This window comes from Aegilops tauschii, chromosome 6 (assembly GCF_002575655.3).
Source record: "Aegilops tauschii subsp. strangulata cultivar AL8/78 chromosome 6, Aet v6.0, whole genome shotgun sequence".
Classification (NCBI taxonomy): Eukaryota; Viridiplantae; Streptophyta; class Magnoliopsida; order Poales; family Poaceae; genus Aegilops; species Aegilops tauschii.
The window spans coordinates 60,249,314-60,321,402 of NC_053040.3; the positions used below are offsets into that span (position 1 = coordinate 60,249,314).

The 72,089-nt window shown below is 45.8% G+C and overlaps 3 protein-coding genes across 4 annotated transcripts; 1 reads left to right on the plus strand and 2 right to left on the minus strand.

The window, feature by feature from the left end:
• The first annotated feature begins 19,392 nt into the window (after nucleotides 1-19,392).
• On the plus strand, nucleotides 19,393-23,434 carry LOC109755912 (pentatricopeptide repeat-containing protein At1g71210, mitochondrial). 2 transcript variants are annotated; one of them, XM_020314789.4, is made up of 2 exons: nucleotides 19,393-22,391; nucleotides 22,971-23,234. In XM_020314789.4, the coding sequence occupies exon 1, from the start codon at nucleotides 19,599-19,601 to the stop codon at nucleotides 22,323-22,325; it is 2,727 nt and encodes a 908-aa protein (XP_020170378.1). In that variant the 5' UTR covers nucleotides 19,393-19,598; the 3' UTR covers nucleotides 22,326-22,391; nucleotides 22,971-23,234. The 2 variants fall into 2 exon arrangements, with proteins under 2 accessions (XP_020170378.1, XP_040247834.1); XM_040391900.3 differs by having other exon boundaries at nucleotides 19,429-22,391; nucleotides 23,224-23,434.
• Nucleotides 23,435-24,945: 1,511 nt separating this feature from the next.
• Nucleotides 24,946-50,710, minus strand: LOC109755913 (ribose-phosphate pyrophosphokinase 1, chloroplastic). Its single transcript, XM_020314791.4, has 10 exons — nucleotides 50,657-50,710; nucleotides 30,817-31,123; nucleotides 30,393-30,575; nucleotides 29,816-30,064; nucleotides 27,242-27,385; nucleotides 26,965-27,132; nucleotides 26,749-26,818; nucleotides 26,247-26,328; nucleotides 25,566-25,725; nucleotides 24,946-25,448 (listed from the first exon to the last, which is right to left on the minus strand). Exons 2-10 carry the CDS (start codon nucleotides 30,931-30,933, stop codon nucleotides 25,410-25,412), a joined length of 1,212 nt encoding a protein of 403 aa, XP_020170380.1. The 5' UTR covers nucleotides 30,934-31,123; nucleotides 50,657-50,710; the 3' UTR covers nucleotides 24,946-25,409.
• On the minus strand, nucleotides 32,832-34,915 carry LOC109755914 (uncharacterized). Its single transcript, XM_020314792.3, has 2 exons — nucleotides 34,613-34,915; nucleotides 32,832-33,475 (listed from the first exon to the last, which is right to left on the minus strand). Exons 1-2 carry the CDS (start codon nucleotides 34,741-34,743, stop codon nucleotides 33,025-33,027), a joined length of 582 nt encoding a protein of 193 aa, XP_020170381.1. The 5' UTR covers nucleotides 34,744-34,915; the 3' UTR covers nucleotides 32,832-33,024.
• Nucleotides 50,711-72,089: the final 21,379 nt, after the last annotated feature.

The window sequence follows — 72,089 nt, forward strand, 5'->3', positions numbered from 1 at the left end:
AAGGTGGCTAGCGGGTGTCTGTCTCTCCCACTTTAGTCGGAATGGATTCGATGAAAAGGGTCCTTATGAAGGGTAAATAGAAATTGGCATATCACATTGTGATTCTACGTAGGTAAGAAACGTTCTTGCTAGAAACCTATACAAACCACGTAAAACTTGCAACAACAATTAGAGGACGTCTAACTTGTTTTTGCAGCATGTGCCTTGTGATGTGATATGGCCAGAAGATGTGATGAATGATATATGTGATGTATGAGATTGATCATATTCTTGTAATAGGAATCACGACTTGCATGTCGATGAGTATGAAAACCGGCAGGAGCCATAGGAGTTGTCTTTATTTTTTGTATGACCTGCGTGTCATTGAATAACGCCATGTAAATTACTTTACTTTATTGCTAAACGCGTTAGCCATAGAAGTAGAAGTAATAGTTGGCGTGACAACTTCATGAAGACACAATGATGGAGATCATGATGATGGATATCATGGTGTCATGCCGGTGACGAAGATGATCATGGTGCCCCGAAGATGGAGATCAAAGGAGCAAAATGATATTGGCCATATCATGTCACTATTTGATTGCATGTGATGTTTATCATGTTTTGCATCTTATTTGCTTAGAACGACGGTAGTAAGTAAGATGATCCCTTATAATAATTTCAAGAAAGTGTTCCCCCTAACTGTGCACCGTTGCGAAGGTTCGTTGTTTCGAAGCACCACGTGATGATCGGGTGTGATAGATTCTAACGTTCGCATACAACGGGTGTTGACGAGCCTAGCATGTACAGACATGGCCTCGGAACACACGCAATACACTTAGGTTGACTTGACGAGCCTAGCATGTACGGACATGGCCTCGGAATACGGAGGACCGAAAGGTCGAGCATGAGTCGTATAGAAGATACGATCAACATGGAGATGTTCACCGATCTTGACTAGTCCGTCTCACGTGATGATCGGACACGGCCTAGTTAACTCGGATCATGTTTCACTTAGATGACTAGAGGGATGTCTATCTGAGTGGGAGTTCATTGAGTAATTTGATTAGATGAACTTAATTATCATGAACTTAGTCTAAAATATTTACAATATGTCTTGTAGATCAAATGGCCCACGTTGTCCTCAACTTCAACGCGTTCCTAGAGAAAACCAAGCTGAAAGATGATGGCAGCAACTATACGGACTGGGTCCGGAACCTGAGGATCATCCTCATAGCTGCCAAGAAAGATTATGTCCTAGAAGCACCGCTAGGTGAAGCACCAATCCCAGAGAACCAAGACGTTATGAACGCTTGGCAATCACGTGCTGATGATTACTCCCTCGTTCAGTGCGGCATGCTTTACAGCTTAGAACCGGGTCTCCAAAAGCGTTTTCAGAAACATGGAGCATATGAGATGTTCGAAGAGCTGAAAATGGTTTTCCAAGCTCATGCCCGGGTTGAGAGATATGAAGTCTCTGACAAGTTCTTCAGCTGTAAAATGGAGGAAAATAGTTCTGTTAGTGAGCACATACTCAGAATGTCTGGGTTACACAACCGCTTGTCTCAGCTGGGAGTTAATCTCCCGGATGACGCGGTCATTGACAGAATCCTTCAGTCGCTTCCACCAAGCTACAAGAGCTTTGTGATGAACTTCAATATGCAGGGGATGGAAAAGACCATTCCTGAGGTATATTCGATGCTGAAATCAGCGGAGGTGGAGATCAGAAAGGAACATCAAGTGTTGATGGTGAATAAAACCACTAAGTTCAAGAAGGGCAAGGGTAAGAAGAACTTCAAGAAGGACGGCAAGGGAGTTGCCGCGCCCGGTAAGCCAGTTGCCGGGAAGAAGCCAAGGAATGGACCCAAGCCTGAGACTGAGTGCTTTTATTGCAAGGGAAGTGGTCACTGGAAGCGGAACTGCCCCAAATACTTAGCGAACAAGAAGGCCGGCAACACCAAAGGTATATATGATATACATGTAATTGATGTGTACCTTACCAGTACTCGTAGTAGCTCCTGGGTATTTGATACCGGTGCGGTTGCTCATATTTGTAACTCAAAACAGGAACTGCGGAACAAGCGGAGACTGGCAAAGGACGAGGTGACGATGCGCGTCGGGAATGGTTCCAAGGTCGATGTGATCACCGTCGGCACGCTGCCTCTACATTTACCTACGGGATTAGTTTTAAACCTCAATAATTGTTATTTAGTGCCAGCTTTGAGCATGAACATTGTATCTGGATCTCGTTTAATTCGAGATGGCTACTCATTTAAATCTGAGAATAATGGTTGTTCTATTTATATGAGAGATATGTTTTATGGTCATGCCCCACTGGTCAATGGTTTATTCTTGATGAATCTCGAACGTGATGTTACACATATTCATAGTGTGAATACCAAAAGATGTAAAGTTGATAACGATAGTCCCACATACTTGTGGCACTGCCGCCTTGGTCACATTGGTGTCAAGCGCATGAAGAAACTCCATGCAGATGGACTTTTGGAGTCTCTTGATTACGAATCATTTGACACGTGCGAACCATGCCTCAAGGGTAAGATGACCAAGACTCCGTTCTCCGGAACAATGGAGCGAGCAACCAACTTATTGGAAATCATACATACCGATGTGTGCAATCTAGTGAGTGTTGAGGCTCGCGGAGGATATCGTTATGTTCTCACTCTCATTGATGACTTAAGTAGATATGGGTATGTCTACCTAATGAAACACAAGTCTGAAACCTTTGAAAAGTTCAAGGAATTTCAGAGTGAGGTTGAGAATCAACGTGACAGGAAAATAAAATTCTTACGATCAGATCGTGGTGGAGAATATTTAAGTCACGAATTTGGTACGCACTTAAGGAAATGTGGAATCGTTTCACAACTCACGCCGCCTGGAACACCTCAGCGAAACGGTGTGTCCGAACGTCGTAATCGCACTCTATTGGATATGGTGTGATCTATGATGTCTCTTACCGATTTACCGCTCTCATTTTGGGGCTATGCTTTAGAGACTGCCGCATTCACTTTAAATAGGGCTCCGTCGAAATTCGTTGAGACGACACCGTATGAATTATGGTTTGGGAAGAAACCTAAGCTGTCGTTTCTAAAAGTTTGGGGATGCGATGCTTATGTCAAGAAACTTCAACCTGAAAAGCTCGAACCCTAGTCGGAAAAATGCGTCTTCATAGGATACCCCAAGGAAACTATTGGGTATACCTTCTACCTCAGATCCGAAGGCAAGATCTTTGTTGCAAAGAACGGGTCCTTTCTGGAGAAAGAGTTTCTCTCGAAAGAATTGAGTGGGAGGAAAGTGGAACTTGATGAGGTGATAGTCACCCCTTCCGAACCGGAAAGTAGCGCAGCGTGGGAAGATGTTCCTGTGGTGCCTACACCGACTGGGGAGGAAGTTAATGATGATGATCATGAAGCTTCAGATCAAGTTACTGCTGAACTTCGTAGGTCCACAAGGACACGTTCCGCACCAGAGTGGTACGGCAACCCTGTCCTGGAAATCATGTTGTTGGACAACGGTGAACCTTCGAACTATGAAGAAGCGATGGCGGGCCCGGATTTCGACAAATGGCTAGAAGCCATGAAATCCGAGATAGGATCCATGTATGAAAACAAAGTATGGACTTTGACTGACTTGCCCGATGATCGGCGAGCCATAGAAAATAAATGGATCTTTAAGAAGAAGACAGACGCGGATGGTAATGTGACCATCTATAAGGCTCGACTTGTCGCTAAGGGTTATCGACAAGTTCAAGGGGTTGACTACGATGAGACTTTCTCACCCGTAGCGAAGCTGAAGTCCGTCTGCATCATGTTAGCAATTGCCGCATACTATGATTATGAGATATGGCAGATGGACGTCAAAACGGCATTCCTTAATGGCTTCCTTAAGGAAGAATTGTATATGATGCAGCCGGAAGGTTTTGTCGATCCTAAGAATGCTAACAAAGTATGCAAGCTCCAGCGCTCAATCTATGGGCTGGTGCAAGCATCTCGGAGTTGGAACATTCGCTTTGATGAGATGATCAAAGCGTTTGGGTTTACACAGACTTATGGAGAAGCCTGTGTTTACAAGAAAGTGAGTGGGAGCTCTGTAGCATTTCTCATATTATATGTGGATGACATACTATTGATGGGAAATGATATCGAATTCTAGGAAAGCATAAAGGCCTATTTGAATAAGTGTTTTTCAATGAAGGACCTTGGAGAAGCTGCTTATACATTAGGCATCAAGATCTATAGAGATAGATCAAGACGCCTCATTGGTCTTTCACAGAGTACATACCTTGACAAGATATTGAAGAAGTTCAATATGGATCAGTCCAAGAAGGGGTTCTTGCCTGTATTGCAAGGTGTGCAATTGAGCACGGCTCAATGCCCGACCACGGCAGAAGATAGAGGAAAGATGAGTGTCATCCCCTATGCCTCGGCCATAGGGTCTATTATGTATGCCATGCTGTGTACCAGACCTGATGTAAACCTTGCCGTAAGTTTGGTAGGAAGGTACCAAAGTAATCCCGGCATGGAACACTGGACAGCGGTCAAGAATATCCTGAAGTACCTGAAGAGGACTAAGGATATGTTTCTCGTTTATGGAGGTGACGAAGAGCTCGTCGTAAAGGGTTACGTCGACGCTAGCTTCGACACAGATCTGGATGACTCGAAGTCACAAACCGGATACGTGTATATTTTGAATGGAGGAGCAGTAAGCTGGTGCAGTTGCAAGCAAAGCGTCGTGGCAGGATCTACATGTGAAGCGGAGTACATGGCAGCCTCGGAGGCAGCACAGGAAGCAGTCTGGATGAAGGAGTTCATTACCGACCTAGGGGTGATTCCCAATGCGTCGGGCCCGATGACTCTCTTCTGTGACAACACTGGAGCTATTGCCCTTGCGAAGGAGCCCAGATTTCACAGGAAGACCAGGCATATCAAGCGTCGCTTCAACTCCATTCGTGAAAGTGTTCAAAATGGAGACATAGATATTTGTAAAGTACATACGGACCTGAATGTAGCAGATCCGTTGACTAAACCTCTCCCTAGAGCAAAACATGATCAACACCAGGACGCAATGGGTGTTCGATTCATCACAATGTAACTAGATTATTGACTCTAGTGCAAGTGGGAGACTGTTGGAAATATGCCCTAGAGGCAATAATAAATGGTTATTATTATATTTCTTTGTTCATGATAATTGTCTATTGTTCATGCTATAATTGTGTTATCCGGAAATCGTAATACATGTGTGAATACATAGACCACAACGTGTCCCTAGTAAGCCTCTAGTTGACTAGCTCGTTGATCAACAGATAGTCATGGTTTCCTAACTATGGACATTGGATGTCATTGATAACGGGGTCACATCATTAGGAGAATGATGTGATGGACAAGACCCAATCCTAAGCATAGCTCAAAGATCGTGTAGTTTGTTTGCTAGAGCTTTTCCAATGTCAAGTATCTTTTCCTTAGACCATGAGATCGTGCAACTCCCGGATACCGTAGGAGTGCTTTGGGTGTGCCAAACGTCACAACGTAACTGGGTGACTATAAAGGTACACTACAGGTATCTCCGAAAGTGTCTGTTGAGTTGGCGCGGATCGAGACTGGGATTTGTCACTCCGTGTGACGGAGAGGTATCTCTGGGCCCACTCGGTAGTGCATCATCATAATGAGCTCAATGTGACTAAGGAGTTAGCCACGGGATCATGCATTACGGTACAAGTAAAGAGACTTGCCGGTAACAAGATTGAACAAGGTATTGGGATACCGACGATCGAATCTCGGGCAAGTAACATACCGATTGGCAAAGGGAATTGTATACGGGATTGATTAAATCCTCGACATCGTGGTTCATCCGATGAGATCATCATGGAACATGTGGGAGCCAACATGGGTATCCAGATCCCGCTGTTGGTTATTGACCGGAGAGGCGTCTTGGTCATGTCTACATGTCTCCCGAACCCGTAGGGTCTACACACTTAAGGTTCGGTGACGCTAGGGTTGTAGAGATATGAGTATGCGGAAACCCGAAAGTTGTTCGGAGTCCCGGATGAGATCCCGGACGTCACGAGGAGTTCCAGAATGGTCCGGAGGTGAAGAATTATATATAGGAAGTCCAGTTTCGGCAACCGGGAAAGTTTCGGGGGTTATCGGTATTGTACCGGGACCACCGGAAGGGTCCCGGGGGTCCACCGGGTGGGGCCACCTATCCCGGAGGGCCCCATGGGCTGAAGTGGGAAGGGAACCAGCCCTTAGTGGGCTGGGGTGCCCCCCCTTGGGCCTCCCCCTGCGCCTAGGGTTGGAAACCCTAGGGGTGGGGGGCGCCCCACTTGGCTTGGGGGGGAAGCCACCCCCCTTCCCCCTTGGCCGCCGCCCCCCATGTAGATGGGTTCCAGGGCCGGCGCCCCCCCTCCAAGGTCCTATAAATAGTGGGGGGAGTGAGTGCAGCAGCACCACAGCCCCTGGCGCCTCCCTCTCCCCCTGCAACACCTCTCCCTCTCGCAGAAGCTTGGCGAAGCCCTGCCGAGATCCCGCTACATCCACCACCACGCCGTTGTGCTGCTGGATCTCCATCAACCTCTCCTTCCCCCTTGCTGGATCAAGAAGGAGGAGACGTCGCTGCTCCGTACGTGTGTTGAACGCGGAGGTGCCGTCCGTTCGGCACTCGGTCATCGGTGATTTGGATCACGGCGAGTACGACTCCATCAACCCCGTTCATTGGAACGCTTCCGCTCGCGATCTACAAGGGTATGTAGATGCACTCCTTTCCCCTCGTTGCTAGTATACTCCATAGATGGATCTTGGTGATGCGTAGGAAATTTTAAAATTCTGCTACGATCCCCAACATCGAACCGCGTGGATGGCGACGCCCGAAGAGGATAAGGCCACCACCGAGGCCTCCCCCCAGATATTTCTCCCAGATCCATCCACTCTCTCCCTCCCTTGTTTCCTCCCCCGACCTCAATCGATCCCACCATGGCCGCTCTCCGGTAGAACTCGCGGCCATCGTCCCCCTCTCAGCGAACCAAGGCGCCCAGGAGCCGCGCAGGCGAGCGCTCCTTCCTCAGCGTTGGATAGGAGCTGAGGAACGCCAAGCTGTCGCCTGATATGTCTCCGTCGTATCTATAATTTTTTATTGTTCCATGCCAATATTATACAACTTTCATATACTTTTTGGCAACTTTTTATACTATTTTTGGGACAAACATATTGATCCAGTGCCCAGTGCCAGTTCCTGTTTGTTGCATGTTTTATGTTTCGCAGAAACCCCATGTCAAACGGAATCCAAACGGGATAAAAACGGACGGAGAATATTTTTGGAATATTTGGAGAATATGGGAGGAAGAATCAACGCGACACGGTGCCCGAGGGGGGCACGAGGCAGGGGGCGCGCCCCACCCCCTGGGCGGGCCCCTGACCCTCGTGGGCCCCCCGTAAGGCGGTTGATGCCCTTCTTCGGCCGCAAGAAAGCTAATTTTTAGGGGAAAATCACGGGAAGGTTTCAATCCAATCGGAGTTACAGATCTCCATATATATACGAAACGGTGAAAGGGCAGCAGACGAGAACGCAGAAACAGAGAGAGACAGAGAGACAGATCCAATCTTGGAGGGGCTTTCACCCCTCCCATGCCATGGAGGACAAGGACCAGAGGGGAAACCCTTCTCCCATCTAGGGAGGAGGTCAAGGAAGAAGAAGAAGAAGAAGAAGGGGCCCCCTCTCCCCTTCTCTTCTGGTGGCGCCGGAACGCTGCCGTGGCCACCATCATCATCACCGCAATCTTCACCAACAACTTCACCGCCATCATCACCAACTCTTCCCCCCTCTATGCAGCGGTGTAACCTCTTTCTTACCCGCTATAATCTCTACTTAAACATGGTGCTCAACGCTATATATTATTTCCCAATGATGTATGGCTATCCTATGATGTTTGAGTAGATCCGTTTTGTCCTATGGGTTATTTGATGATCAAGATTGGTTTGAGTTGCATGTTTTATTATTGGTGTTGTCCTATGGTGCTCTCCGCGTTGCGCAAGCATGAGGGATCCCCGCTGTAGGGTGTTGCAATACGTTCATGATTTGCTTATAGTGGGTTGCGTGAGTGACTGAAACACAAACCCGAGTAAGGGGGTTGTTGCGTATGGGATAAAGAGGACTTGATGCTCTAATGCTATGGTTGGGTTTTACCTTAATGATCTTTAGTAGTTGCGGATGCTTGCTAGAGTTCCAATCATAAGTGCATATGATCCAAGTAGAGGAAGTATGTTAGCTTATGCCTCTCCCTCAAATAAAATTGCAATAGTGATTACCGGTCTAGTTATCGATTGCCTAGGGACAAATAACTTTCTCATGACAAAAAGCTCTCTACTAAAACTAATTTAGTTGTGTCTTTATCTAAACAGCCCCTACTTTTTATTTATGCGCTCTTTATATTCTTGCAAACCTATCCAAAAACACCTACAAAGTACTTCTAGTTTCATACTTGTTTCCGGTAAAGCGAACGTTAAGCGTGCATAGAGTTGTATCGGTGGTCGATAGAACTTGAGGGAATATTTGTTATACCTTTAGCTCCTCGTTGGGCCCGACACTCTTACTTATCGAAAGAGGCTACAATTGATCCCCTATACTTTTGGGTTATCAAGACCTTTTTCTGGCGCCGTTGCCGGGGAGCAATAGCGTGGGGTGAATATTCTCATGTGTGCTTGTTTGCTTTATCACTAAGTAATTTTTATTTGTTGTTCTTAGTTGTTCTCTATCTTTAGTTATGGATATGGAACACGAAATACCAAAAAAATAGGTGTACTTGCTACTCATGGAGATGGGGAACCTCCTAAAACCCTCGATGCTCGCTATGTGAAAGATATTATGTACTACTTTAATAATCCTGAGAAAACCCCATTCAATTATGTAATGGGAGACACATTGGATCAACGTGAATACTTTAGGAATTATCGCTTGACTCAAAAAGGGAAACTATTATGGGATCAAATTCATATGTTGAAGTGGTAAGCTAGGCAACTATGCTTGAGATATGATTATACTTGTTGCTCTAGGATGAAGGCTCCACACCTTCCCTTTTCATGCGAATTTAATGATAATGAAACCTTGGCTTCTTATGCTAGAGGTATATATGATTACTATGATGTGGAACAAATAGAAGAATTTGTTGCTTTTATGGGTGCTTATGAAATTGAATCTATGTTCAAAGAGTTTGAAAATCTTTATGATGCTGTTTATAGACCTGAAAATTTAGCTATCCTTAAATATTGCTATGCCAATTATGAATTCAATTCCTATATTGATGCATTTATTGAGAAAGTCTCCGCTGTCCAAGAAGAGACTAATATTTTGCAACAGTCTATGGAAGAAGAAATTGATGAAACTGTGAGCTCATTGGATGAAAAAGATGATGAGGAGAGCGAAGAACAAAAGGAGGAAGAGCGGATTAGCTACCCGTGCCCACCTTCTAGTGAGAGTAACTCTTCAACTCATACATTGTTTAATTTTCCTTTGTGCTTACCGAAGGATGATTGCTATGATGACTGTTATGATCCCGTTGATTCTCTTGAAATATCCCTTTTTGATGATGCTTGCTATGCTTGTGGCCAAGATGCCAATTGAATTATGCTTATGGATATGAACTTGCTATAGTTCCTTATGTTAAACATGAAATTGTTGCTATTGCACCCACGCATGATAGTCCTATTATCTTTTTGAATTCTCCCGACTACACTATATCGGAGAAGTTTGCTTTTATTAAGGATTATATTGATGGGTTGCCTTTTACCGTTGCACATGATGATTTTGATAAATATAATATGCATGTGCTTGCTGCACCTACTTGCAATTATTATGAGAGAGGAAGTACATCTCCACCTCTCTATGTTTCCAATATGATAAAATTGCAAGAAACTGTTTATACTATGCATTAGCCTTTACTATGTGTGCATGAATTGTTCTTTTATGACATGCCGATGCATAGGAAGAGAGTTAGACTTCATTGTTGCATGATATATGTTGCTTTGTGCTCACTACTAAATTCTAAATCATTGTTAATTAAAATTGGCTTTGATATACCTTGGGATCCGGGTGGATCCATTACTTGAGCACTATATGCCTAGCTTAATGGGTTTAAAGAAAGCGCTGCCAGGGAAACAACCCGGAAGTTTTAGAGAGTCATTTATTTCTGTTGAGTGCTTTTATATAGTTTAAAAACAAAAAAAATAAAGAGGGGAACCCGAAACTTTTCAAAAAGAAAAGCGAAAGTGAGAAAGACGAGCATTGTTGAAGTGGGAGCTAGCCTTGAACTTTGTTCATGCTCACGGAAACTTTGTGAATCTTGATTATAGACACTTTTCAACAAAAATAATTATCCCCTTGTACAATTCCATTGTATTATAAAAATAATGTGCCAAGGTTTGCCTTTAGGATGTTTATAATGCTTGTTGGTTTGTACGGTGCAGGACAGAAACTTTGGCTGTAGTGCACGATTTTACATTTTTTACTGGAACGTCAAATGGTTCTGATTATTTTTGCACTGCCTTTCTATACAATTTTTTTATTTTTCCTAATTTTGGCAGAATGTTTCAAGTATCATAAGTATGGTGAATGTTCAGATTATTACAGACTGTTCTGTTTTAGACAGATTCTGTTTTTGATGCATAGTTTGCTTGTTTTGATGAAACTATCGATTTATATCAGTGGATTAAGCCATGAAAAAAGTTATATTGCAGTAGCTACAATGCCAAAACAAAATATGAATTGGTTTTCAACAGTACTTAGAGTAGTGATTTGCTTTATTATACTAACGGATCTTACCGAGTTTTTTGTTGAAGTTTTGTGTGGATGAAGTGTTCGATGATCGAGAAGGTCTCGATATGAGAAGAAGGAAGAAAGGCAAGAGCTCAAGCTTGGGGATGCCCAAGGCACCCCAAGTAAATATTCAAGGAGACTCAAGCGTCTAAGCTTGGGGATGCCCCGGAAGGCATCCCCTCTTTCTTCAACAAGTATCGGTATGTTTTCGGATTCGTTTGTTCATGCGATATGTGCAATCTTGGAGCGTCTTTTGCATTTATTTTTCACTTTTCTTTTTTTGCACCATGCTGGTATGAGATAGTCCTTGGTTGATTTATAGAATGCTCTATGCACTTCACTTATATCTTTTGAGTATGGCTTTATAGAATGCTTCATGTGCTTCACTTATATCATTTGAAGTTTGGATTGCCTGTTTCTCTTCACATAGAAAACCGCCATTTGTAGAATGCTCTTTTGCTTCACTTATATTTGTTAGAGTGTGGGCATATCTTTTGTAGAAAGAATTAAACTCTCTTGCTTCACTTATATCTACTTAGAGAGATGACAGGAATTGGTCATTCACATGGTTAGTCATAAAATCCTACATAAAACTTGTAGATCACTGAATATGATATGTTTGATTCCTTGCAATAGTTTTGCGATATAAAGATGGTGATATTAGAGTCATGCTAGTGGGTAGTTGTGGATTGTAGAAATACTTGTGTTGAAGTTTGTGATTCCCGTAGCATGCACGTATGGTGAACCGTTATGTGATGAAGTCGGAGCATGATTTATTTATTGATTGTCTTTCTTATGAGTGGCGGTCGGGGACGAGCGATGGTCTTTTCCTACCAATATATCCCCCTAGGAGTATGCGCGTAGTACTTTGTTTCGATAACTAATAGATTTTTGCAATAAGTATGTGAGTTCTTTATGACTAATGTTGAGTCCATGGATTATACGCACTCTCACCCTTCCACCATTGCTAGCCTCTCTAGGACCGCGCAACTTTCGCCGGTACCATAAACCCACAATATACCTTCCTCAAAACAGCCACCATACCTACCTATCATGGCATTTTCATAGCCATTCCAAGATATATTGCCATGCAACTTCCATCATCATCATATACATGACTCAAGCATTCATTATCATATTGCTTTGCATGATCGTAAGATAGCTAGCATGATATTTTCATGGCATGTCCATTTTTTGATATCTTTGCTACGCTAGATCATTGCACATCCCAGTACACCACCGGAGGCATTCATATAGAGTCATATCTTTGTTCCAGATATCGAGTTGTAATATTGAGTTGTAAGTAAATAAAAAGTGTGATGATCATCATTATTAGAGCATTACTCCAGTGAGGAAAGGATGATGGAGACTATGATTCCCCCACAAGTCAGGATGAGACTCCGGACTTTAAAAATAAATAAAAGAGGCCAAAGAAGCCTAAATAAAAAAGAGAGGCCAAAGAAGCCCACCAAAAAAATATAAAAAATAAAAAAATGAGAGAAAAAGAGAGAAGGGGCAATGTTACTATCCTTTTACCACACTTGTGCTTCAGAGTAGCACCATGTTCTTCATATAGAGAGTCTCTTGAGTTATCACTTCCATGTACTAGTGGGAATTTTCATTATAGAACTTGGCTTGTATATTCCGATGATGGGCTTCCTCAAATGCCCGAGGTCTTCATGAGCAAGCAAGTTGGATGCACACCCACTTAGTTTCCAGTTTGAGATTTCATACACTTATAGCTCTTAGTGCATCCGTTGCATGGAAATCCCTACTCCTCGCATTGACATCAATTGATGGGCATCTCCATAGCCCGTTGATTAGCCGCGTCGATGTGAGACTTTCTCCTTTTTTGTCTTCTCCACACAACCTCCATCATCATATTCTATTCCACCTATAGTGCTATGTCCATGGCTCACGCTCATGTATTGTGTGAAAGTTGAAAAGGTTTGAGAACATCAAAAGTATGAAACAATTGCTTGGCTTGTCATCGGGGTTGTGCATGATTTGAATATTTTGTGTGGTGAAGATGGAGCATAGCCAGACTATATGATTTTGTAGGGATAACCTTCTTTGGCCATGTTATTTTGAAAAGACATGATTGCTTTATTAGTAGGCTAGAAGTATTATTGTTTTTATGTCAAATGATAGACTATTACTTTGAATCACTCGTCTTAATATTCATGCCATGATTAGATATGTGATCAAGATTATGCTAGGTAGCATTCCACATCAAAAATTATCTTTTTTATCATTTACCTACTCGAGGACGGGCAGGAATTAAGCTTGGGGATGCTGATACGTCTCCGTCGTATCTATAATTTTTGATTGTTCCATGCCAATATTATACAACTTTCATATACTTTTTGGCAACTTTTTATACTATTTTTGGGACTAACATATTGATCCAGTGCCCAGTGCCAGTTCCTGTTTGTTGCATGTTTTATGTTTCGTAGAAACCCCATATCAAACGGAATCCAAACGGGATAAAAACGGACGGAGAATATTTTTGGAATATTTGGAGAATATGGGAGGAAGAATCAACGCGAGACGGTGCCCGAGGGGGCACGAGGCAGGGGGCGCGCCCCTGACCCTCGTGGGCCCCCTGTAAGGTGGTTGATGCCCTTCTTCGGCTGCCAGAAAGCCATTTTTTAGGAAAAAATCACGGCGAAGGTTTCAATCCAATCGGAGTTACGGATCTCCATATATACACGAAACGGTGAAAGGGCAGCAGACGAGAACGCAGAAACAGAGAGAGACAGAGAGACAGATCCAATCTTGGAGGGGCTTTCGCCCCTCCCATGCAATGGAGGCCAAGGACCAGAGGGGAAACCCTTCTCCCATCTAGGGAGGAGGTCAAGGAAGAAGAAGAAGAAGGGGCCCCCTCTCCCCTTCTCTTCCGGTGGCGCCGGAACGCTGCCGTGGCCACCATCATCATCACCGCAATCTTCACCAACAACTTCACCGCCATCATCGCCAACTCTTCCCCCCTCTATGCAGCGGTGTAACCTCTTTCTTACCCGCTGTAATCTCTACTTAAACATGGTGCTCAACACTATATATTATTTCCCAATGATGTATGGCTATCCTATGATGTTTGAGTAGATCCGTTTTGTCCTATGGGTTATTTGATGATCAAGATTGGTTTGAGTTGCATGTTTTATTATTGGTGCTGTCCTATGGTGCTCTCCGTGTCGCGCAAGCGTGAGGGATCCCCACTGTAGGGTGTTGCAATACGTTCATGATTCGCTTATAGTGTGTTGCGTGAGTGACTGAAACACAAACCCGAGTAAGGGGGTTGTTGCGTATGGGATAAAGAGGACTTGATGCTCTAATGCTATGGTTGGGTTTTACCTTAATGATCTTTAGTAGTTGCGGATGCTTGCTAGAGTTCCAATCATAAGTGCATATGATCCAAGTAGAGAAAGTATGTTAGCTTATGCCTCTCCCTCAAATAAAATTGCAATAGTGATTACCGGTCTAGTTATCGATTGCCTAGGGACAAATAATTTTCTCGTGACAAAAGCTCTCTACTAAAACTAATTTAGTTGTGTCTTTATCTAAACAGCCCCTACTTTTTATTTACGCACTCTTTATATTCTTGCAAACCTATCCAAAAACACCTACAAAGTACTTCTAGTTTCATACTTGTTTCCGGTAAAGCGAACGTCAAGCGTGCGTAGAGTTGTATCGGTGGTCGATAGAACTTGAGGGAATATTTGTTCTACCTTTAGCTCCTCGTTGGGTTCGACACTCTTACTTATCAAAAGAGGCTACAGTTGATCCCCTATACTTGTGGGTTATCATCGCCATCATCGTCGTCATCGACCACATACGCCACGGTCACGACCTCGATCTGCACCACAACATCGCCCCGGCCTCCCCGAGCACAACACCGACCTTCGCTGTGAGCCTCGTGCTATTTCCCCCTTTTTCCCCGTCGATCTTCTATCGTGTCATGGCCGCCGTTGCCCCCCTCTGCCGCTAGTTGCTCGCACGCGTGCTACTGCACGCTGCTTTGCCGTCGCCCCGCGTCCCCGCTGTCGCTGCTCATACGCCCGCGGGGCTGCTACTGTGTCCAGCCGCCGAGCGTCGTCGCGCCCCCACATCGCGCCCCCTGCACGCTCACCGCGCGCGGCTGTCCCACAGCCACTGCGACCGCGTTGCCGTGCGCCCCGCTGCGCCCTTCTGCGTGTCAGTCGCGCCCGCGTAGACCCGCTGCCGCTGTGCCCGACCACGCCCGCCGGCGGCTGCCTCTACCGCCCCGTGCTCTCTCGCCCGTGCGCACCGGCCCCTGCCTCTGCTCGTGCCCACGGTCGCCGGTACCGCGGTGCGCCGCCCCTGCCCTGCAGCGCCCCCGCCGCCGCTGTTGCTTCGCTGCGCCGGCCGCCCCCCTCCTCGCGCCGCCTGCTGCTGCCCCACCACCGCGCGCGCCTCTCCTACTCGCTACCAGAATCGGCCTCGTCCTCCGCCGGACCGCGCGCCCCCACGCGCTCGCTCGCCTCTGCCGCCTTGCTCACCGTGGCCGCGCTCCAGCGAGCCCCGGCACTACGGCCTCGCCCGCGCCCGATTGGGTGGCGCCCGTAACCCCTTCGCCCGCTGCCCGCTAACGTCAGCGCCCGTTAGGCCCTCCTGGGCCTATGACATATGGGCCCCACGCCCCTGTTTATAAAAAAGGCATATAAAAAATAAAATTAATTAATTAATTAGTTAATTAAATGATTAATTAACTTAATTAAATTGGGTTAATTAAAATAATTACTTAGTCTAACTAATCTGTAATTAGCTATAGGTGAGTATGACAGGGGGGCCCACCCCCTGTTGACCAGTCAAATGTTGACTGGTCAACTTGGACCCCCTGCCCCACCTGTCAGTCACTGTGTACATTGTGCTGGGCGCCCCTAGCAATTTAACCGTTATTTTCGAATTAAAGGTAATTTCAAAATATTGTTAAATACTTGGAAAAATCATGTAAAATAATCCGTAACTCGGACGAAAAAGTTTTATACATGGAAGTTGCTCAGAAAAGCGAGACAAACCCGGATACGCTCTCCGTTCGTCCGCCACACATCCCTATCATAGCGAACATGCAATCGTCCCCCTCCTTTTCATCCGTCCGAAAATGCCAAACTTCGGGAAAACTTCCCCGGATGTTTTCCCACTTCGCCGGTATCACGTAGTACCGCGGTAGAACACCCCTAGCACCGCTTATTGTCTTGTCATGCATCTGTTTGCTTGTATTTACTGTTTCTTCCCCCTCTTCTCTCCGGTAGACCTCGAGACCGCTGCTGATGCCACTGTGATCGACTACGTCACCGACGACACTTCTCCCTTTTCAGGAGAGCTTCCAGGCAAGCCCCCCCTTTGATCATCCCGATATCGCCCATTCCATTCTCTCATGCTTGCATTAGATTTTGCTACTGTAATTGTTTGCTCCTATTCTGATGCATAGCCTACTTTTGTATCTGTTGTTGTACCTTACCTGCTTATCCTAAACAGTTTAGTATAGGTTAGTTAGTGATCCATCAGTGACCCCCACCTTGTCCTTGTTGCCCCTGCTTCATCATCGAAGACCCGATCAACGGGATCGAAGACCAAGCCCCGGCACCGCACATCACTTTCCCCTTAGTTGCTCGACACTACTGGGTTACTATCGAGTGCCGAGGGTGAGACCTTATCAGCACTTCTGATGTTAACCCTGTAGTGTAGCTATTCGGTCGTGGTCATCGAGGGTGATTCCGCCTTAACCACTTCCGATACGACTCTGTCGTGCAACCCCTCAAGTGTGAACCTCGAGGGTGGTTCCTCTTATGTTCACCTTGATGATTACATCGAGTGGAATCCATCGAGGGTGGTTCCTCAGGGTTCCCCTTGGCGTTAGACACACAATTACTATGGTTACTACGACTTTACACGGATCCATGTTACTAAAGACGGGTCGGCCCTAAGGGGTACCCGCGCGAGCTTAATTGCGAGTGATGTGGAGTCGGGTTGACCTGGAAGGTGCCCGCGAGATACTTACGAGGCGTGGCCGGGCATTCTTAGCCCTTGCCACAAGTCCTCGAGATGGGGTCACATCGATCGTGAGTCTTTGCTCGTTACCATGTGCTCCTAATCCACTACGATTTGGATATTTGATCTGAGGGGCCTCTAGCCTGATAGCACTAACCATCACGTGAGCATAGTATGGGAGTTCTGCGTCGTATGCATCAACTGAAGCTTAATAGACGTCATGCGACTGGGCGGCGTGCGCCGGGTTGGACTGCGTAAGCACCTGCCTTTTTAAGGAGGTAGCTAGGTCTGCTCACCGGCCGCCCACGCAACATGCAGGAGTTCCCGGGGCGATGGCCCAAGACCCCTGGGGGCATAGGTTTAGTCCGGCGTGCTGACCTCTCTATTAAGCCTAGGTCGGGTTGCGGCGTATTGTTTGGCCGAGGCCGGGCATGACCCAGTAAAGTGTGTCCGGCCGGAGTTAAGCGAGCGTGGTGGGTAAGTTGGTGCACCCCTGCAAGGAAGAAAACATCTATCGATAGCCTTTCCTACGGTAACGGACACTTGGAGCTATATCCCGATCGATACAACTAGAACTGGATACTTGAGGTGATAACTGGATAGTATGGCTCTGGGATTGCTTTCTCGCAGGGAGTCGAGGAAGGATCTCTGGGCGAGGTTGATGACACTACTACTACTTTACTTTATGCTAGACTACGCTCTTCTAATGCTGCAAGACCGCTGAAGATGTTGAAGATGCTGGTCTTCGATAGGACTAGGCTTTCCCCTTCTCTTCTGGCATTCTGCAGTTCAGTCCACATATACTACCCATTTTCGTTGACATCGATGCATATGTAGTGTAGATCCTTGCTTGTGAGTACTTTGGATGAGTACTCACGGTTGCTTTGCTCCCCTTTTTCCACCTCTTTCCATTCTTCTCGGATGATGCAACCAGATGGTGGAGCCCAGGATCCAGACGCCACCTTCGACGACGGCTGCTACTACACTGAGGGTGCCTACTACTACGTGGAGGCCGCCGACGACCAGGAGTAGTTAGGAGGCTCCCAGGCAGGAGGCCTTGCCTTTTCGATTGATGTTGCTTTTGTGCTAGCCTTCTTAAGGCAGACTTGTCTAACCTATGTCTGTACTCAGATATTGTTGCTTCCGCTAACTCTTGTGTATTCGAGCTTATGTATTCGAGCCTCGAGACCCATGGCTTGTAAGATAAAGCTTGTTTTATTTTATTTGTGCCTAGAGTTGTGTTGTGATATCTCCCCGTGAGTCCTTGATCTTGATCGTACACATTTGCGTGTATGATTAGTGTATGATTGAATCGAGGGCGTCACAGTGTCCACTGGAATGACCGCAGCGTGCAAGTCACTCGACGCAAGATCCACTCGATTACTCCTCCACCACTCGACCGTCCTTATTCACTCGGAGCACCTGATTTCACTCGAAGGCAGAAGGCATAGAGTCACTCCGGGATGGCAATGGCCAGGCGATCAGTTCGTCGTTATAAAGATCATTAAGTGTAGGCGTTACCAGAAACGCTCGCACCTTTACTTTCTCATTGAACCCTTGCGTAACGGAGGATGATGAGGGGTCAGCAGACTATATATAAGCCGCCCCTCCGCTCCTGCACAAGGGTTCGCACCCCCCGTAACTCAACACTCCATACAACAAAGCTCCCGCAGCACCGAGACGTAGGGTCATTACCTCCTCCGGGAGGGGCCTGAACTCGTAAATCCGAGTGTACAACCTCGCCGTAGCTAGGCTCTGCCCTCTCCTACGTACCCCTAACCTCTACTTTCAGGTCTGTTCCCACGACAAGTGGTATCCCCAGCCCACTAGGGTTCAAGTCCTGGTGCTCGCATTATTCCTGGATTTATTTCAGGATTTCCGACGATGCGTTTTCAGTGGAAGGAGACGTTCCTGTCGACGACGAGGCGCCTACGGTGACTTCGCACATCTAAAGATGATATGGCGATGCAGTCTCTCGGAGGTGCTCATAGGGATAGAGTATGTGTGTATGTGCGTATGTATGAGCGCTTGCGCCTGTACTGTGTTTAAAAAATGTTGTCAAAATATATACTGTTACAGTTGGAGAGCGGCCTTTCGTATCCATGTTCGTGGACTGATCACCCCTGATCGTGGACTATGGGTAAGAAAATTTGAGGGTTGCCGTTGGAAATGCCCTTGCGGGATTTGCATGGAGATGTTGGAGTCTTTTTTTTGAACATCAGTACAGACACAAGCGCTCATACATACGCGCATACACTCACCCTTATGAACGCGCACACACCTTATCCCTATGAGCACCTCCGAGAGACTGGGCCGGCATATAATCTTGATATTTTACGAAGTCAGTATAGGCGCCTCCTATAGTCGACGAGAACGTCTCCTTCCACTGAACATATGATCCAGGATAAATGCGAGCACCAGGACTTGAATCCTGATGGGCTGGGAATACCACTGTTTACCTAACCATCCAATCACATATTGGTTCATGGAGATGTTGGAGTCAATTCGTCGTGCAAACATCTCCCCATACCCCACCAACGCAGGTTGGCAACTTATTCTCACGTGCACGTCTCTGGGTCTGAACCCAAACGCTCGGCCCGCTCCAACCCCATTCCCGACCCAAACAAACCCAACCTCGCGCAAAATTTCCCACCCGCGACCCGGTGAACACAGATCACGCACGCGGCCGCAGCCGCCACCGCCAGCCAATGCCACCTGCCGCCGCCGGCTGCCACTGCTGCCGGCGGCCAACTCCTATTCGCTGACCGCCGCCGCCCGTGCCCGCCATGCCCCGCCTCCTCGCCCCGCTCCCCTCCCGCTCGCGCCGCCGCCGCCTCCTCGCCATTCTGTCGAACACCTTCTCGGCGTCCACCGCCTCACCACACCGCGCGCCGCCCCCGCCGCCGCCGCCGCTGCCGCAGCTCTCCCCGCTGCTCCCCCGGACCGCGGAGTCCTACGCCTCCATCTCCGAGGCCGCGTCCGACATCGCCGTCTCCTTCCGCGACTGGTTCCTCGCGCCCCGCGCCGCCGAGCCGCTCGCCGCCCTCGACTTGATCTACGAGGCCCTCGCCTCGGACGACGCGGCGGCGCTCGAGGCGCTCCCGCTCTCGGAGGAGCTCGTCCTCTCGGTGCTCCGCCACCGCCCGCGGAGGCTCCCCGACGGCGACGCGGTTCTGCTGCTCCGCCTCAAGTTCTTCGACTGGTCGGGCCGCCGCCCGCACTACCTCCACACGCGCGCCGTCTACCATGCCGTCTTCCGCCTGCTCTCGCGCGCGCGCCGCGCCTCTGTGGTGCTCGACTGGCTCCGCCTCTTCACCACCACCTCCGCGTCCACCGGGCAGCCGCGCTTCCATCAGACGCTCGTCGTAGGCTACGCCGTCGCGGGCGACCCCCAGCGCGGGCTCAGCGTCCTCGGCCGCATGCGCTTCCGCGGCATGGACCTGGACGCCGTCTCCTCCCGCATACTCCTCAACTCACTTGTCGATGCGTCATTCCACGACTTGGCCGACTCCTTCGCCCGCAACCTTGCTGCTAGTCCCGTTGCAACCTGCATCCGCATCAAGAGCCTGTGCCGCCGCGCCCGCTTCAGCGATGCCACTGCACTACTTGACACCCTCCCTTTCGCCGAAGCATCCAGAGGCCCCGCCGCTGGCTCTATTGTCACTGAGTTCTGCCGGCGTGGGCGCTTTGACGAGGCAGCCCAGATTGTTGGTAAATTCTCGTCATGTGATGTGTACGGCGCGTGGATCCATGGTCTCATTGAGGCTGGGATGCTTGATACTACATTGCAGTTCCTTTCTGATAAGAAGGAGGCTGAGGGATATATCCCTGATGGTCAGCGGTATGATAAGCTTGTGCACCGCCTTCTCCGCAAGAACAGACTTGGTGAAGTTTATGATTTGCTTGTGGAAATGATGGAGGAGGGCATTGCTCCAGGCCGTTCAACCATGAATGCCGCGCTTTGCTTCTTTTGCAAAGCCGGGCTTGTGGAAGTTGCCATGCATTTGTATAGATCAAGATTGGACCTTGGGATTAACCCAAACAAGGATGTCTACAACAATCTGATCAGGGCACTGTGCCGAGGTGGGGCCACAGAAGAGGCTTGTCTGGTACTGGAGCAGTCTATGGAAGATGGATACTTTCCTGGCCGTCAGACATTTGCAATGTTCGCAAATGTGCTGTGTCAGGAAGGGAAGCTAGATAAGGTGAGGGAGCTGCTCGATAGGGCTCTCAAGCAGGAGGCGTGGCCAATGGACAATGTATTAGCCAAGTACCTTGTTGCATTGTGCAAGAGTGGGAATGTGGATGAGGCATGTAAAGTGCCTCAGATAGCGAGCAGCAAGAACCCTGCGGGCCTATATCGCTACGAATCAACTTACAAGAGCTTGATCAGAGCATTAATATTGATTAGGAGGGTGGATGTGCTCCCAAGGCTCATACTCGAAATGCAAGATATGGGACACATCCCGACCCGAAGCCTCTACCAGTCGGTTGTTTGTGAATTGTGTGAGCTGAGTAAGTATGGTGAGGTTCTTGAGCTGCTGGAGAACCAGTTGCGGAGGAGTGAACTCCAACCCCGTGTGTGCTATAACTACTTCATCTCTGGGGCTGGACATGCTAAGAAGGCTGATGTGGCCAGGGAGGTGTACAGCCGGATGGAGTCTGCAGGGATTGAACCATCTGTCGAAAGCAATATCCTTCTTCTCATGAGTTATCTGAGGAGTAAGCGTATTGGTGACGCACTGACTTTTTTCAACTTCATTCATGAGAAGAAGCCACCTGGGACCAAGATGTATAACGTATTTATATCTGGTCTATGTGAAGCTCGGAAGCCAGAGCAGGCAATGGTATTTTGGAGGGAAGCAAGGGATAAAGGATTAATACCGAGCATTGACTGCTATGAACAGCTTGTGCTCCTTTTGAGCTCTGTTCAAGATTATGACAGTGTTGTGAAGATTATTGATGACTTCAGGGAAACAGGGCGCCCTGTTTCAGCGTTCTTGTGTAATGTGCTTCTGTTGCACACACTGAGGGGCAGCGATCTTCTCAAGGCTTGGGCGCGTTCAGAAGATAAATCCGGGTCTCTTGAAGCAAGCGCTGGAGAGATCAAAGGTCGGGGTGCAGGACGATTCTTGATTGGCCAACTTATCGAGTTGTTTGCAAGTGGTATCAGGAACAGGAGTGACTTGGAGGTTTTAGAAGAGGGTCTAGAACAGTTCTTTCCTGTCGACATTTATACTTATAACATGCTGTTACGAGGATTGAGCATGGCAGGGAGGATGGATTCTGCCTGTAACATGTTTGAAAGACTCTGCCAAAGGGGCTATCTACCGAATCGATATACTTTTGATATAATGGTACATGGCTTCTGCAAGCATGGCAGCAGAAGTGAGGCTGAAAGGTGGATGGAGGCAATGTACCGAAACGGGTTCTATCCCACTTGGTACACTATGAGGTTATACAACAATACATCCTTGCGACCGCATGATCAGAAGGCCATTTCATTTGTATAAGTAATAATTACATATCTCATCACATCAGTCTGTTGATCTGAAAGTCCTATGACTTTGCCAAAACAGGTAATGTATTGTTAAACCTTGCTCTTGGATTCATTTTCTACTCCATTGTTAGGTCTAGTTGTTTGAGAAGTTTATGAACCAGTAGGTTTTTGCTGGTTTCCAGAGAACTGAGATATTTGGTAATATTTTTCCTACTGTTTTCTTATGACACAAGGGATAAATCCCTTGCACTTTATTTTGGACTCGTCACACTAGCCTGCCTACTGGATGTTAATTGGTCAGACATGAGAAAATATGTTGGATGGACCATTTTCGTGGCAATCCCACATTGCTTGCACAGTTACAAGAGACGTGCAGTTGCTTAATAAAAGAGTGAACATGTATTTTCTATTATATTCGCATAAATTACATCGTTTGTGTGATTCACTGCATTAGTGGAACTGATTGTGTGATGCACATTGAAGTTGTTCTTTTTTTTGTTTGGCACTATACATTAAAGTGGTTCTAGTTAATCTGGGTTATACGAATGTCTAATAGACCAAAAGTTCAAAACAGTTTAGCTTTTAATGTTTATAAACCACACAGCAATTCAGTTCAATGTCTTACATTGTTTCGCTCCAAATTTTGAGCATTGTGCAGGCACTCATTTTGGGGATCAAACATATTTTCATGTGGAGCATATTCCTAAACTTAACATATAGCATCCTGAATCACACCTCACCTGGCACGGCATAGCATGCGTAGGTATCAGTTTACATGTAACATTGATATATTTTTTCGGTGTCCCTTGATGTATTCTACTAGCTCACATAGTTTTGCGGTCTGCGCTGTTTACCTGGTGTAACAATAATAATTCAGTCCTCGCTGAATCAGTATATTATAAGCAATGCAGGTTCCTTATCATGACATCATCATTATCTAGAAGCTTAGCATAGCACTGCGAATAGATCGAAGGCAGATAGCTGGTCCAAATTATGCATTAGGTGTGCTTCGAGATCCAGTGGCTGTACACCTTGCAAGGTTGATCTGCTTATATATGGTGCAAAGCTGTCTAGCCGACGATCTTTTTTCGCTGGCAAGTCCAGAATAAAATTGGATGGATATGTATGCTGCATTTATAGTTATATTGTGCTAGAAAGATAGGAAGAGTCCGATGTCCATCAGTTTGTGGTTTCGGGGATTGCTTACCGACTTTCATTCATATCTGAAAAGATCAAGGGTGCCGAAGTCTTCATTGATCCAAACACGTTTTGGTAGATGAGGAGATACCCTCTCTGGCCAATGATTTGAGGAGCTAGCATCAGATGGTCTATCATGGCGTTTTTCTTGAAAAAAACGTATAATATGAAGCGTTGATGAGACATTATTTAGCAAGGAACTCGTGGAGGGCTTGGGATATCTCCAGTCGAAGGTTAACATCATCTTAAAGTATTTTCATGGTTGTCTCCATATGGGTTTCCGTTTTTCCTAACTGGATGAAAACACTGTCCATGCATTTATGGCCGCAACTCTAGTTTATGATACCGTTCGAATTAAAAGCACACCAATTAATTAATTCATGTAAATGATAATACTAGTCATTCACTAGCCTTCCCTGAGGCTGGTCATAGTGGGGAGTAACTTAGACTAGTAACATGCATATGTTACTAGTCTATGTTACTACTTTTATAATGGTAGTAACATATACTCTCTCCGTTCCTAAATATTTGTCTTTCTAGAGATTTCAACAAGTGACTATATACGGAGCAAAATGAGTGAATCTACACTCTAAACTATGTCTATATACATAGTCCATTTGAAATCTTTAGAAAGATAAATATTTAGAAACGGAGGGAGTAGATGATAACATGTAAGCCTTCATTTATTGAGATATAGACTCATTTTACTTTGGATGTGTTATGTTACAGTAACATATTAGACCTCTTCCAATGCAAAGATGCTTAGATGAGGTGCTAAGTGCATTAAATACCTTAGCAACTCAACTTCCCAATGCATAGGTGCTAACTTGTTGCTAAGCACACTTTATTTAATGAGTTAGCACCTAAAGTCTTTCATGCATTGGTCAAGTTGTTTCATTTAAGTGATTTGTCTAGGTTCTTGCGCTTGACATTTGTTCTTGCTGGGGTCACCAAAGTGCTCTCTCTTCTCCTTAAATGTTGTGTCATGTCATTTTTTCGCTTATGTGGCATGCGTAGCACCTGTCCAGGGAAGGGCTTTATGTTACCACAAGCATCTCTCTCCTCATTAACTTCATGGTACATAAGCAAATTTGTCTTGAGACGTGATATGTTATCACCTAAGTTACTATCACTATGACTAGCCAGGGGAAACGAGCTCCATCTTATTGATTTCAGAGTTGTACTGTAGTTTTTTTTCATGTCGATTATGAATTAGACAGTCTTTAGCATTTCGAAATCTTGGAAAGAAACGCCGCACTGAATCACACGCTCACCCAAATTTTTCGTGTGAGACTGAGACCATGCACTTTCGTCAGCAGTGCACCAAAGAAAAACAAATCACAAATAATTAGCCCCAGCACAGTTAAATCAGGTTTCTTTTGCCAATCTACAGATACTCCGTCAATCTTGAAATCAGTTGCATCTACAGTAGGCAATGTTCGAAGCAGAATTATTATAACCCAAGCGGAAATATAGATGGTCAACTATTATGCCAGTGAGAACAGCCCCATCATTACACTTAAAAGTGGGCCCACTTTCATCTAAAATGGTAAAAAGAAAAAACAGGAACGGCTGGGATTAAGCGGGCCTATATACACAGTTCAAACTTCCATCTGATATACTACCACACTCATACACATAGTCAACGTCTTTTTTTTTCTGCTAACAGAGCTTATTCCACAAAACAAATTGGAGAACATGCAAAAAAAGGGCACTTGTACAACTATTCCTGCATTAAGAAAGAGTACATTCTGCTCATTATCACTTGGGCATCTCGTCTATCAACTGTATTTGTTGTTGTCGACACCACGGCAGGTCGACCCTCTATGGCACCCGTTCTCACCTAGGCATGAAACGAGGGCCCCCGGTGGACGGAAGCCCCGCTTGTGGAACACAAGCGTCAGTCAATATCCAAGGTGGAGTATGGCGCATGGCCAACCTGCATTGGTTTAAAATGTGACCACTTTGTTAAGCAATTCATATACTAGCATATGGTTGCACAGGGTCTAGAAATTCTGATGATCTCTGGTCGGATGTTTGCTAGTTTAGTACTTACCGAGCAATCATCATGGACACGCCAGATCGTCTCGCCTAGAAGGTTCGCGACTGAAAGGATGGTCAGCTGCGGGAAATTCTTCTCCTCCTTCAAAGGGATAGTGTTCGTGATGATTACTTCTTGAAACAAACCACTTGATAATCTTTCGATGGCTGGTGGGCTGAAACGGTGATGTGAAACATACTAGTAAGAAATCAGAGCTAAACATGTCGCCACAGTATAACGCAATAAAACATACGAGACAAATTCAAGTTCAATGACTGCATCTCAGCCTTTTCTGATGAACAGACATTGCAGCAAGACAGCATAATTATTCCAATCTCTATTGAAGGTTTACACTTTGGGTTCACATTTCCACGACACGAATCTAACACAAGTTTAAACCAAATTTTGCTTAGCATCAAATATTTGGTAACCACTGAATTCTTTTTCCCTGCCATTTTCCTAAGTAACTTTATCCATCCAAATTTGTAGGTTAGATCCGACATACAATGTTATACTATACCAGCACAATGCACACTTCTGAATTGCTCACACAAATTGGTGCAGACTCTGGTTCCATCAAACTCTCAGCTCCATGGAATAAGTCTGTAACTACGTATATAGTGCGGTGATGGGCCTCACCCCACAGCAAGGCAAGTTCAGTAGTTCATCTATGGAATGGGCGTAAAAGTAGCATACCTAAAAACAGCATGTGTACAGCATGCATATACTTCTCTTGCTCCTTCTTGATGCAGCAGCTCAGCTCCTTTGGCAATAGTTCCTAATTTAATTGTACTAGTCTTATTAGGATATAAGTATTCATATTCAGAAGCAAACATTGTCAAAAGGTAGCTAGTTTTGATATGCAACAAGATGTAATTTACTTCTCAGTTAGGAGCTTTCCAAGTTTAAACTATACTGCAGCTCATATGACTAGTATCCAAACCTTACTAAAAAATAATAATTGTAACTATATACTCCCTCCGTATCAAAATAAAAGACGTTTTTTAATCTTTGGTCTCTGCTTTTAATATGATACCACAACATATACTTCACTATTAACAACATGCCGGTTACCAACATTAGCCTCAACCAAGTAAACAGTTGCAAACACGACATTAAAACATGGCTCAACTGCCCCTCAGTGTGAAATGCTCAATCTTAGAATTATGTTTCCTATAACTTAAATGCGATAACTTACCTGCCGTATCAATCATATCATCCATCATAACGGCCACTTTTCCTCTAACATCTCCAATAAGATTCATTACCTGTAAGATGCACATGAAAAGTTATGCTTATTTAATCTGACAGAACAGAGCACATAAAGGCATGGAAAATAAAGCTAGCATGCACCATGTGAAACAGCACATCTCCAAATGCATTATACATTTCCTGCAGATTGACTATTACTTGCCTCGGCAACGTTGTGTCCATGCCTTCTTTTATCTACAATCGCTAGAGGTGCATCTGATAGCTTTTTGGCAAAAGCACGTGCCCTGGCAACACCTCCAACATCGGGCGACACCACCACCAAGTCATTTGAACTAATTGTCTTGCTGGCGAGGTAATCAAGAATCACCGGCTTCACAGATCAAAGAGGCAAAGACAAACAGTTATGGAACAATGGATATCATATCACATGCCAGTTTTAAAGTAATTGATCAACTTAAGCAACATGTATCAGTAAGTACCTGGCCATAAACATGATCTACTGGGATGTCAAAATATCCCATGGCCTGACTTGAATGAAGATCACAAACAAGGACACGGTTTGCACCAGCTTCAGTAATCATATTAGCTACAAGTTTTGCAGCTATAGATTCACGACCTTGAGACTGAAAAAGCAGTGAAGTAAATAAACTTATGTTAGATATGGCAATGATTTTTTTTTGTTAATATTAGGATGACGTGCCAGAAATATATAGTAAGACTGAGTTCCTGATCATGCATTATCCTGCCAACAAAATGCTCTCATGGTAATAGAATATGCTGCACTATTCAGCATTGACTTTCAATTCTCCATATTTATGAATCTCTACTCCCATAAAAGACCGAGATGGTGGATGATGTACCTGCCATCCCTCATTTTCGACCATCAGATCTGCATCCGACGCATGGGAGACAACCCCACTTCACATTTAAAATAGACCCTTATATTTTACGTCCTGTTCCATCTATCCCCACCTCATCGAACAAGAGGCATTTGATCCTTCTAGAAAAGGGGAGCAAACAATGGAACTGAACTGGGCAGGTGGCCACTGCTGCTCACACGCCGCCAGCGCCGGCCACTCCGAACGCCTCTCCCGACTCCTCTCTACCGTAGCAGCCCAACCACTCACTACCTCCTCCACCTCCCCCTCCCCCTCCTCCCAATTGTCTCCTCTTCCCCTACCCCGTCTCGTTCGACGCCGACGTCGGCAAGTACACGGACGGCACCGTCCGCCCCCCAAGTCCGCAATGCCTCTTTTGCCTCCTCTGATGCAGCAACCCCTCCTCCCACCACCTCCCCTCCCCCTACCCCATCCGAACGACATTGGCAAGTACGCCCCCAATGTGGTCCGCCCCAATTCCACGACATTTGTTCCATCAATTATTTTTCGTAAATACCCATGCATATGGTAGACTTCCAACGCTCTGGACTCGACCCAATACCGGTGCGCCGTACCAAGCGTCGGGTTGTTTAGTTTGTTAGCGTTTGCCATTGGAATCTGAGGCGATCATTTGCGTTCTTATTATGGTAATCATGACCTTGCACAAGATCAGCATCTATAATATAATAACAAAAAAGCAAAACAAAGTCTCATCCCAACTCTATATTATATAACCTGACACCAACGGATACATAGATAAATGCTCTGAAGGAGTGATAAAAACACTTTGCAACCTACCATCTCATACTATAAAATCTCTAAAGGTACTGTGACACCTCCCTCATGCTTGGTCTTTTGGTCTGAATACAACACAGACAGTTATGTACGCAATAATGTCCTTTTAAGTGAGCAGGTAGATGAAGCAAAAAACCTAGAACCCTATCTAATAAAGGAAAATTTGCATCTATTCCCTCTGTTCCTAAATATAAGTCTTTTAAGAGATTCCACTATAGACTACATATGGAGCAAAACGAGTGAACATATGCTCTAAAAGGCGTCTATATACATCCGAATGTAGTCTCTATAGTGGAATCTCTAAAAAGACTTATATCTAGGAATGGAGGGAGTATAATCTTTGTATACCAGTATATATGTGCATATGCTTCAGAGTGTATAACATGCTCATTGATTATTTGTTACTAAACAGTGCTTGCTGGAAATGACAAATCAAGCGCGCTAAGAAGGCAAAGCAAAGGCCGAAAATTTGTCTGATTTCCTGTGCTTGGGTACGAGCTGGTTTATAGCAAAGGAAGATACTCAGCCTTTTTACAGTGGTAGATTTAATAGTGAGGGAGGTACTCTGTTTTTTTAGATGGAAGATACTCTGCTTTGCGGCAAGGGGAGATACCATGTCACTTCTGCCCCATTTTTGTACATCTAGGCTTAATAACAAGATTACGCTCTTTGTTAAGTAACTTTGTGATGGTGCGCTTCTCGTGTTGAGGCCCTTATGCTTCATGAGACGGTTGATTGTAAGTAAGCATAAAAAACATTCATGTGCTCAGCAACGGACATATTGATTCAAGTTATTGTCTGGAGAAGCTGAGAGTAGGACCTTAAAAAAAGTAGAAAAGTAAAGAAATGGTGGCAAATAACGAAAGAAGATATTTGAATCATGTTGGTTTTGAAAAAATTCATGATTATGCATCCCCGCTGTTGTAATGCCACAGTCAAAGCTCATTTATTCGTGCTTTTACTTTTATCTTTCATATATGGCCCAATATACACATGTTTGCAATTGTTCATGTTTCTTCTGGAAATACATAAGTCTTTTCATCTCAATTTTATTACATGAGAGTTCTTGTTACACTGAAATTGTCAAAACTGCAATGTTTTCGCAAACAAACCGATGTGTCATTTTCAAATCCATTTGATTTGTGCTTCGTCTCACCATGAATGATGCCGCCTCCCCTTTTTTTTTTCTCCGTGGCAACACACAGGCATTCGACTAGTATTTTTCACATACGGGTGTGATTTTATTTGACCTCAAAAAGTTTGGTTTGGCTACACAGTAATGGTAAAAGCACAGGTGTGCAAGCCATGACAACTGACAGTCTATGGTGTAGGCTTACATTTTGTAATTAAAATAAGAAACCAACATTTAAAAAATATTACCTTCCTGTCAGCCCTGGCATAACCGAAATAAGGGATGACTGCAGTAATATTCTTAGCAGATGCTCTTCTGCATGCATCAATCATGATGAGTAGCTCCATGAGATTCTCGTTTGCTGGAGGGCATGATGGCTGCACAAGGAAGACATTGCAGCCCCTTACGCTTTCTTGTAACTGAACATATATTTCGCCATCAGCAAACCTTTTTATGTTGACCTTCCCAAGTTCCAGACCCATGTAGCTTGCTATTTCCTGTCACAAGACACCAGGAAGAAGAAAAATACAGCTTAGAGTGGCATTGAGTGACAAATCATTCAGTTTGGCATGGAGGGATTTATAACAAGTACTAGCTCGCCACTTGATGTATTCAATTTCAATAATAGCTTTCCGGTTTCCACAGTCCATGTCTTTTTAAGCTCAGTTCACATTTGCATAGTTGTTTGTCTAAGCTAAACCCACTTACCATTTCCCTTGCAAAAAAAGGAGTGTGCTCCTTAGAACCAGGAGGAGGATATATACACTAGTATGTGGAACTGCAGAAGTATGGAAGGTGAATTTCTCCAAGGAAGATCCAACCGACCTGGGCGAGCGAGGGGTTAGCCGTTCCTGAGAAGATGCGCAGCCTCGTGTCGTCCTTCCTGATGTTTGCGTCCCCGAAAATCGGCATCGTCGCAGGGGTCCACGGCGACCTGTCGGACAGGGGAACACAGGGGGGTGATCCATTGACCGCCCTCAGCCTCACAGGATCGACCCTCTGGCACCTCTGCATGCACGAAGATGAATTTCGCTCAAGCACACCACCACGAGCAGTTCGTTCTACCAAGCTGACTATACATCAAGCTGCTTCCGTTCGATGAAGTACACATCAACACAAAAAAGGAAAGAGCGCACGGCGCATCGACGAACAATCGTTCGCGCAACCAATGTGCCAGCGGGCTCCAGAAGAGGAAATCAATCTGTGACGAAGGCGAGCGGGGGTAGGGGGTGGGGAGGGCGGAGCTCACCACGGCGGCGTGGCCCGAGCGCGCGCGGAGGAGGCGGCCCCGGCTTCGGGCGGCGAGCGGGGACGCCGCCGGCCCGGCCGCGACGGCGGCGGCGGAGGAGGAGGAAGGGAGCGGCATGGGGAAAGGTCGCTCGCTAGCTAGGGTTTAATCCGGATTAAGCCGAGGGGTTTGCCATCAGTTCCAGCCGCCAACTGTTTTATGAAAGAGTCTTGGCAACTGCCAACGGTTTTATGAACTGAGGAATTAATTGTCTGATCTATCTGCCCCGTAATTTGCAGATAAGAATGTCCTTCTGTTTATTTTCAACCTGGTAAAAAAAATCAAGCGCGGGGTATTCAAAGAAAAAATATACACGATATGTTTTTTTCCTGCCGGTATGCTTCTTTAAATGTCAAGAGCTTAACTATAGAATAAAGTGACCTTCCATTTACTCCAATAACAAAACACCCAATAAAACATACAATATTTTCTACTCCCTACGTCTTTTTGAATTCTTTGGATTGCTTACCACATGTGTCACTGGTAATAAAAAGCCATACACACCATGTCGGTGTGCAGAAAACAATTTCCCTACGTTTATATTACGAGACGGACCGAGTATTAATTTGATAAAATTTTACGGGACATAGCAAATATCTATTTACGAGACATAAAAAATTAAGCGCTGGATATTCCAAGAAAGAAATATATACTATATGTTTCTTCAATGTCAAGAGCTTAACTATATATAGAATAAAATGTTCTTCTATTTACTTCAAGAAAAAAAACACACTCAATAAAAGATACAATGTTTTCTATTAATTTGGTAAAAAATTATGAGGCATAGCAAACATTTTATCGGTAATAGATGTTTTGGTTAAGTGATCTGTTTTCTTTTTAGAATGTGACATTTGATTTATATTGTAAGTGTCTAACAACAACAACAACAACAACAACAACAACAACAACTATATGCATATTACAACTCTTTCTTAATTTTTTGGGCGAAATAGCCAAAGGTTATATATTAACTAGGACAAACTCATGAAAAATACACTTACTAAAATCAAAAATACATTCATATTCTTAGGGGTACCGAAGTCTTCATCTTGCATCCACCGACAAACCGTGAGCAAAACTCACTGCCGCCTTTAGGCCTCCGTCTCAACAGAGCAAACTTTCTTAAACACAAGATCTTGTAGAAGCAGCGGCAGATAAGTTGTCACTGCCAGGAGACGCCGGCGGCCACGATCTGCATAGCGAATTGCCGCCCCGGAAAAGAAAACGACGTAGGGAGTTATAGCACGCCCCAGAGAAATTGGATCGGTTGCCCCAGTTTACATCTAACTTTGATTATTTGCCCCCCTCCCCATTGATAGGTGGGGCCGGGACCACTGGCCATTGAGACAACCTTGAGGCAAATCATTAAACCCCATATAAAGCGGGGCAAATGATCCAGATCCAACTAGGCGGAGTCAGGGAACACAAACCTCACACGCTCCCCGACAAGACCGAGACCGACCAACCTTCATCGATCGGAACTAGAGTCGGGGGATCAAGACGTACAACCATGTTACCCGCTCCGAAAGACAACATGATCGAGACAAAACTTATTACATGCCAACGGCGACACCATCGTCTCACCACCGCCAAATGAAGACCTACCTAATGCTCCAAGAGGAGGAAACTATGACTCCCACCGGTAGATCAGGGCCTCCCCCTCACACCCCTACCGGCGGAGCCGGCGGGTGAGGAGGCAGGCTATCTACCGGCGGCAGAGGAGGAGGATGACGGCTGAGGAAACACCTTAGTGCAAGTGATTTCTGATCACCGTTTTACTTGATCAAGAGAGCTTCACAAGGATGAAAGATCACCCTCTGCTGTTTTCATTCAAAAACACCACCTCGACCAGCAGCATCTCTGGTTGTTTCATACTACGACACATTCATCCACAACATGAAAAGAGAAGCCGAACCAACAAATTTCAGTTGCAGGCCACTCGCGGCCTCAGCACAGTTGGAAGAAATCATGCGGTATATCCAAGTCTCATCGTATGATGATTTGTTAGAAAATGTATATTGGCCAAAAAACAGGCGGAGCAACAGCGATTATGTTCAGCACTCGACCATTATTACAGGACTAGTGATAAGTTCTGATCCAGGCCAAATTCCAGTCAAGTAAACAATATCCAGAGTCACAGAAAGCAGTACATCTACCTACAGACATCCCTTACACCATTAGCTGGGCGATGTCCTTCCGGAAGACGCCCTCCATCATGTCCTTCCTCCTGGCGGCGACGGGCGGGAACGGCGAGCTGGAGAGGCGCCTGCACTGGTTGCTCGCGCTGATCCTCGTGGACTGCATCATCGTGGGGAGGATAGGGAAGGACTTGGGCCGGATGTTCAGGGGCGAGAACAGCATCTTCCCGCTCGAGTCGTGCGTTGAGGTCTTGGAGGCAGGCTTCTGAGCTCCTGCGGCCTTGTTCATGGTTGAAAGGTGCCTGAGTTGCTCTGGGGGGGCGCCTGGCAGGCCTGGAGGGTGGGGGCGGATCTGTGCTGATGGCTTCATGCGGTCGAGCCAGCGAAGGACCGCGTTTCCGACGTTCCGACCAACTTCCAAGTCCCTCTCCTGAATGTTCTTGTGCACTGAGACTGCGACGTCGAATATAGAACGTGTCCGCCTGCGTAACATGGAGAAGAGAAGGGTCAAATCAATCTTGATTGCTGGCTAGCATCGAAAACTGGCGTAACCATTATTTGGTCCCAAAATGCAGTGATAATTTCAATAAGCATATCCCATCTTAGGTATTGATGACAAGCAGTCCTCACTAGTACGACCAGATTTAGCACAGCAGACAACATCAGGTTTACAAACCAGTGCAGGACATCACACCAGAGTCAAACATAATTATATTTACTGAAATCAAGGTTTCAATAGAAGGGCTGAGTCCTACACAGGATATCGATACAGTCGCAAATATTCAGAGAGAACAAAGTCACTACACGCAAACAATATCAACTACTCCAAGGTGAAATGGGTCTCATGCAATTCAAACACATAGAAAAGCTACAAAGTGTTGCCTGTCATGTTTATGTTTCAAAAGTAATCTAAGCCGATAACTAGGTAAACCAAACAGCACAAAGTAACCAGAGAAATGAACTCAAGACTGTATGCAAATTGAAGTGTGTTAGACTTTTCTCAACTCCAAATGAGCGGCTCAAAAGTATAATGCTCCTATAAAAATTGTCGGCCTAAAGCTAGAAATGCTGGGCCAGTAAAAGATGAAACCTCCCAGGTAGTACAAGTTTAGCACACAGCAGCGAACTCCCCAACACAACACTTGTCACTTCTGCTCTCTAATAATCAGATAACATGAACGCCTGCCAATCTTTTTATGTCCAGACCTTATGTTGGACAACATGCATACTAACCCGAGGTGTGGTTACACTGGACTGAAGGGACAAACGAAGCAGAAAATCTGCTACATTATGGCCTGCACCGTGTTACCGAAGACACCTCACAAAGCGAGAAGTGATATAGTACGGGTAACCAGAACCTAGAAGCACATCCTATGACGCTAGTAGGTGCCGTGTAGCAGCACAGGGCGGCAGCTTTACCACAGATTTCAGCCCAAGCTTCCCCTTAAACCTGGGGAATGGGCAAGGACAGCATGACCAATAAACCAGCGAGAGCCGGATGCCGCACGAGGCTGGCTGAGCCCAAGGAGACGCCGGGGGCGAACAAGGCCGGCGTGAATCGGGTCCCTCGCCCTCGTAGAAGAGAGTACGAGCGGGGGTGGGGGGTGGCGATTTGGTACCTGTAGACGAAGTCGCGGAGCCTGGGGTGGTTGGGCCCGATGAGGCGGCGCTGGCCGCGGAGCGCGAGGCGGTAGGTGCGGCGGAGGCCGAGGAAGTAGGCGGTGATGGCGGTGATCTCCCACAGCACCATCTCTCTGCGGCGGCAGCGGAGGGGAGAGGGTTTTTACGGCGGCGGCGGCGAGCGGATTTGGCGATTCGGGGAAGGGGATCGATTTGAGTCGTGGGGAGGGGGGCAGACACCAAGCAGCCAGTAAAGTAAAGTAAAGTAAATCTGGAAGGATGGAGGATCGGGAAGAAAGCATATGCCGGAGCGGAGCCGTGTCGACGCGTGTGCCGCCTTGTTTTGCTTGCAGGAGGGGTCCGGGTACTGGGTCTGTGTGCGTCGCGTAAGCCGTGATGCGAGCGAGCGAGCGATGCCTCGCTTCTCGCGACCGCTTTGCTTCCTGCTTCTACTGTGTTTTTAGTTAAACTCAACGATGCCCTTGCAACGGGATATAAATATTTTAGTATATAAGCTTGTGATTTATCTGTCAATAATAATGTGATTGTGTAAATAAATGTTCATTAAATTATGGCCGTGATATTTTGATTACAAGTTTTGGTAAGTAAATTAAAGTAGAATTGGTTCAGAAGGTACGTAAATTAAGGCGATTGATTATCATACACATATGAAAGGTTGGACAAAGAGGTGATGGAAAGGAAGATGAAATGAGAACCTTACGTTTTTCTTAAGTAGTACAGATAAAATCCATCATTTTGTCGGATGTGTGCTCACTACGTTTGTATCCTCTTGATGTTTCATTTTAAGTTAATAAAATTCACCATTTGTCAAAAAAAAAACAACTCCTTCCACATACCGAGCGGGTCTCTCGCCCACCTGCAAATCTCAACAGCTCATTCCTTCTCCCGACGCACGTCTCTCGGCTTCTCCCGCTCCGTTCAGGCCTTGCAGCTTCGTCACCATGGCCTGATGCGGATCTGGTGGTGATCTTGCAGCTCATAGTGGTTCAACAGCGGTGGCGGCGGTGCTTGCAACTGCGGATGGCGGGCGTTGGAGTTGCAAATTGATGCCCGTTGCAACCAGGGTCGTGCGCCGCCCTCCTTGTAACACCCTTGTTGTCATGCTACAGTAAACTCCTGCTAATGACTGCCAAGTCATCACAATTATTTTACTAGTCATCACTTTGTTCCAAATCAAAATCAAAATCAAAATACAAGTCAAATTATTAATTCTTGAAAAAGCTAAATTAAAAATGTTCGCTGGGTTGCAAATATTCACTAACTAATTGTCATGAATAATTCAACATCATTTGAGATATTTAAATGCCCCTAAAATATTCAAAATTGGACCAGCAACATTTATTTGGGACTTTTTAGTTTAAACAAATACCTACACTGTTAAAAAATATTTGACTCTTGTTGTGATAGCTCAAACCACTGCCTAATATTTATGTGCTAAATATTGGTTTCAACTAAATTCATTTAGTATGTGAAATAAAGTGCAAAATAGTAAAGAATTAAAAAAGGGGGGAAAGGCCACAGGCCGCTGTGCACTTAGGTCTGCACAACGCCAGGGCGGCCCAGCCTACCTCCCACCTCGTCGTCTTCCTTCCTTTACACCCAGGGCACGGTGGACGCCTGGAGCACGTCCATAGCTGGGGATTGCCACGCGGCGCACATTCAGCTCCCCCTCGGCGTCTACAAGGCCCCTTGCCCCTGGAACCCTAGCCACTATCCCCCTCTTCCCACTCGCTCTCCTCCCCGATCTGGAGAGGCACCCGACGCGATCGTCGTTGTTGCCGCGTCGATCCAAATTGGTATCAGAGCCGGCTGCCTGTAGGAACCCCTTCCAAACTCCTTGGTCGAAGTTGAGTTTAGTCTTTGAAAAACTATTTTACTAACATTGTTGTGTGGCTTGTGTTAGTTATACCTGGAAATGGCGGTGTTTTTATGCTATTACCTTGTTGAAGTCATTGCTCGGATATGCCCGAACAGATTCTTCAGGGTGAAAATCTAGATCTAGCCTTGGGTGGCTGGATCCGGTGACGGTGACGATTGAGCGTTGCTTCATTTCTGAAAGGCATTGCTTTGAAGAATCTCATCGTCCGTGTGGTGTCATTAGATGATTGGCGCGGATATGGTCGTTGTTGTAGTTTTCTTATCGCACATCTGATCTTTTTGTCCCTTGTCTCTGCATGGCTTTGGTCTTACATGATTTTGCTATTTGTCTGCGTATTTTTGTTTGCGTGTGTTGGTGTTGGTTATGTGCATCCTAACTATGCAGTGACCGGGTGTGTTCTCAATGTGTTTGTATCCTCTTGATGCTCCATTTTGAGCTAATAAGATTCATCATTTGTCCAAAAAAACAAGTCATTCCTTATCCTGAGCGGGTCTCTCGCCCACCTGCAAATATCAACAGCTCATTCCTTCTCCCGACGCACGTGTCTAGCCTTCTCCCGTTCCGTTCATGCCCTAGAGCTCCGTCACCATGGCTTGTTGCAAATCCAGCGGTGATCCTCCAACTCATAATGGTTCAGCAGCAATGGCAGCGGCGGTGCTTGCTGTTGGGGAACGTAGTATTTAAAAAAAAATCCTATGATCACGCAAGATCTATCTAGAAGAAGCATAGCAACGAGCGGGGAGAGTGTGTCCATGTACCCTCGTAGACCGAAAGCGGAAGTGTTTAGTAATGCGGTTGATGTAGTCGAACGTCTTCACGATCCAACCGATCCAAGCACCGAACTGTTGGGGAACGCAGTATTTCAAAATTTTTACCTACGATCACGCAAGATCTATCTATGTGATACATAGCAATGAGCGGGAGAGTGTGTCCACGTACCCTCGTAGACCGAAAGCGGAAGCGTTAAGTAACGCGGTTGATGTAGTCAAACGTCTTCGCGATCCAACCGATCAAGTACCGAATGCAGGGCACCTCCGTGATCTGCACACATTCAGCTCGGTGACGTCCCTCGAACTCTTGATCCAGCTGAGGCCGAGGGGGAGTTCCGTCAGCACGACGGCGTGGTGACGGTGTTGATGAAGTTACCGATGCAGGGCTTCGCCTAAGCACTACAACGATATGACCGAGGTGGAAATCTATGGAGGGGGGCACCTGCTACCTCTTGAGCATGCGTTGGTTTTCCCTTGAAGAGGAAAGGGTGATGCAGCAAAGTAGCGTAAGTATTTCCCTCAGTTTTTGAGAACCAAGGTATCAATCCAGTAGGAGGCTACACGCAAGTCCCTCGTACCTACACAAACAAATAAGAACCTTGCAACCAACGCGATAAAGGGGTTGTCAATCCCTTCACGACCACTTGCAAAAGTGAGATCTGATAGAGATGATAAGATAATATTTTTGGTATTTTTATGATAAAGATTGCAAAGTAAAATAGATTGGAAACGTATATGATGGAAAGTAGACCCGGGGGCCATAGGTTTCACTAGTGGCTTCTCTCAAGATAGCATAAGTATTACGGTGGGTGAACGAATTACTGTCGAGCAATTGATAGAATAGTGCATAGTTATGTGAATATCTAGGCATGATCATGTATATAGGCATCACGTCCGCGACAAGTAGACCGACTCCTGCCTGCATCTACTACTATTACTCCACACATCGACCGCTATCCAGAATGCATCTAGAGTATTAAGTTCATAAGAACAGAGTAACGCATTAAGCAAGATGACATGATGTAGAGGGATAAACTCAAGCAATATGATATAAACCCCATCTTTTTATCCTCGATGGCAACAATACAATACGTGTCGTTTCCCCTTCAGTCACTGGGATCGAGCACCGCATGATTGAACCCAAAGCTAAGCACTTCTCCTATTGCAAGAAAGATCAATCTAGTAGGCCAAACCAAACTGATAATTCGAAGAGACTTGCAAACATAACCAATCATACATAAAAGAATTCAGAGGAGATTCAAATATTGCTCATAGATAATCTTGATCATAAACCCACAATTCATCGGATCTTGACAAACACACCGCAAAAAGAGTTACATCGAATAGATCTCCAAGAAGATCGAGGAGAACTTTGTATTGAGATCCAAAGAGAGAGAGAAGAAGCCATCTAGCTAATAACTATGGACCCGAAGGTCCGAGGTAAACTACTCACACATCATCGGAGAGGCTATGGTGTTGATGTATGTAACACCCCGGATGTAACTTTCCATATTTGTAACTCCAACTCTTGCCATTTTCGGCTATGTGATATGATATTCCCTCCGTGGTCGGGTTTTGTTTTTCGTTTTGTATTTTGTTCTTGTCATGCATTTCACATCATGTCATCATGTGCATTGCATTTGCATACGTGTTCGTCTCATGCATCCAAACATTTTTCCCGTTGTCCGTTTTGCAATCCGGCGCTCCTATCTCCTCCGGCGCACCCCTCTTGTTTTCTTTCGTGAGCGGGTGTCAAACATTCTCGGAATGGACCGAGGCTTTTCAAGTGGCCTTGGTATACCACCGGTCAAGTTTCGTTCCATTTGGAGGTCGTTTGGTACTCCAACGGTTAACCGGGTAACCGCAAAGCCCATTTGTGTGTTCCAGCAAAACCCTCCTTTAAACCAGCCCAAAACCCACCAAACTCTCTTCCATGCTCTAGGTCGTTCGATCACGATCGTGTGGGCGAAAACCGCACCTCATTTGGACTCTCCTAACTCCCCCTAGCTATATAAGTGCATCCCCTCCCGAAAACAATCGCAGACGAAACCCTAACCAGCTCCTCGCGCCGCGCCGGATGTGTCCGCCGCCGGCCGGACAACTCGCGCCGCCGCCCCGGACCAGTGGCGCGCTGCCACATGGCGGGCCGTACGCCGCCGCCGCCGAGCCCGTCCCCGGCCCCCGAGTCCGGCCGCGCTCGCCGCCCGCGCCCTCCGCCTCCCGCGCCGCCGCAGCCCTCCGCCGCGGTCGCCGCCGCCGGCCGCCGTGCTCCGCTCGTCGCCCGTGCCCGCCGTCGTCGCGCCGCCGCCCGCCGACGACCGCGCCTCCTCCCCGCCGGCCTCCTCTCCTGCCTCCTCGCCATCCCCCTCGTCCTCCCTCGAGCCGGCGACCTCGAAGCTCCGGCGGCCGAGCCCGAGCCCGAGCACCCTCTCCTCGATCAGATCTGGAAGACTACCCTACGGTTGACTTTTCCCGAACCCTAAAATTTCCCCAAGTCTTTGCATTTTCACATGATATGCCCCTGTTCATCATTGCATAACTCTCTGCACATAGCTCCGTTTCGCGCGTGTAATATGTAAAATTGTTCGTATCGTGATGCTCTACATTTTGTTCAATTGCACCATGTTCATTAGAGGCCATCTTGATGTCCAAATCTCTGGTGCAAGAGTGCTAGTTGCTGTTATCTGCTGGTTCTTAACAGAACTTGGAGATTTGTTATTTTTGTATCATTTAATCTGTGCATCTTATGGTCATGAGCTCTACATGTGTTTTGTTGTATGCCATGCCATATTTCTAGTGGTGCATGCCATGTATTTTTGTGATGTCTGTGGTGACTAGCACAAGCATGCAAACTAGGCTCCGTAATGTTTCTGATTTCAGGGACTTTAGTGAATTCTCTAAGTCTTTGTCTGCTGTTATTTTGTTTCCATGTAAACTTGATGCTACAGAGAGATCCATGCATATTTTGGAGATGTTCAGTAAGGATGTTTTGTAGCTATTGTTGTAATTGATCCATTCCTGCTCTTGTTTGCAATCATGGTGTACTGTAGCATGACTCAATCTTGCTCTATTTTTGCTATAAAATATTTCTGGCAGATTGTTTACGTGTTATTCAATTTTGCCAAGCTTATTGTAGTTGATCCATACATGCCATGTATTTTCTCTTGCCATGGATAGCTTCATAAACATGCCATCTTACTGTAGGTATGCTTTTTTTCTCATGCATTGCTTTGTGGTGAGTGCATCAAGCTCACCAAGAGGCCTTCATATTATTGTTTCTGCCATGCTCTGTTTTCTGCCAAGTCTGAAACCTGTTAACGAAACTTGCTATGTTTACATGGGTGCCATCATATCTTCTGGTCCTTTTTGGCTTATGTTCAGTAAGGGACTTTTGTTATATGCATTTAGTAAAATACTGCCATGCCTTGTTTTGCTATGTTAAGTTCCTGTAGCATGTTGATTTCATGCTCTAAACATTGCTACCTGATGCTGTTTCTGCCATGTCCAGTAATTTCACCAAGTCTGTGAACCTGATATCTTTTGCACTTTTTCCATGCTTGTTTGAGCTTGATATGTTGTGATCTAGCCGTAGCTCAGTGTTCATCTTTTGTCAAGCATCTCCTGTAGATTACTTCCATATGCTTTGTTGCTATGTTGGAGTGCTGTAGCATTGTTTCTTGTTGCATTCTAAGTGCTATCATGCTGTTAATCGCAGATTCGTGTCATTCTTGTTTTGCTTGCCATTTGCAAACCGTGCATCCGTTTCCGGTGATCTTTATATCGATTTCGACCAAAATCATCTCATCTTTCCAGTGGCATGCTTGGTTTGCCAAGTTACTGCCTTATTCATCATTTTCCTTCCGGAGCACGCATATGCATCGCATATCATATCTTGCATATCATACATGTTTTGCATCATGTTGCTTGTGCATTTCTCGTGATTGATTGTGATTCCGTTGCTTGTGTTCTTGTCTTGGGTAGAGCCGGGAGACGAGTTCGTGAATGAGGAACCTGTTGAGTACGCTTACGAGGATCAAGCTTTTGACAACTCTGAGAACCTTGCAGGCAAGATGACCACCCCTCGAAATCACTTCTATCTTTGCTTTGCTAGTTGTTCGTTCTATTGCCATGCTGCGCTACCTACCACTTGCTATATCATGCCTCCCATATTGCCATGTCAGCCTCTAACCATCTTTTCCTAGCAAACCGTTGTTTGGCTAAGTTACCGCTTTTGCTCAGCCCATCTTTTAGCGTTGCTAGTTGCAGGTGAAGTTGAAGTTGGTTCCATGTTGGAACATGGACATGTTGGGATATCACAATATCTCTTATTATATTAATGCATCTATATATTTGGTAAAGGGTGGAAGGCTCGGCCTTATGCCTGGTGTTTTGTTCCACTCTTGCCGCCCTAGTTTCTGTCATACCGGTATTATGTTCCTTGAGTTTGCGTTCCTTACGCGGTTGGGTGATTTATGGGACCCCCTTGACAGTTTGCCTTGAATAAAACTCCTCCACCAAGGCCCAACCTTGGTTTTACCATTTTCCACCTAAGCCTTTTCCCTGGGTTTTCTAGAGCCCGAGGGTCATCTTTATTTAAACCCCCGGGCCAGTGTTCCTCTGAGTGCTGGTCCAAACTAGAGCCCTTTGCAGCGCCACCTTGGGGAAACTTGAGGTTTGGTTTTAGTTGTACGGACTGCTCATCCGGTGTGCCCTGAGAACGAGATATGTGCAGCTCCTATCGGGATTTGTCGGCACATTCGGGCGGCTTTGCTGGTCTTGTTTTACCATTGTCGAAATGTCTTGTAAACCGGGATTCCGAGACTGATCGGGTCTTTCCGGAAGAAGGTTTATCCTTCGTTGACCGTGAGAGCTTATGATGGGCTAAGTTGGGACACCCCTGCAAGGTAATATCTTTCGAAAGCCGTGCCCGCGGTTATGAGGCAGATGGGAATTTGTTAATGTCTGGTTGTAGAGAACTTGTCACTTGACCCAATTAAAATACATCAACCGTGTGTGTAGCCGTGATGGTCTCTTCTCGGCGGAGTCCGGGAAGTGAACACGGTTTGAGTTATGAATGACGTAAGTAGGAGTTCAGGGTCACTTCTTGGTCATTGCTAGTTGACGACCGTTCCGTTGCTTCTCTTCTCGCTCTCATTTGCGTATGTTAGCCACCATATATGCTTAGTGCCTGCTGCAGCTCCACCTCTTTACACCATCCTTTCCTATAAGCTTAAATAGTCTTGATCTCGCGGGTGTGAGATTGCTGAGTCCTCGTGACTCACAGATTCTACCAAAACAGTTGCAGGTGCCGATGATGCCAGTGCAGATGATGGGATCGATCTCAAGTGGGAGTTCGACGAGGAACGTGGTCGTTACTATGTGTCTTTTCCTGATGATCAGTAGTGGAGCCCAGTTGGGACGATCGGGGATCTAGCATTTGGGGTTATCTTATTTTCATCTGGATTTTGACCGTAGTCGGTCTATATGTGTGTATTTGGATGATGTATGAATTATATTTATGTATTGTGTGAAGTGGCGATTGTAAGCCAACTCTTTATCCCATTCTTGTTCATTACATGGGATTGTGTGAAGATGACCCTTCTTGCGACAAAACCATAATGCGGTTATGCCTCTAAGTCGTGCCTCGACACGTGGGAGATATAGCCGCATCGTGGGCGTTACAATGTAGAAGCCCTCCGTGATCGATTCCCCCTCCGGCGGAGCGCCGGAAAAGGCCCCAAGATGGGATCTCACGGGTACAGAAGGTTGCGGCGGTGGAAATAGGGTTTCGTGGTGCTCCTGGATGGTTTCGGGGTACGTAGGTATATATAGGAGGAAGAAGTAGGTCGGTGGAGCTACGAGGGGCCCACGAGGGTGGGGGGCGCGCACAGGGGGCAGGCGCGCCTCCCTGCCTCGTGGCCTCCTCGTTCGTTTCTTGACGTCCACTCCAAGTCCCCTGGATCACGTTTGTTCAAAAATAATCCTCCCGAAGGTTTCATTCCGTTTGGACTCCGTTTGATATTCCTTTTCTGCGAAACACTAAAATAGGCAAAAACAACAATTTGCACTGGGCCTTGGGTTAGTAGGTTAGCCCCAAAAATAATATAAAAGTGTATAATAAAGCCCATTAAACATCCAAAACAGAATATATAATAGCATGGAACAATCAAAATTTATAGATATGTTGGAGACGTATCAAGCATCTCCAAGCTTAATTCCTGCTCGTCCTCGAGTAGGTAAATGATAAAAAACAGAATTTTTGATGTGGAATGCTACCTAGCATATTTCTCAATGTATTTTCTCTTTATTGTGGCATGAATGTTCAGATCCGAAAGATTCAAGATAAAAGTTTAATATTGACATAAAAATAATAATACTTCAAGCATACTAACAAAGCAATCATGTCTTCTCAAAATAACATGGCCAAAGAAAGTTATCCCTACAAAATCATATAGTCTGGCTATGCTCTATCTTCATCACACAAAGTATTTAATCATGCACAACCCCGATGACAAGCCAAGCATTTGTTTCATACTTTTGATGTTCTCAAACTTTTTCAATCTTCACGCAATACATGAGCGTGAGGCCTGGACATAGCACTATATGTGGAATAGAATGGTGGTTGTGGAGAAGACAAAAAGGAGAAGATAGTCTCACATCAACTAGGCGTATCAATGAGCTATGGAGATGCCCATCAATAGATATCAATGCAAGTGAGTAGGGATTGCCATGCAACGGATGCACTAGAGCTATAAGTGTATGAAAGCTCAACAAAAGAAACTAAGTGGGTGTGCATCCAACTCACTTGCTCACGAAGACCTAGGGCATTTTGAGGAAGCCCATCATTGGAATATACAAGCCAAGTTCTATAATGTAAAATTCCCACTAGTATATGAAAGTGACAACATAGGAGACTCTCTATCATGAAGATCATGGTGCTACTTTGAAGCACAAGTGTGGTAAAAGGATAGTAACATTGTCCCTTCTCTCTTTTTCTCTCTTTTTTTGTTTGGGCCTTTTTTTATGGCCTCTTTTTTTTCGTCCGGAGTTTCATCCCAACTTGTGGGGGAATCATAGTCTCCATCACCCTTTCCTCACATGGGACAATGCTCTAATAATGATGATCATCACACTTTTATTTACTTACAACTCAAAAATTACAACTCAATACTTAGAACAAAATATGACTCTATGTGAATGCCTCCGGCGGGGTACCGGGATATGCAATGAATCAAGAGCAACATGTATGAAAGAATTATGAATGGTGGCTTTGCCATGAATACGATGTCAACTACATCATCATGCAAAGCAATATGACAATGATAAAGCGTGTCATAATAAACGGAACGGTGGTAAGTTGCATGGCAGTATATCTCGGAATGGCTATGGAAATGCCATAATAGGTAGGTATGGTGGCTGTTTTGAGGAAGGTATATGGTGGGTGTATGATACCGGCGAAAGGTGCGCGGTATTAGAGAGGCTAGCAATGGTGGAAGGATGAGAGTGCGTATAATCCATGGACTCAACATTAGTCATAAAGAACTCACATACTTATTGCAAAAATCTATTAGTTATTGAAACGAAGTACTATGCGCATGCTCCTAGGGGGATAGATTGGTAGGAAAAGACCATCGCTCGTCCCCTACCGCCACTCATAAGGAAGACAATCAATAAATAAATCATGCTCCGACTTCATCACATAACGGTTCACCATACGTGCATGCTACGGGAATCACAAACTTTAGAACAAGTATTTCTCAAATTCACAACTACTCAACTAGCATGACTCTAATATCACCATCTTCATATCTCAAAATATGGCACCCCGGCTCAGAGCAACCAGTTTACCTTGCATTGCCAGCCCAGAGATCAAGTCTTCTGGCAATACACAACAACATGGTACAGAAACAACAACTTTATTGATGCTAGCGGATTACATAAGTCTGATATTACATCGAGCTACGAGGCCAAGCGACACGCAAGGTGCTGCTAGACAGTATATACATTATTTAATGAACATGACGGGGCCTCGATCACACGAACTACGTGGCAGCGGAAGAACGGCGAAGTGGAACTCCATAGCACAGGGACACCGACGTGGACACGACCTAGATGCGAGATGCGCTCCAATGCGAACCGACTTGCCTGAAAGCTGGCATAACACGCTAGGTCAGTACATTGAATGTACTTGCAAGCTCACAATAAACATAAGCACGATGACAGACAATATCATGATATTTAATCAGATTAATGCAATGCAAGAACTACTACTGATGCAACACAAACGATACATGCACTGAGTCCAACGGACTCGCTTACCAGACGGTTACCTCTTAACCAAACGGTGACCATACCGGGGTCACATCTGAAACCATTCACTCATGAACAACTCCCGAGTTCATGAACCACATGAATCACAATGCATCACAACAATCATTTTAGTTTGCAAGATTAACTATAAAAGATGATCCATGGTGTGACTTACTCACGAGTTATGCCCATAACCGAGGACGTGGCTATCGATAGATTAAATACACTCTGCAGAGGTAGCGCACTTTACCCACACTACGGAACACCTGGCCTCGCATTCCCATTCGGGTGGACCAAAGCGTTCCGACGAAACCCTCCCTTTGTCATGCACTCTCCCCGGCCACTCCGACCAACTCCCTCTCAGGGCTAGGTTTTGGGTGGCCCCGTGTCTACCAAAGAAACCAACGGCCACCGTCGTGGCAAAACGGTCCCAAACGGGGACAAGGTACCATAAAAACAAAAACGAGCACACAAGGTTATGTCTGCCTACCGGGCCAGGGTATGCACGCCCATAACCTTCCCTCGCGGGAGGCACCGGTGAGAGTCACAACAAAAGACCGAATCAAGACCTTCCCACAAGGTAAATGTGGTCGCATTGAATAAAACCCCGATTCAGTGGCACCATGATGTGATCAACATCATATTCAAGTTGAACTTAATCAAATTTAACTTTGATAAAAACTTTTATCAAAAATATGATATAATGGCATAATGATGCAACTACTCATCATGCAAAGCAATCAACTCATAATCATGGATAAAACTTAACAATATAATTATCTTGCAATACTTAGAATCAAGACTTCTATTGTTATAACTCATTTTTATTATCAAGCAATATTTTTATTAGTTCATCATTTAAATAAAAGTATCACTTAATAAAAGAACTTTCATTATTTGCCATAACAATATGGCTAGTGCAAAATCTTATTCTACTTGACCAAACAAGTTCATGCATTCAACTAGTAACTAAAACAAGCATATCAAGCATGATAAAATAACTAATAATTAACCAAATCTATTCATCAAATTTTAAATGCAAATAAGAACTCATATTCAAGTAGAAAATCATAGATATTGAAATAACACCATCCAAATGCTGGTGTGGCTTGCCTTAGTGAAGAGGAGGATCACACCCCTCTTGGTTTGCTTCAAGACAAGCTTCTCCTTCTGAAAAGAATTTTAAACCACAAAACAATTATCAAAACACATTCTGAAAATCACCCGAAATTCTAGGCAGCAAGGAAAAATCCACCTTTCGGTGTGTTGCTAGGGCTTTCTGAAACAAAGACAATGCAAAAAGAATCAAATCATTTGGACTTATGGTTTAGAAATGGTGGCTGGTCAAAGTTTTAGTCAAATTTCTGAATAATATTTGAAGTAAACAGAAATCATGGGGGGTGACGTCGAAGGCGTAAACAGAAAAGGCGCCTCCACTCGTACCGCTTCGGGCGTGAGTGGTGAGGCCGACAGGTGGGTCCCGCGCGTCAGGAGAGAGAGAGAGAGGGGGGGGAGCGCGAGATGAGAGAGAGGCGGGGCTTCAACGGAGCTCACGCCAGCGACGAGGGGGTTTGGGGCTAGGCTAGAGGGATAGGATTGAAGCTGGGCTCGTGGTGCACCTGCCCGTACCCGTGGCTTGGGGTGGGGTGGACGGAGCTGCTCGCGGTTGAGCTCGCAAGCCTCGGTGGCGGACGGGTTTCACCGGAGAGATTGAAGACGACGGCTAGGGGCGGCTCTGAGGGCTCAGCGGCGTCCAGGCAGCACCAGCAGACCCCCAATGCCCCGCCCGAGCAGCTGCTTGAGCTCGAGGGGCACCGGAGAGTGGTGGCCGTGCTGCGGGGGTCGCCAGAGTTCTCTGGTCGGGGCGATGGCCAGAGGCCTGCCCGACCGAGCTACTGCTTGTCTACGTGTTCGTGGAGGTGGTGTGGAGTGGTGCTTGGCTAGAAATCGAGGAGGGGAGCGCTATATATAGCCGGAGCGAGGGGGGGACGTGTCGCCACCGGAGCTCTCTGGACACGCGGCGAACGGCGATGAAAAGCTCCAATGCGAGGGGGACAAACACTCAGCGTCGACGCAGGAGCTTGCCCATGCTTGCGGACGAGCACAGGAGGCGGTGGAGGAAGCGGACAAGCACACGCGCGCACTGTGGATTTTGTCCACGACGTGCCCGTGCTTGCTGCGGCGGCTTTGGCGTCGGCGAGCGCCAGGAAGAGGTCAAGAGTGATGGGTCGATGTTGTAGGTGCGGTGCGGCAGGAATCGGCGAGCGCTGGAACGAGCACGCGCAAAACAGAGAGGAAAGCGCCAGCCAGAGCGCGTCAAGACGTTGCCAGGCGCCGTGTCTTCACGCGGTCACCACGCTGGCATGGTCAAGACGACGCCCAGCCGCATCCAAACCTTGTCTACGCTTTCATCCATGCAGTGTTTAGTCTAGGAGTGGTGATAGCTCATACCCAGGCCGACCAGATTGGACTCGACTAAGCTGACAAGTTTCTGACCAGAAACTTGGTCCCCAAGTTAAGCAATCTTCTAGAAGGCCATTAGGGCTGATCTCCTGGGGTTTAGGATTTCTTAGGGGGGTGTTTAAGCTCATGAAAGATCAGGGCCAAAAAAATCAAGGGAAGATGTACTTGTTGTACAAACTGGAATTTTGGGCCAGAAGAGAAATGATTTGCTATAGCAAAAATATTCCAAAAAGTGATGCAATATTTTTGCATGGGAAGGTGTGCCAAGGTTCTAAGAATATTCAGGAATTATTTCAGATTTTTCTGGGCAAGAAAAATTGGGGTTGCTTTGGGGCACAAGTTTCTGAATGGAATTTCAGAGAGAAAAATGAGTATTTTTCTTTTATGAAAAATATTCATTTGATTATTTTAGGGATTTATCAGAGGAATAAAGTAGATAGGTCACTTGGGTGAAAGTCAAGGATATGCCCAAGTGACAAGTTCATTTGAAATGATTCCAAAATCCAAATCAAGTCAGGGCAAAATCAAGGCAAAAACCAAGTCTGGAAGAAGAGAGAAGACAAGTCCGGCAAAAGAGAGAAGGCAAAATCCAGGCTGTCACAAACCTCCCCCACTTAGGATGAATCTTGTCCTCGAGATTTGGTTGCTTGGGAAAACCACTCTGGGTATGCTGTCCTTAAAAATTCCTCTCTTTCCCAGGTCGCTTCCTCTTCGGTGTGATGCTCCCACTGAACCTTGTAAAACCTTATTTCTTTGCTGTGAGTGACCCTTTCTGTCTGATCCAATATTCTGACTGGCTTTTCCTCATAAGTCAAATCCTTAGCCAATTCTATCTCTGCCATATCAGTCCTCTTCTCCGGTGGCGAAATACATCTCCTTAGTTGTGAGACGTGGAACACATTGTGTACTTCTGACAGTTCCGGTGGCAATTCCAATTGATATGCAACTGTTCCGACTCTGGCCATGACGGGGAATGGACCGATATATCTGGGTGCCAATTTTCCGCGGGTCTGAAACCTCTTGACTCCTTTCATAGGGGTGACTCGGAGATATACGTGTTCTCCGGGTTCGAAACTGATATGACGATGTTTGACATCCTAGTAGCTCTTCTGTCGGGATTTGGCCACCTGCAGTCTGCCTCGGATTTCCTTAACTTGCTTCTCTGCCTCGAGCATTAAGTCAGTCCCGAAAATGCTGCTGTCACTGGTTTGAGACCAGTTCAATGGAGTGCGGCATTTTCGGCCATACAGAGCTTCATAGGGTGACATCTTTAAGCTGGCCTGGAAACTGTTGTTGTAGGAAAACTCGGCGTAGGGCAGACAGTCTTCCCACTTGGTTCCTTGGGCCAATACGCATGCCCGGAGCATATCTTCGAGTATTTGATTTACTCGCTCAGTCTGTCCATCTGTCTGGGGATGATAAGCCGTGCTGTATTTCAGAGCGGTCCCCAAGGCTTGATGTAGTCGGGACCAAAATGCGGAGGTGAAGAGAGATCGCCTGTCGGAGGTGATAGTCTTGGGTACTCCATGCAGACTGACGATTCTTGACACATACAGTTGTGCGAGTTGATTTGCACGGTATGTGGTCTGGATAGGGAGGAAGTGTGCCACCTTTGTTAAGGTGTCCACTATGACCCATATTGCGTCGTTTCCTCGGTGAGACCTTGGTAATCCGGTGATGAAATCCATGCAGGTGTCGTCCCATTTCCATTGGGATATCAGTAGAGGTTGAAGGAGTCCGACGGGTTTTTGGTGTTCCGCCTTTACCTTATTGCATATATCGCAACATGCCACAAAGTATGCGATGTCTTTCTTCATTCCATCCCACCAAAACACTTGACGAAGGTCCTCATACATTTTGTACCACCGGGGTGAATTGAGTATGGCGCTTCATGTGCTTCTGCCAATATTTTCTTCTTCAGACTTTCTTGATTGGGTACGCAAAGTCTTCCTCGGAATCTTAGCGAACCTCGCTGATCCCTAGAGAAATCCGGTGCATGCCCTTGGTGCTTCTTCTGGACATATATTTTCAACATTTTATCATCTTCCTAAGCACTGCGGATTTCTTCTTCGAGAGTTAATACTGGTGCTGATGTCAGCCTGATTTTTAACGCATTGAAACTCCGTTCGCAGTCCTCAGTCCATTCAAACTTCTTGTCCTTCTTTAGGAGCTCAGTCATTGGCTTGGCGATCTTGGAGAATCCTTCAATGAAACGGCGATAATAGCTGGCTAGTCCAAGGAAACTCCGGATTTCTGAGATAGTTGTGGGTGCGAACCAATCAAGTACATCTTTCACCTTGCTTGGATCCACTGAGATTCCCTCGGCCGAGAGGACATGCCCGAGAAATCCTACTTGCTGGAGCCAAAACTCACATTTGCTGAATTTGGCATAAAGTTGATGGTCGCGAAGCCTTTGCAAAACTGCTTGGAGATGCTCCTTGTGTTCATCTTTGCTCTTGGAGTAAATGAGTATGTCGTCAATGAACACCACCACAAATTTATCCAAGAAATCCATAAACACCTTGTTCATCATATGCATGAAGAAAGCTGGGGCGTTGGTGAGACCGAAGGACATAACGGTATACTCATAAAGACCGTACCGAGTGGTGAATGCGGTCTTAGGAATATCCTCCTTCTTTATCTTGAGCTGATGATATCCGGTCCTCAAATCAATTTTAGAGAATACTTTGGCCCCGCTGAGTTGATCGAACAGATCGTCAATCCTTGGCAGTGGATACTTGTTTTTAATGGTGACGTCATTCAGCTGTCGGTAGTCTACACACATTCGTAGATTGCCATCCTTTTTGTCCACGAAGATCGCTGGTGATCCCCATGGTGAAGAGCTTGGACGGATGTATCCTTTCTGCAGCATCTCATCCAGTTGTTTCTTCAATTCCACCAATTCTGAGGAAGGCATCCGATAATATTTCTTATGTATCGGGGTGGTTCCAGGCACCAAGTCAATTGCAAACTCCAATTCTCGGTCTGGCGGCATGCCTGGTAATTCTTCAGAAAATACATCTGGATACTCACTGACCACTGGAATTAATTCCACTTCTTCTGCCACTGCTGTGAAAACCATATCTTTCGTGGGTATGCGCTTGCGGGCATAAAAACTTGTGGTGCGACCTTCCATGTTTTTCAGGGTAACTTCTCTGGTCACACAGCTGATGCATACTTGGTATTGGGTTAACTAATTCATGCCTAGAATAACATCCAGTTTGTTGGAGTCGATGATTATTAGGGATGTTGGAAACTTGACGCCCTTGATGTCAATTTCCAAATTACGGCAGACGAGATTGCTTCTGAGTAGGGATCCCAGGGATTGTACCAGCATGTGCTTTCCCAAAATTGAACAAGGAAAATTGTTTTGGGAAGCAAAACTCCGCGAAATAAAAGAGTGGGAAGCCCCAGAGTCAAATAAAATTATGGCGGGTATGTCATTAACAAGAAACATACCAATGACGACTTTCGGATCGTCTTGGGTCTCGTCTGCAGAGATATGATGAATTTGCCCCTGGATCATATCTGGGGCGAAATACGGCTCCATGTAGTTGAGTTGCGGATGGAATGGAGCTGCTTGTTTGTTGTTCTTGGGACACTGCCTGGCGTAGTGTCCTGTTTGACCACAGCTAAAGCATGAATTGTTGCACTAACAATCTTCGCGTACCGGGCTGGTCACGACATTCTTGACTTGAGTGGTAGTCTTGTTGACATTCTGCTGCCAGTTGGGTTTGTACTCAACTTGAGTTTTTGCCAAGTACGAGCCTTCTGGACTGGTTGCATATCCTTCTTTGGCTCGAATTTGCGCTTGTGGTGGTTAACAGCTGGCTTGTTGTCGTGGAGGAGCTTGTGTTCCCTTTCTGCGATGAGGGCCTTGTTCACCAGAGTCAGGAAGTCCGGAAAATCAAACATGCTGAGAGTCCACCTGAGATGCTGATTCAGTTCTCCAAGAAACCTGTCGATCTTTCATTCTTCTGTGGCCACATCATGGAGAGAATAGCGGGCCAAATGGTTGAATTTATTCAGATACTCGCTGACTGTCATGCTGCCTTGAGTGAGGGCGAGGAATTCGCGCTGCTTGATTTTCATAATCCCGGTGGGGATATGATACTTGCGGAAATGGTCCTTGAATTTTATCCAAGTAATTTCCTCGTCCGTGGGCCATATTATCCAAAAACACCTACAAAGTACTTCTAGTTTCAAACTTGTTCTAGGTAAAGTGAACGTTAAGCGTGCGTAGAGTTGTATCGATGGTCGATAGAACTTGAGGGAATATTTGTTCTACCTTTAGCTCCTCGTTGGGTTCGACACTCTTACTTATCGAAAGAGGCTACAATTGATCCCCTATACTTGTGGGTTATCAAGACCTTTTTCTGGCACTGTTGCTGGGGAGCAATAGCGTGGGGTGAATATTCTCGTGTGTGCTTGTTTGCTTTATCACAAGTAATTTTTATTTGCTGTTCTTAGTTGTTCTCTATCTTTAGTTATTGATATGGAACACGAAATACAAAAAAATTTAGGTTTACTTGCTACTCATGGAGATGGGGAGCCTCCTAAAACCCTCGATGCTCATTATGTGAAAGATATTATGTACTACTTTGATAATCCCGAGAAAACACCATTCAATTTTGTAATGGGAGACACGTTGGATCAACGTGAATACTTTAGGGATTATCGCTTGACTCAAAAAGGGAAACTATTATGGGATCAAATTTATATGTTGAAGTGGTATGCTAGGCAACTATGCTTGAGATATGATTATACTTGTTGCTCTAGGATGGAGGCTCCACACCTTCCCTTTTCATGCAAATTTAATGATAATGAAGCCTTGGCTTCTTATGCTAGAGGTATATATGATTACTATGATGTGGAACGAATAGTAGAATTTGTTGCTTTTAAGGGTGCATGTGAAATTGAATCTTTGTTTAAAGAATTTGAAGATTTTGATGATTCAGTTTATAGACCTAAAAATTTAGCTATCCTTAAATATTTCTATGAGAATTATGAATACAATGCCGATATTGATGCGTTTATTGAGAAAGTCTCCGCTGTCCAAGAAGAGACTAATATTTTGCAGGAGTCTATCGAAGAAGAAATTAATGACATTGTGAGCTCATTGGATGAAAAAGATGAGGAGGAGAGCGAAGAACAAAAGGAGGAAGAGGGGATTGATCACCCGCTGTCCAAGAAGAGACTAATATTTTGCAGGAGTCTATCGAAGAAGAAATTAATGACATTGTGAGCTCATTGGATGAAAAAGATGAGGAGGAGAGCGAAGAACAAAAGGAGGAAGAGGGGATTGATCACCCATGCCCACCTTCTAATGAGAGTAACTCTTCAACTCATACATTGTTTAATTTCCCTTCGTGCTTACCGAAGGATGATTGCTATGATGACTGTTATGATCCCGTTGATTCTCTTGAAATATCCCTTTTTGATGATGCTTGCTATCCTTGTGGCCAAGATGCCAATATGAATTATGCTTATGGAGATGAACTTGCTATAGTTCCTTATGTTAAACATGAAATTGTTGCTATTGCACCCACGCATGATAGTCCTATTATCTTTTTGAATTCTCCCGACTACACTATATCGGAGAAGTTTGCCTTTATTAAGGATTATATTGATGGGTTGCCTTTTACCGTTGCACATGATGATTTTGATAGATATAATATGCATATGCTTGCTGCTCCTACTTGCAATTATTATGAGAGAGGAACTATATCTCCACCTCTCTATGTTTCCAACATGATAAAATTGCAAGAAACTGTTTATACAATGCATTGGCCTTTACTATGTGTGCATGAATTGTTCTTTTATGACATGCCGATGCATATGAAGAGAGTTAGACTTTGTCATTGCTTGATATATGTTGCTTTGTGCTCACTACTAAATGCCAAATCATTGCTAATTAAAATCGGCTTTGATATACCTTGGGATCCGGGTGGATTCACTACTTGAGCACTATATGCCTAGCTTAATGGCTTTAAAGAAAGCGCTGCCAGGGAGACAACCCGGAAGTTTTAGAGAGTCATCTATTTCTGTTGAGTGCATTTATATAGTTTAAAAACGAAAAAATAAAGAGGGGAACCCGAAACTTTTCAAAAAGGAAAGTGAAAGTGAGAGAGACAAGCATTGTTGAAGTGGGAGAGCTCCTTGAACTTTGTTCATGCTCACGGAAACTTTGTGAATCATAATTGTAGAAACTTTTCAATAAAAATAATTATCCCCTTGTACAATTCCATTGCATTATAAAAATAATGTGCCAAGTTTTGCCTTTAGGATGTTTACAATGCTTGTTGGTTTGTGCGGTGCAGGACAGAAACTCTGGCTGTAGTGCGTGATTTTACGTTTTTTACTGGAACGTCAAATGGTTCTGATTCTTTTTGCACTGTCTTTATATACAAATTCATTATTTTTGCTAATTTTGGTAGAATTGTTGGGGTATCAGAAGTGTGGTGAATGTTCAGATTGCTACAGACTGTTCAGTTTTTGACAGATTCTGTTTTTGATGCATAGTTTGCTTGTTTTGATAAAACTATCAATTTCTACCAGTGGATTAAGCCATGGAAAAGTTATATTAGAGTAGCTATAATGCAAAAAAATAATATGAATTGGTTTTCAACAGTACTTAGAGTACTGATTTGCTTTATTATACTAACGGATCTTACCGAGTTTTCTGTTGAAGTTTTGTGTGGATGAAGTGTTCGATGATCGAGAAGGTCTCGATATGAGGAAAAGGAGGAGAGGCAAGAGCTCAAGCTTGGGGATGCCCAAGGCACCCCAAGTAAATATTCAAGGAGACTCAAGCGTCTGCGATATGTGCAAATCTTGGAGCGTCTTTTGCATTTAGTTTTCACTTTTCTTTTATGCACCATGCTGGTATGAGATAGTCCTTGGTTGATTTATAGAATGCTCATTGCACTTCACTTATATCTTTTGAGTATGGATTTATAGAATGCTTCATGTGCTTCACTTATATCATTTGAAGTATGGATTGCCTGTTTCTCTTCACATAGAAAACTGCCATTTGTAGAATGCTCTTTTGCTTCACTTCTATTTGTTAGAGCGTGGGCATATCTTTTGTAGAAAGAATTAAACTCTCTTGCTTCACTTATATCTATTTAGAGAGTTGACAGGAATTAGTCATTCACATGGTTAGTCATAAAATCCTACATAAAACTTGTAGATCACTGAATATGACATGTTTGATTCCTTGCAATAGTTTTGCGATATAAAGATGGTGATATTAGAGTCATGCTAGTGGGTAGTTGTGGATTGTAGAAATACTTGTGTTGAAGTTTGTGATTCCCGTAGCATGCACGTATGGTGAACGGTTATGTGATGAAGTGGGGGCATGATTTATTTATTGATTGTCTTCCTTATGAGTGGCGGTCGGGGACGAGCGATGGTCTTTTCCTACCAATCTATCCCCCTAGGAGCATGCGCGTAGTACTTTGTTTCGATGACTAATAGATTTTTGCAATAAGTATGTGAGTTCTTTATGACTAATGTTGAGTCCATGGATTATACGCACTCTCACCCTTCCATCATTGCTAGCCTCTCTGGTACCGTGCATTGCCCTTTCTCACCTCGAGAGTTGGTGCAAACTTCGCCGGTGCATCCAAACCCCGTGATACAATACGCTCTATCACACATAAGCCTCCTTATATCTTCCTCAAAACAGCCACCATACCTACCTATCATGGCATTTCCATAGCCATTCCGAGATATATTGCCATGCAACATCCATCATCATCATATACATGACTTGAGCATCATTGTCATATGTCATTGCATGATCGTAAGATAGCTAGCATGATGTTTTCATGGCTTGTCCGTTTTTTGATATCTTTGCTACGCTAGATCATTGCACATCCCGGTACACCGCCGGAGGCATTAATATAGAGTCATATCTTTGTTCTAGACATCGAGTTGTAATATTGAGTTGTAATTAAATAAAAGTGTGATGATCATCATTTTAGAGCATTGCCCCAGTGAGGAAAGGATGATGGAGACTACGATTCCCCCACAAGTCGGGATGAGACTCCGGACTTAAAAAAAGAGAGGCTAAAGAAGCCCAAATAAAAAAGGAGGCCAAAGAAGCCCACCAAAAAAAGAGAGAGAAAAAAATAAAAAAATAAAAAAAATGAGAGAAAGGAGAGAAGGGGCAATGTTACTGTCCTTTTACCACACTTGTGCTTCAGAGTAGCACCATGTTCTTCATATAGAGAGTCTCTTGAGTTATCACTTTCATATACTAGTGGGAATTTTCATTATAGAACTTGGCTTGTATATTCCGATGACGGGCTTCCTCAAATGCCTGAGGTCTTCATGAGCAAGCAAGTTGGATACACACCCACTTAGTTTCCAGTTTGAGCTTTCATACACTTATAGCTCTTAGTGCATCCGTTGCATGGCAATCCCTACTCCTCACATTGACATCAATTGATGGGCATCTCCACAGCCCGTTGATTAGCCGCGTCGATGTGAGACTTTCTCCTTTTTTTGTCTTCTCCACACAACCTCCATCATCATATTCTATTCCTCCCATAGTGCTATGTCCATGGCTCACGCTCATGTATTGCGTGAAAGTTGAAAAGGTTTGAGAACGTCAAAAGTATGAAACAATTGCTTGGCTTGTCATCGGGGTTGTGCATGATTTGAATATTTTGTGTGATGAAGATGGAGCATAGCCAAACCATATGATTTTGTAGGGATAACTTTCTTTGGCCATGTTATTTTGAAAAGACATGATTGCTTTATTAGTATGCTTGAAGTATTATTGTCTTAATGTCAAATGATAGACTATTGCTTTGAATCACTCGTGTCTTAATATTCATGCCATGATTATATTACATGATCAAGATTATGCTAGGTAGCATTCCACATCAAAAATTATCTTTTTATCATTTACCTACTCGAGGACGAGCAGGATTAAGCTTGGGGATGCTGATAAGTCTCCGTCGTATCTATAATTTTTGATTGTTCCATGCCAATATTCTACAACTTTCATATACTTTTGGCAACTTTTTATACTATTTTTGGGACTAACATATTGATCCAGTGCCCTGTGCTAGTTCCTGTTTGTTGCATATTTTTGTTTCGCAGAAACCCCATATCAAACGGAGTCCAAACGGGATAAAAACAGACATAGAATATTTTTGGAATATTTGTGAAATATGGGAAGAAGAATCAATGCGAGACGGTGCCCGAGGGGGCCACGAGGTAGGGGGCCGCGCCCCTAACCCTCGTGGGCCCCCCGTAAGGTGGTTGCTGCTCTTCTTTGGCCGCAAGAAAGATACTTTTCAGGAAAAAATCTTGGCGAAGGTTTCAATCCAATCGGAGTTACGGATCTCCGGATATATAAGAAACGGTGAAAGGGCAGAATACCAGAGCGCAGAAACAGAGAGAGACAGAGAGACAGATCCAATCTCGGAGGGGCTCTCGCCCCTCCCATGCCATGGAGACCAAGGACCAGAGGGGAAACCCTTCTCCCATCTAGGGAGGAGGTCAAGGAAGAAGAAGAAGGAGGGGGGCTCTCTCCCCCTCGCTTCCGGTGGCGCCGGAGTGCCACCGGGGCCATCATCATCACCGCAATCTTCACCAACAACTTCACTGCCATCATCACCAACTCTTCCCCCCTCTATGCAGCGGTGTAACCCCTCTTTTACCCGCTGTAATCTCTACTTAAACATGGTGCTCAACGCTATATATTATTTCCCAATGATGTATGGCTATCCTATGATGTTTGAGTAGATCCGTTTTGTCCTATGGGTTAATTGATGATCGTGATTGGAGTTGCATGTTTTATTATTGGTGCTGTCCTATGGTGCTCTCTGTGTCGCGCAAGCATGAGGGATTCCTGCTGTAGGGTTTGCAATATGTTCATGATTTGCTTATGGTGGGTGGCGTGAGTGACAGAAGCACATACCCGAGTAAGTAGGTTGTTTGCGTATGGGAATAAAGAGGACTTGATACTTTAATGCTATGGTTGGGTTTTACCTTGATAATCTTTAGTAGTTGCGGATGCTTGCTAGAGTTCCAATCATAAGTGCATATGATCCAAGTAGAGAAAGTATGTTAGCTTATGCCTCTCCCTCAAATAAAATTGCAATAGTGATTACCGGTCTAGTTATCGATTGCCTAGGGACAAATAACTTTCTCATGACAAAAAGCTCTTTACTAAAACTAATTTAGTTGTGTATTTATCTAAACAACCCCTACTTTTTATTTACGTGCTCTTTATATTCTTGCAAACTTATCCAAAAACACCTACAAAGTACTTCTAGTTTCATACTTGTTCTAGGTAAAGCAAACGTTAAGCGTGCGTAGAGTTGTATCGGTGGTCGATAGAACTTGAGGGAATATTTGTTCTACCTTTAGCTCCTCGTTGGGTTCGACACTCTTACTTATGGAAAGAGGCTACAATTGATCCCCTATACTTGTGGGTTATCAGAAGGCGGATGTGGCGGTGGAGACGGAGGTGGCTGGTATGGCTCAGGGGAATGTCCTGCCTGTCTTGCGGAGCGCGGACCTGGACATCCTCACCAGCTTGACTGTTGCTGCCTCGATGCGTCATCCTATTATTCGTTTTTTCCCAATACATAGCAACCATGATGAGAAAATTCCAAAATGGGAGGAAAGCCAATGACAAATCCCGGAAGAAAACAGCGAATGAAAACCAAAGCGAATAAAAGGTTCCAACATAATTATACATAGTCTCAACATGAAAGTAAACATCACAACGGGTCTACTACCCTCATACATGAAACTACGCATCATGACAAGTGCGATAACACCCATACATCATACTCATGACTAAAGCGATACTCTAATGGTCTACTGCTCGGATGGTGCTGCTGCAGTCTCGTCTCCTGAGCCAGACCCAGATCCTGAACTGATGGTAGAGACCTCCGGGTTAAGAGAGACGCGCTGGCACTGCCTCGAGGGCTCTCCCTCAGGGGCAGGCGGGGGATGGGATCTAAGCATAGGAGCTGCAGGAGTAGCGACAAGGGAAGACCACGCAGCAGGAGCACTGCAAGGGGTCACCGTCAGAGGGTTAACAGCACCCTGAGACGTCACCGGTGGAATGGGGACTGGAGGAACTGAAGAAGTATAGATGACAGTGGGAAGAGGGTTCCTCATACGAGCAGTCGCGAGAGCTGCGCGGGCGCGTAAAAGCTCCCGAGCTAACTCGTAGTTAAGGAGATAACTGGCGGTGATGTAACGAGAAAGGTGACTAGTGGGACGATCGCACGCCGGATTAATCAAAGGAAAGCGGATACGCCCATTCTCGTGCAGAGATGGGTAGTAGAAGAAACCTGGGTGCGTGTGCATGCGAACCTCATTGTAGCGCAAGTCTACAAGAGCCTCGATGCCAAGCGGATTACATAAGTCTGATATTACATCAAGCTACGAGGCCAAGCGGCACGCACGGTGCTGCTAGACAGCATGTACATTATTTAATGAACATGAAGGGGCCTCGATCACACGAACTACATGGCAGCGGAAGAACGACGAAGTGGAACTCCATAGCACAGGGACACCGACGTGGACACAGCCTAGACGCGAGATGCGCTCCGATGCGAACCGACTTGCCTGAAAGCTGGCATAACACGCCAGGTCAGTACATTGAATGTACTTGGAAGCTCACAACAAACATAAGCACGATGACAGACAATATCATGATATTTAATCAGATTAATGCAATGCAAGAACTACTACTGATGCAATACAAATGATACGTGCACTGAGTCCAACGGACTCGCTTACCAGATGGTTACCTCGTAACCAAACGGTGACCATACCGGGGTCACATTTGAAACCATTCACTCATGAACAACTCCCGAGTTCATGAACCACACAAACCACAATGAATCACAACAATCATTTTAGTTTGCAAGATTAATTATAAAAGTTGATCCATGGTGTGACTCACTCACGAGTTATGCCCATAACCGAGGAAGCGGCTATCCATAGATTAAATACATCTGCAGAGGTAGCGCACTTTACCCACACTACGGAACACCTGGCCTCGCATTCCCATTCGGGTGGACCAAAGCGTACCGACGAAACCCTCCCTTTGTCATGCACTCTCCCCGGCCACTCTAACCAACTCCTTCTCAGGGGTAGGTCTTGGGTGGCCCCGTGTCTACCAAAGACACCAATGGCCACCGTCGTGGCAAAACGGTCCCAAACGGGGACAGGGTACCATAAAAACAAAAACGAGCACACAAGGTTATGTCTGCCTACCGGGCCAGGGTATGCACGCCCATAACCTTCCCTCGCGGGAGGCACCGGTGAGAGTCACAACAAAAGACCGAATCAAGGCCTTCCCACAAGGTAAATGTGGTCGCACTGAATAAAAACCCGATTCAGTGGCACCATGATGTGATCAACATCATATTCAAGTTGAACTTAATCAAATTTAACTTTGATAAAAACTTTTATCAAAAATATGATATAATGCCATAATCATGCAACTACTCGTCATGCAAAGCAATCAACTCATAATCATGGATCAAACTTAACAATATAATTATCTTGCAATACTTAGAATCAAGACTTCTATGGTTATAACTCATTTTTATTATCAAGCAATATTTTTATTAGTTCATCATTTAAATAAAAGTATCACTTAATAAAAGAACTTTCATTATTTGCCATAACAATATAGCTAGTGCAAAATCTTATTCTACTTGACCAAACAAGTTCATGCATTCAACCAGTAACTAAAACAAGCATATCAAGCATGATAAAATAACTAATAATTAACCAAATCTATTCATCAAATTTTAAATGCAAATAAGAACTCATATTCAAGTAGAAAATCATAGATATTGAAATAACACCATCCAAATGCTGGTGTGGCTTGCCTTAGTGTAGAGGAGGATCACACCCCTCTTGGTTTGCTTCAAGACAAGCTTCTCCTTCCGAAAAGAATTTTAAACCTCAAAAACAATTATCAAAACACATTCTGAAAATCACCAGAAATTCTAGGCAGGAAGGAAAAATCGACCTTTTGGGGTGGTGCTAGAGCTTTCTGAAATAAAGACAATGCAAAAAGAATCAAATCAGTTGGACTTATGGTTTAGAAATGGTGGCTGGTCAAAGTTTAGTCAAATTTCTGAATAATATTTGAATTAAACAGAAATCCTGGGGGGTGACATCGAAGGCGTAAACAGAAAAGGCGCCTCCACTCGTACCGCTTCGGGCGCGAGTGGTGAGGCCGACAGGCGGGTCCGGCGCGTCAGGAGAGAGAGGGGTTGCGCGAGATCAGAGAGAGGCGGGGCTTCACCGGAGCTCGCACTACAAAAAAAATACACTCCGTGATGATACGTGTTTGTCACAGTAGGTCACGTTTTCTGTCATGCATGTACATCCATGACAAATTTATGACAGAATCAAGATAGTCATACCTGTGCTGTCGTAGAAGTGTTCCATGACATTACCAAAATTATCATCACGGAAGTGTCCACTTCCATGACGATAAATCGCGCGTCACAGAAGTGCTTTCGTCAAAGGTGACCGACACGTGGCATCCACCGTAACGAACGCCGTTAAGCTATCGGGTCCGGTTTTGGATCCGATAACCCATTAACAGCCCCGACCAATGGGGATTTTCCATGTGTAAAATCACCATTGGCTGGAGGAAACACGTGTCGGCTAACCGTTGGGACAGATGTCATCCACTCATTGGACCCAAAGCGCCTATGATACGTCGACACATGGCACGGCCCAACAGAGGCCCATTCCTGTGAAAAGGCTGGCCCGTTTGACTTGGTCAAAAGGTGGCGGGCCAGCCCACGGCAAGCCTGTTAATGGCCTGTTCGCATATAGCCCATTTACAGCCCGCTAACCCAGGGCCCGTTTACGGCCTATCCGAATTAGGCCTAGTAGCGTCATTTGGGCCGTCCAATATAATTCCAGCCCATTTTAACTTCCGGCCCATGTATGGCCCATGATGTCTTTCGGCCCATATGAGGCCCTTAGTAATCCTCGGCCCATTAACGACCCATGGTGAAACTGGCCCGTAATGACCGCGACCAGAGAAACCCATTAATGGCCCATTATTCCGTTGGGCCGTTTCCAGCCCATGTTATCTTTCGGCCTTCTCAGGGCCCATTTATTCTTGGGCTCATTTCCAGTAGTCAGTTACTTACGACCCGTTACTGCCATTTTTTGCTTGTGGGCCAAATTCAGCCCGTGGTTACAGTCGGTCCGTTTGTGGCCCGTTAATACGTTGGGCCGTTTTCATAGCGTCATCAAATACGGCTTATTAATGACGGCCCGTTATGGTCGGCCCATGAACGGACGACTCCAACTCTAGCCCGTTTACGGCCATAATGCGGTCTGTTTTTGGCCCGCCCGTCTAAGGCCCATTGATGATACGACCCGTAGAAGGCCCATTGTTTCTATGGCCCGTAGAAGGCTCATTGTTTCTACGGACCGTAGAAGGCCCATTGTTTCTACGGCCCGTAGGAAGCCCAGTGTCACTACAGTAAATATGTAGCCCATGGCCTATTAAAGGCGGGAAACTACTATAGGTTTAGACCTGCTAATGGCCCAAGATGATTATAGGCCCACGTTTTGGCCCATATGAGTAACGGGCCGGCCTGAAGACCAACAACAGTGAGATCCACTGAACCTTCCGGCCTAAATTACAGCATACCAACCAAAGAATAAACCTAGACTATACAACAAAGAAATTACGACATATTACATCCACTGGGAATCAAAGTTCGCCACCGGTGAAAATAAAGCGCAACATGGCCGCGGATTACATCCACTGGGCATCAAAGTTCGCCACCAGTGCAAATAAACGCGCCGACAAAAGAATATACAAAACTGAGAGCACTTCAGAAGGCACTAGACCTGGCAAGCTCGGGCCCCGCAAGCAGCCGAACAAGCTGATGAGACCTTAGTTGTGTCAATGATAGATGCTTCATCCCTAGCTGTATGGCACCATAGTGCGCATGGCAGTCCCCTGACATCTTCATTATATCTTTGACTTCAAGTCGGAGCTGAGCTGAAGCAAGCCTTTCCGCTTTAAGTTGAGACTGAAGAAGTTGAACTGATTGAGGCAGCGACTGCACAGAGGTTGTCTCGCACCTGCTGGTGAGTAGCTTCAACTCACTGTCTTCATCAAGACAGGACCTTGGGGTCATCTCGCTGTCCTCAAGATGGTTTGGCTCACTATCTTTCCTAAAGTTCTGCCTGGCATAAGAGATACGACTCTGAAAGAGAAACAAGGAGACACGTAACATGTTTCACAATTATATAAGCAAATAAATGGATCTGTTCTGCATAAGGAACATGTTTTTACAACTACAATTTAAAACTGGTAGTTGTTGCAAACATCCAATCAGATGTAAACAGAAGTGGAGGAAATGATGCCTATCCAAATCTATACTAGAACCAAGTTTGAAGGCTTGAGAAGGATGAACTTACATTACATGTTAACACGGGCTAGACAAAGCCCTTCTCCATGTTGATGGAAAGATAATTCAATAAATTCCCCAAAGAAAATTCTTTATAAGCGTTGCCATTATTCTACATTTTGCAAAGAGTAAATATAGATCAAATAATATTGGAAGTAATAGAGTATAATGAAGCTCAGGTGCAGACTGATGATACATAATCAAATAGCAATTAATTAAGTACAGCGTTACAAGGCAAAAGGTACTGACAAGAGGAATGCAGACATCAACGTGTGCAGTGGCATTGGCTCTATTCAACATTTTGGTAAGAGTAAATGTAGATATGATAATTTGGAGAAAGTGGAGGGGAGGGCAGATAAGATGCAGAGTAATGCTAGACAATCAACTATCTCGCGATGCATGTACAGTAATACCACCACCGTCCCTCATTAGTTGTCGCTCAAATGGATGTATCTAGCACTATTAAGTTCTAAATACATCCAATTGATCAACAATTAATACGATACAGAGGGAGTACATGACAACAGGTACTTACATGAGCAATCCAAAACTTCATAACCATTGTGTTAATTCTACATTTATCTAAGAGTAAATATAGATCTTATAATTTCAAGCAAAGGGAGTATAAAGAAGCAAACATTTACAGTTATGCTACATAATCAAACAGCAATGAGTGTAAGTATGCTGACAAAGGGCAAGAGGTACTGACAAGAGCAATGCAGAGCCCAGCATTGTCGTGAGATCCTATGATCCTTTGAGCAAGGAGATTCATCTGAAATTAGTTTTCATACAAGAGAGAAGGTAAGGCACATGCAAAAATTTAGGAGTTCAAATTTTGAATTGATATCATAGACAGTACCTGATGCTGGGCTGTCAGCAGTTCTAATAGGGGTTTGGCCACTGGAGTAGGGGTAAAGTCTGTTACAGTTGGGCCTGTGTTTTCTGTGGCTGCTGATCTATCTGATTTAACAGGTATCACTACCTTTTCCACATACCTAGTTTGTACTCCTTGAGGATCTGCAATCACCCTCTTCCTTGTGGACATCTATTACGAAAGAACAACATTTGACTGGAAAAACATAGTATGACGACACATGGAATACGTACAGAAAATGGATAGGTATGGCATATACTCATATATGATGCTTAAACTAAGCAGATGGTGTAACAAAGTAGAAGTAATGCAAGAGGTCAGATGCAAAATATGTGCGACCAATACAACCTTGCCAAGTTAGAGCATCCACCTTGATGGCTGAATAAGATAGGCCATCCTCCACCATGCCGAGTTTGTTAGCCAGTGGATTGTTCCGCAATATTCCTCTCGTGCGCCCATTCTCATATTCATTTTGATAATGTTCAATACCTGACATGCATGAAAACATAAAAACAAGTGAGATTATCTTTGTAATGCAGAAGTGATTCTAATCCAATACTTCCCCCTGTAAACCCCTTTGTGCTATCTCTGCAATTCTTCTAAGAGGTGCCATGCATGCTGTAATTTGGTGTGTGCATTAATATAATGTGGCCTACTACTCAAAAACATTAGAGATCCAGAAGTGATGATACTTCGCAGATGACAGCTTCAACATATAGTAAAGAAGAACAAGTCGACCTGACCTGACAGATTCAAAATATACTAAGGGAGAATAACTCGACCTGACCAGTCGACCGCAAGAGAAGAGGATCATCTTAAAGAAGAGCAGAAGAGCAAGCAGATTGAAGATATTACAAGTCCTTCTATACAATGTCGGTTGGCCACCCATGATGAACCAGAGCGCACAGAGAAATACTATTCCTTTCGGTCTCTCCATATGTGGCTCACATGCATTTCGAAACTAAAGTAGGAACATTTAGCTGGCCAATTAAACAGCTCCCAGTTTTACTAATATCAGCATAATATCAGATTTGAATTTGTACAACTAAGCTTGTTTAGCTCGATGGGTGGAGCAGTGCTATTACGACACGAACCACATAGGCTGATCGTGGTCATCATAAAATGGGGAAACCGTAAGCATGATGAGTAAAGTGTTGACCGTGGCAGTGGGATGGCAGATCTGAAGCTGCAAACCGCGCAAAGGGTAGTTAGCAACCGATATTTGCTTTGAAATAACAACTAAGATTTGGTATGGACAAGAAAGTACAGTCAACAAGTGCCAAAGAAATGCAATTCTGCTGTCTCTCTATATGTCGCGACATGCATTTGGAAACTCAAGTGGGACCTTTAGCTAACCAATTAAATGTGTCTGTTAACTAATATCGGTATCATATCACAATCATATTTGAAAAACTAAGCTTTGGAATTTTGAGTGTTGTGTTGTTTAGCTTGAAGGGTGGAGTAATGCTAGTATGAAAGAAAGCACCTACGCAGATCATAGTAGAGTAGATAAAAGGGGAAAACCCTAAGCATCAAGAGTAAAATTAGGAAAGTGGAACTAGCTGGACCAGTGGGTGGCGCACATGCTTTTCGAAACGAATATAGGAACATTAGGTGACCAATTAAACGTTCTCTGTTTTAGTAATATGAGCATCATATCAGATTCATATTTCAACACGTAAGCTTTGGAATTATGAGTGGCATGTTGTTTTGCTTGATGGGTTGAGGTCTTGAGGAGCAGTTCTAGCACGACACGAAGCAGTGAAGCACCTACGATGATGGTAGTGAATATAAAGGGGGGAAACCATAAGCTTTACGAGTATAGTGACCGTGACATGGCGGATCTGAAGGTGCAAACCGGACAAAGCTACTTCGCAACCAATGTTTGCATTCAACTAGCCACTACGATTTGGTACGGACAAGAAAAGTACAGTAAACAATTTAAGATCTATTTTCCGGGTGAGATCAATAACTTAAGCACATATGGAAGAGTACCACCTCTCTTGCGACGCCGTGTAGGCCCCTGCTGATACGTTGAGGGTGCCGCGGGTGCGATGGCTGTCGGCGGCGGGGAAGAAGACTTTAGATGGTAGACGGCCGGGTTGGGGGATAAATCCTGTTGCCGTGGACGAGGCGGTCGTAGGAGTGACAACGGCAAAGTGGACGACAGCGCCGATGAAGCGAGACGGCGCGATGAAAGGATCCTGGTCTGGCGCCATGGATGAGAGACGTCCATCTCTTGCAGTGGACGACGGGGTAGGGGTAGCGGCTCCGGCAAGGTGGAGGATGGGGTGGCGGACGGAGGAGGCCAGCCGCAGTGGGGAGGTTGTCATGGTGCCGACGGTGTATGAATGGGGAAATGGAGGGGGATCTCAAACTTTGGGACGCGCTTGTCTGAAATGTGGCAAAGTTACGAACTTATCCCCCGTTTAAAATTTCGGACATCACGTCGGTTGGGGATAGGACGGTAATCTCGCATCTCCCAAATATTTGCTGGTAATGATTTCGGGCGAGGAGAGGGTGTTTTGCCGCCCACGGTTGGCACCCATGGTGTATGAACGGGGCTGACACGTAGGGCGGTTGTCACTACTGGAATCAGCTAATTTGCCATCTGCCAGCTCTTTGCCGTCTGCTAGCTGACGGCAAAGAAGCTCTTTGCCATCAGCTACCCAAAAGCAAACGGCAAAGAAACGGCAGACGGCAAAGAAGCTCTTTGCCATCTGCGAGCTCTTTGCCGTCTGCCAGCAGACGGCAAAGAAGCTCTTTGCCATCTGCGAGCTCTTTGCCGTCTGCCAGCAGACGGCAAAGAATCTTTGCCGTCCGCTGGCAAACGGCAAAGAGTGAGGTGGCCCCCACCCCCCGCCCGTTTGGGAAAAACTTAACGGCCCACCTCTTTGCCGTCTGCTAGCAGACGGCAAAGAGGAAAAAATCCTCCCACCCCGCCGCTGCCGCCGCCGCCCGCCGCGCGCCGCCGCCCCCACCACTCGCCGCCGCCCCGGGGCCCCACCGCCCGTCGCCCCCGCCGCCCGACCACCCGTCGCCCCCCGCCGCCCCGTCGCCCCACCGCCCCGGCTCCCCGCCGCCCCGGGGCCCCGCCGCCCCACCGCCCCGTCGCCCCCCGCCCCGGCCCCCCGCCGCCCCGGCCCCCCTCGCGCCCCGGCCCCCCGCCGCCCCGCGCCCCCCTGCTCCACCGGCCTCCTCCACCGGCCCTGCCCCAGGTGAACCCCCCCTTTTTTTCTGTTTTTTTCCTTTTTAGTTTTAGTTTTAGTTGTAGTTTTAGGTTTAGTTTTAGTTTAGTTTTAGTTTTAGGTTTAGTTTCAGGTTTAGTTTAGTTTGAGGAAAGAAGAAGAAGAAGAGAAAAAGAGGAGAGGATGAGAAGAAGAAGAAGAGGAAAAAGGAAAGGAAGAAGAAGAAGAGGAGGAGGAGAAGAAACAAGAAGAGGAAGAAGAAGAAGAAAAAAGAGGAGAGGAGGAGAAGAAGAAGAGCAAAAAGGAAAGGAAGAAGAAGAAGAGGAGGAGGAGAAGAAAAAAGAAGAAGAGGAAGAAGAAGAAGAAAAAAGAGGAGAGGAGGAGAAGAAGAAGAGGAAAAAGGAAAGGAAGAAGAAGAAGAGGAGGAGGAGAAGAAAAAAGAAGAAGAATAGGAAGAAGAAGAAAAGGAAAAAAGAGGAAAAAACCCCGACCCGACACGGCACCCCGACCCCGACCCGGCACCCCGACACGACACCCCGACCCCTAGACCCCGACCCCGACACCCCGACCCCAACCCCGACCCCGACACCCCGACCCCGAGCCTGACCCGACACCCCGACCCCGACACCGACACGGCACCCCGACCCCGACCCCGACCACGACACCCCGACCCCGAGCCTGACCCGACACCCCGACCCCGACACCGACACGGCACCCCGACCCCGACCCGGCACCCCGACCCGACACCCCGACCCCGAGACCCCGACCCCGACACCGACACGACACCCCGACACCGACACCCTGACACCACACCCACCCTTACCCCGACACCGACACGACACCCCGACCCCGACCCGGCACCCCGACCCGACACCCCGACCCCGAGACGGCACCCCAACCCGACACCCCGACCCGACACCCCGACCCGGCACCCCGACCCGACACCCCGACCCCGAGACCCCGACCCCGAGCCTGACCCGACACCCCGACCCCGACACCGACACGGCACCCCGACCCCGACCCGGCACCCCGACCCGACACCCCGACCCCGAGACCCCGACCCCGACCCCGACACCCCGACCCCGAGCCTGACCCGACACCCCGACCCCGACACGGCACCCCTACCCGACACCCCGACCCCGAGACCCCGACCCCGACACCGACACGACACCCCGACACCGACACCCTGACACCACACCCACCCTTACCCCGACACCGACACGGCACCCCGACCCCGACCCGGCACCCCGACCCGACACCCCGACCCTGACCCGACACCCCGACCCGACACCCCGACCCGGCACCATGACCCGACACCCCGACCCCGAGACCCCGACCCCGAGCCTGACCCGACACCCCGACCCCGACACCGACACGGCACCCCGACCCCGACCCGGCACCCCGACCCGACACCCCGACCCCGAGACCCCGACCCCGACCCCGACACCCCGACCCCGAGCCTGACCCGACACCCCGACCCCGACACCGACACGGCACCCCGACCCCGACCCGGCACCCCGACCCGACACCCCGACCCCGAGACCCCGACCCCGACCCCGACACGGCACCCCGAGACCGACACGACACCCCGACCCCCGACACCTCCCGAAAAGGTGTTCTTTGGCCTTCCAGAAGCGGACGGGGTCATATATTTGTGAATTATTAGTTAGGTCATATATCTTTCGATTTTGTTATGAAAAACATCATATATAATTGTGTTGATCGGGTAGTTTTAAATGTGCAGTTGTTTCATCGCTGCGAGGTTTGGTGTTCGACGACCTCGCCGTGCGTTTGACGAGCTCTGCCCCTTCGTTCGTGGGTGAGCACAAATGACATGTCCTCCTTCCCCCATTAATTATTTGATCTATTCCGATGAAACTTGATAGCTAGCTATATATGTGTCTTGAATCATCAGTATGCGTAACCAATATGTGTCTCCCGTTCGAAAGCGTCATAGTTATAAATATGCATGCATTTGCATATTTATAACCTTGATTCTTTCGAATTGTCCAACGCTATCCATGGACAGCCCGAGTATGTTTAGATTGGGTTCGTTTTCCCATATGCTTTGCTCCGGATCCGACGCATAAATTTCGTCAGTGCCTCCCCCGTTGTTCTCCGGGTACACATCCTCTCTGTTTATTGCAGAGACGTGTATCAGGAGAACAGCGGGGAGGTGCTGCCGAAATTTTGCGTAGGATCCGGAGCATAGCATGGGAAAATGAACCCAATCTAAACATACTCGGGTGGGATTAGGACCTATCATTACCTATTAGAGTGTAGGTTGCATGGACGTAATAAAATTGACAAAGTAGATCAACTGATGAATATATACATGGTGAATTATATATATATATATTTGTTGTGTGTCTAGTAGCTCTGAAAGTCAAGATGAGTGATCGTGCGTGGATGTACACCGGTCACACTGGTCAGAACAAATGGAGCACTGAATGGTTCACAAAAACCAAGGGGTTTGTGCGAGCCGCATTTGCAAATGGCCAGAGGAAAACCTGGTGCCCCTGTTTATGGTGTGGCAATTGGGAAAAGAGGACAGAGGCTGAAATGGGCAAACACCTGCAGAAGAGTGGTTTTACGCCCGATTATACGGTGTGGACATTTCATGGTGAGTCTGCCCAACGTGACCGAGCTGAGGTGGATCGTCGTCGCACCGACGAGCATGGTACCGGGATGGAAAACATGGTGCAAGACTTTGATGATGCTCGGGATTCGGATGAGGAGATGGAGGAATCTGCAAAGGCCTTCAATGAAATGTTGGAGTCTTCAAAACGTCCGCTCCATGAGCACACTGAGCTTTGTCAGTTGGATGCCATCTCACAAGTAATGGCTCTGAAGGCTCAGTTCAACTTGGGCAGAGAATGCTACGATGCAATGATGACAGTATTTGGACGCTTTCTACCCAAAGGCCATGTAATGCCTGCAAACCTGTACCAGTCGGACAAAATCCTCCGTGCACTGAAGATGCCCTATGATAAGATACATGCCTGTGAGAAAGGATGTGTCTTGTTTAGGCTTGACTATGCGGACTTGAACTATTGTCCCATTTGCAAGTCTTCCAGGTATGTTGTGGTAGACAACGGTATGGGTGAGAAGACACAGACCAAAATCCCCGTTAGTGTTCTTCGGTATATGCCAATCGTACCAAGACTTCAACGTATTTTCATGGTTGAAGAGACGGCCAGACAGATGACATGGCACAAAACGGGCAAAAGAACCGAACTAGATGCAGATGGGAATCTGATGATTGTACACACATCGGATGGTGTTGCGTGGAAAAAGTTTGATGAATTACATGATGACAAAGCGGCAGATCCGAGGCATCCTCGAGTCGGCATTAGCACGGATGGGTTCAGTGTGTTTGGTATGACGGCAGCCCAATACAGTTGTTGGCCCGTATTTGTCTTTCCACTCAATCTCCCCCCCGGACAGATTATGCAAAGAAAGAACATTTTCCTGACGTTGATAATTCCAGGGCCCAACTATCCGGGGAAAAATATGAATGTGTACATGCAACCACTTAAGGATGAATTGCAAGAAGCCTGGGATAATGGATTCAAGACATACGATGCCTATAGCAAACGGAACTTCATAATGCGTGTCTGGTACATGTACTCGACGCATGACTTGCCGGCGTATGCGCTATTCGTTGGTTGGTGTGTGCATGGAAGGTTCCCGTGCCCCACATGCAAGGGAGCTCTTGAGTTTCGTTGGCTTCAGGCCGGTCGCAAGTTTTCTTGCTTCGACATGCATAGACAGTTCCTGAATCCTCGCCATAAGTTCAGGAAAGACAAGAAGAACTTCATCACAGGTAGAGTTGTCAAAAACTCTGCACCACGTGCATTGACAGGCCAACAGACCCTGGATCAGTTAAACGCTCTCGAGCCAGATCCAGAGCGTCCAGGGTACTTCAAGGGGTATAATTCTAAGCACGCCCGAACTCACAAAACATGCTTATGGGATCTGCCTTACTTCAAAGACCTCCTTTGCCCACACAACATCGACGTGATGCACACTGAGAAGAATATCGCCGAGGCACTTTTTGGTACATTGTTCGGCATAGATGGGAAGCCAAAGGATAATACTAAGGCTAGAGTCGATCTGGAGGCGCTATGTGATAGGCCGTTACAAAACATGAAAGAACCGAAAGGAAAGCAGAACTGGACGAAGCCAAAGGCATGGTTCAATCTTGGAAGGCCAGCTATGAGGGAAATTATCTTGTGGGTGAAAATGCAGTTGATGTTCCCCGATGGGTATGCAGCGAATCTACAGAGGGGAGCCAGTCTTGATAAATTGAAGATATTTGGTCTCAAGAGTCATGATTGGCACATATGGATTGAGCGGGTAATGCCGGTGATGTTGCGTGGCTTCATCCCTGAGGATGAATGGCTAGTACTGGCAGAACTCAGCTATTTCTTCCGTGTTCTTTGTGCGAAAGAACTATCGCCTGGCGTGCTAGAAGAAATGGAAGAGTTGGCGCCGGAGTTGATCTGCAAGTTAGAGAAGATCT

Bases quoted from the DNA above. Each gene is read 5' to 3' on its own strand.
- LOC109755913 (XM_020314791.4), bottom strand. From the start codon at position 30,933: ATGCCGCTCCCTTCCTCCTCCTCCGCCGCCGCCGTCGCGGCCGGGCCG. The intron at 30,576-30,816 runs GTGAGCTCCGCC...TCGTGCATGCAG, and splicing joins GCTCGGGCCACGCCGCCGTG to AGGTGCCAGAGGGTCGATCC. The intron at 27,133-27,241 runs GTACTTACTGAT...TGATCTGTGAAG, and splicing joins TAGATCATGTTTATGGCCAG to CCGGTGATTCTTGATTACCT.
- LOC109755912 (XM_020314789.4), top strand. From the start codon at position 19,599: ATGCCCCGCCTCCTCGCCCCGCTCCCCTCCCGCTCGCGCCGCCGCCGC.
- LOC109755914 (XM_020314792.3), bottom strand. From the start codon at position 34,743: ATGGTGCTGTGGGAGATCACCGCCATCACCGCCTACTTCCTCGGCCTC. The intron at 33,476-34,612 runs GTACCAAATCGC...CATGTTACGCAG, and splicing joins CTCCGCGACTTCGTCTACAG to GCGGACACGTTCTATATTCG.